The sequence below is a fragment of the Chiloscyllium punctatum genome, chromosome 33 (genome assembly GCF_047496795.1).
Source record: "Chiloscyllium punctatum isolate Juve2018m chromosome 33, sChiPun1.3, whole genome shotgun sequence".
In the NCBI taxonomy this organism is placed as follows: Eukaryota; Metazoa; Chordata; class Chondrichthyes; order Orectolobiformes; family Hemiscylliidae; genus Chiloscyllium; species Chiloscyllium punctatum.
Window position 1 is genome coordinate 53,478,933 of NC_092771.1, and position 72,089 is coordinate 53,551,021.

The window sequence follows — 72,089 nt, forward strand, 5'->3', positions numbered from 1 at the left end:
ATCAGAAATTGCAGCAGTACCCTGGTCAGCTGAGGAAGTGGGCTGAGAAATAGCAAATGGTGTTTAATATAAATAAGTGTGACGTCTTGCATTTTGGAAAGTCAAATCCGATTAGGAGTTTAATGATGAATGAGAGGGTCTTAAGGAGTGTAGTGGAACAAAAGAACGTTGGAGATCAGGTGCACGGATGTCTGAAATTTGAGTCACAGATACACAGGACAGTGAAGAAGGCAGTTGGCACACTGGCCTTCATCAGCGCATTGAGTATAGAGGTTGGGACGTTATGTTGCAGTTGTACAGGATGTTGGTAAGGCTGCAGTTGGAGTATTGGGTTCAGTGTTGTTCACCTTGATCTAGAAAGGTTATTATTGAACGAGAAAGTGTTTAGAAGAAATTTACAAAGATGTTTCCTGGGCTAAAGGCTCTAAGTTACAGGCAGAGGTTGGACATATTAGAACTTATTTCTTTACAGCATTGGAAACCGAGGGCGTTCTTATAGAAGTGTAACTCTTATAAAATCATGAAATGCGTGCATGGGGTGAATGCTTGAAATTTTTTCCTAAGGTTGAAAAATCGAGAACGAGAGGACATCCGTTAATGTTTGGAAAGGAAAATGTATGTAAAAAGGAACCTGACAGGCTACTTTTTTACTTAGAGTGTGATAAGCATATGGACTGAGCTCTCAGTGGAAGTGATTGAGGTGGGTACAATAGCAACATTGAAAAGGCATTTGGACGAATACACAGATAGGAAAGGATTAGAGGGATACAGAGCAAGGGCAGGGAAATGGGGTGAGTCTGGATGGACATTTTGGTTGGCATGGACCAGCTGGGCCAAATGTCCAGTCATACTGGGAATCTTGTGCAAGTATGACTGTAAATGAGGGTGTTTTGGTTTGGAGACGGAGGGGTGGGGGGGGGCACACTGAGAAAATATGTCATGGAAGGATATGTCCACAGGTTTCAGAATGCTGAAATGAAGACATTTCGATAGCATCATGTAACACGGGTCAGTATTATGAAGAATTATGAGTGAAAGGGATATTACTGTGACTACAGGCGATGGAGAGTTTTGGATGAGCATTTGTTCTGCAACTTCGTTGCTGGGAGTGAAGACAGCACAGTCTTCGCCTCACTGGGCTGAATCTAACAAAAAAACTGTCTCAGTGATATTGTCATTGAGTTTGACAGAGGGGTTGTCATTCTGGTTATTTCACTTGTCTCACCTTATTGCATTCAGCCAAAGACAGCTTCCAAACACTTTTCTCATTATAAAATACAATTTCTAGCAGAGAACGTTTTTATCCTAAGCCGTTATCATGACGAATATCTCAAATATACATTTTACCTTGTCATGAATGTTTCTCTTGCCCTTTGTCTGTGACTGATTCTGTGTGTAACAGTTACACAGTCTCCCACTCAGTTGGCTGGATGGTTGGTTTGTGATGCAGAGGAGCGCAGGTTCAATTCCCCAGACTGACAGAGGTTACCATGAAGGGGACGCTCTCTCAACCTCACCCCATCACCCAAGGTGTGGGGACCTTCAACATAAACCACCATGAGTGGACTGTCTAATGAGAATTAGTTGGGACTCTAATCTATCAATGTTAGCATTTTAATTTTTTAACAAATGTTTAATTGAAAAAGATATTTTATTATTATATTAAACAATTAACAAAACAATTCAAATAACTGAACAAAATTACACTCATGTGCATGTATATACAAAATAAGTTAAAGTCGCTCAACGGACAGAAGAAAAACAAAACCGATAAATAATAAATAAATAATACGGCTCAGCATAACAAAGTGATAGCTCTCGTTCTTCGAGAGCATGAACTGATACACTTTCATACGTTCATAATTCTTCATATGTGATTCATTAGACAATATCGTCATGACTATATAAAAGCCCTTTTTAGAGTGACAAATAAACCTGTTTCGCGGTAATCGAAATAGGGTTGCCATATCTTATATAAATCTCTGCTTTTCGGTGCACCATACCGGTGAGAAAGTCCAAAGGGATATTCTCCAAGCGAGCTTACAACGTCACAACAGACCCGGGGGGTTTTCAGACATCCAACACAGCAGAATATTTTTCCTAGCACAGGAAGTATGGGGGAGATACTGATGGAGTATTGTGCATCAGTATTTACTGTGGAAAAGGATATTGAAGATATAAAATGTGGGTAAATAGATGGTGACACCTTGCAAAATGTCCATATTACAGAGGAGGAAGTGCTGGATGTCTTGAAACGGGTAAAGGGGGATTAATGCACAGGACCTGATCAGGTGTACCCTATAACTCTGTGGGAAGCTAGAGAAGCGATTGCTGAGCCTTTTGCTGAGATATTTGTAATATAGATCGTCACAGTTGAGGTGCCAGAAGACTTGAGGTTGGCAAACGTGGTGGCAATGTTTAAGAAGGGTGTTAAGGACAAGCCAGGGAACAATAGACCAGTGAGCCTGACGTTGGTGGTGGGCAAGTTGCTGGAGGGAATCCTAAGCGACAGGATGTTCATGTATTTGGAAAGTCAAAGTCTGATTATGGATAGTGAACATGGCTTTGTGCGTGAGAAATCATGTCTCACAAACTTGATTGAGTTTTTTGAGGAAGTAACAAAGAGGATTGATGAGGGCAGAGGATGTGATCTCATGGAATACAGGGAGCACTAGCCATTTGGATATAGAACTTGCTCAAAGGTGGTGGTGGAGGGTTGTTTTTCAGACTGGAGGCTTGTGACCAGTGCAGCGCCACAAGGCTCGGTGCTGGATTCACTTCTTTTTGTCATTTACATAATTGCTTGCATAAGAGGTACTGTTAGTAAGTTTGCAGATGACACCAAAATTGGAGGTGTAGTAGAGAGCGAAGAGGGTCTCCTCAGATTTATCAAACGGCCAATGGGCTGAGAAGTGTCAGATGGAGTTTAATTCAGATAAATGCGAGGTGCTGCAGTTTGGGAAAGAAAATCTTAGCAGGACTTATACACTTAATAGTAAGGTCGCAGGAAGTGTTGCTGAACAAAGCGAAATTGGAGTGCAGGTTCATAGCTCCTTAAAAGTAGAGTCGTAGGTGGCTAGGATAGTGAATAAGGCGTTTGGTATGCTTTCCTTTATTGGTCAGAGTACCGAGTACAGGAGTTAGGATGTAATGTTGCGGCTGTACAGGACATTGGTTAGGTCACTCTTGGAATATTGCATGCAATTCTGGTCTCCTTCCTATTGGAAAGATGTTGTGAAACTTGAAATGGTTCAGAAAATATTTCAAGAATGTCGCCAGGGTTGGAGAATTTGAGCTATAAAGAGAAGCAGAACAGACTGGCACTGTTTTCACTGGAGCGTCAGAGGCTTAGGGCTGACATTATAGAGGTTTACAAAATTATGAGGGGCATGTATAAGGTAATTAGGTAAAGTCGCTTCTCTGTTGTCGCCGAGTCCAGAACGAGAGGGTATAGGTTTAGGGTGAGAAGGGAAAGATGGAATAGAGAACTACGGGGCAACTATTTCACACAGAAAGTGGTACATGTATGGAATGAACTGCCAGATGATGTCGGGGAGTCTGATACAAGTGCAACATTTAAGAGGCATTTTGTATGGGGAAATGAATAAGAAGGATTTGGAGGGTTATGTGCCGGGTGCTGGCAGATGGGACGAGATTGGTTTGGGATATGAGGTCGGCATGGATGGGTTGGACCAAAGGATCTGTTTCCATGCTGTACATCTCTATGACTCCATGACTTATATTAATCTCTGCTTTTTGGTGCAGCATGCTGGTGTGAAAGCCAAAGGGATATTCTCCATGATGAGCTCACAAAGACTCAACAGACCTGGGGAGTTTTCAGACATCCAACACAACAGAATATTTTTCCTAGCACAGTAAGGATATATTTTTTTTCCCATCTGTATCTGCGTAAGATACTCTGGGCAGGCCCAGGAAAAGAGAAACCAGGTCCATCTCCAATTTGGTCCCCAAGACCCACTCTACCACACCGAACACAGTGCTCCACTATATACAAAGCCTGCAGCAGGACCACATGCTATGATTAAGAGTGCCTGTAGTCATTCTGCATTGAGGACATGCTGAAGATAATCCTAAGTTGAATTTTGAGAGAAAAACTGGGTTCAGTTAGAACCTATGAACAATTTTCAACTGCATGGAATGGGTCCTATTCGAGATCAAACTCCTTCAAGCATTTTCTCAAATATCCTCCCATGTGTCCAAAAAGATCTAAACCCCCAACACTGTCGCACAGGCATCACAAAGCTGCAGAGTCTTCTCTGAGGGGACACTCTCCAACAAATGATACAGGGAACTGACAGAGAGTGTATTCTTTACAATAATCACCTGCTTCCCTGTATCGGATCTATAAGTGTCTGGTAAAATTGTGTTTTTTAATCAAATCTCTAATCTGGAAAAAAAGAAGAAGTCTCTACCAGGTAGTCCATAATTATGACTTATTTGATCAAATTATATCATTGTTTCTCCAACAAGTAACATGTCGTAGCTCAGTGGTTTGCACGACTGACTCACAACACCAAGGTCATGGGTTTGGTTCCAGCCTTGGGTGACTGGCTGTGAGGCGTTAGTATATTCTCAATGGTGTCTGCGTAGGTTTCCTCCCACAGTCACAAATATGTGCAGGTTAGATGACTTGGCTATTGCTCAATCGCTCATAGTTTTCCAGGATCTGTAAGTTGGGGCATGAATCTGGGTAAATATAGGATGGTAGTGGAATGGTTCTGGGTGGGTTACTCTTCAGAGGGTCGAAGTGGACTTGCTGGGCCCAAGGACCTGTTTCCACACTGGAGGGATTCTACTAATTCCATATCACCCAAGCAAGTTACACCCCTCGCTGCCCAAAGTTTAAACCTGGAATCCATTATCCCCGGTTGACAACCTGGTATACCAATTATAGGGGTAAGAAACATGGTAATGGCTGTATTGCCCTCGATCTGACGCCTTGTCCTTCAAGATTTAATAATCATTAGTTTATGACAATATTCCATAAACGTTGTCATTTTATCGAAGAACAACAGACTAATAAGGGTTCACTTTGCCTGAGAAGGCTCTATGTCTAGCCATATTGATGCCAAGACCTCAGCGGCACAGGCACTAACATACTTTGAAAAAAAAACTTAATTGATTGCTTTTAATCGGGGAGATCTACTCCCCAAAATCTGTGGGGCAGTTGCAATTTTGTTAGCTTGAAAAAGAATCGCTTATGGTGCCAAATAAAAGAGCTAAATCAGCCATTATATTTCCAAAATATCTGTCGGGAAACATCAAAGAAACATTCGAACGAGGTGTAGGAAATGAGGAAGGACATTCATTTTAATAACAGCTATCCGACTGAGCCAGGATATTGGAAATACCTCCCATCTTTGGACGTCTTGTTTAATTTTGTCAAACAAATGGACATAGTTCACTTTAAATAAATGATCAAAGACATATATAATGAATATACTGAAGTAGGGAAATCACCATTTAAAAGGAAACCAGGATTTGCCCTCAGTAACAGGTATTTGCCTAAGACCTCCAATAGGCTTGGCCTCCAACTTTGTAAAATTAATCTTATCGTCCGGAAAGGCAACAGGCGAATTAATGCATTGCATCACATGAACAACTGAAATTGTGGGATTTGACAAAAACATAAGACCCTTATGTAATCTTTGTAATGTAATCTTTCGTGACTTCTATCCTAATTCTGGGGAAGATATATTGACATCCCTACGGATGGCCTCTGCTAGTGGTTCAATGGCCAACGTAAACAACAATGGTGAAAGGTGTCAACCTTGTCGGCTGCCTGGAGAAATATTAATATTACTGGTTGGCCACACCATTAGTGAGAACCGCAGCCAGAGGATCACGGTAAAGGACATTCACCCACTTGATAAAAACTTTGCATCGACCAAACCGTTCTAATGTACAGAAGAGATCCGGCCACTCAATCCAATCAAATGCCTTCTCTCATCCAAAGAGATCAATAATCCCTGCACAGATTGTTGTTGACACTCTTGGAGCATAGTGAGTAAATTCTTAACATTGTAGGAAGATGTGCGGCCCTTTATAAAGCCTATTTGGTCCTCTTCGGCAACGGAAGGCAGCAATGTTTCCAGCCTGAATGCAGATCTCAGACAGGATTTTGAAACCAACATTTAAAAGTGAGATTGGCGTGTAAGAAGCAGAATCTTCCAGGATCTTCCTTTCTTCAGCATCAGAGAGATATGATCCTCTCTTCAGGATGTAGGGAGGGGTTCGTGACTGTATGAGTGACAGAACATATTAAACATCAGCCCTGCCAATAGGTTTATAAAGTATTTATAAAATTCACTAGGAAATCCGTCAGGAACGTGCACCTTTACATTCTGAAGTTGCTTCACACCCTCCTGCGCTGACAATGGTGCATTAAGGCACAACACCTATTCAGGGGTTACTCCTGGAAGACCCAGGTTCTTGAAAATTGACTCCATCTTAATCCATCTATCCTCAAAATGTTCAGTCTGAAATAATTCGGTGAAAATCTCGGACAGGAGGCATTAATCTTTTTGGAATTGAAGGTAAGGATCCCAGTACCGTCCCTAATTGAGGTAATGACTTAAGAGGAGCGGTTGTTTTCCTGGCAAGATAGAATAAATACCTGCCTGGTTTCTCACTATGTTCAAACAGCCTTTGTTTTGCAAAAGTAAGTTCCTTCTTGGCTGTCTGTGTGAGCATGGAATTCACTGTAGACCGAAGCGTTGTGATCCTCTGCAGCTTTGCCACTGAGGGGCTATCACAGTATGCCCTCTCGACTGCCCTCAGCTGTGCCTCAAACCAGCGTTCGTGCTCCCCTTTCTGCTGCATCCTAAGGATTAATTTATTCCCTCGGCATAAGCCTTAGCAATTTCCCATAGAATGGATGGTTTACTTGTTAAATCGGAATTAATGGCTAAGAAAGATCTGAATTAATTGCAGTGGGCGGCACGGTGGCACAGTGACACAGTGGTTAGCACTGCTGCCTCACAGCGACAGAAACCCGTGTTCAATTCCTGCCGAAGGTGACAGTCTGTGTGGAGTTTACACATTCTTCCTGTGTCTGCGTGGGTTTTCTCCAGGTGCTCCGGTTTCCTCCCACAGTCCAACATGTGCAGGTTAGCTGAATTGGCCATGCTAAATTGCCCGTAGCGTTAGGTGAAGGGGTAAATATCAGTGAATGGGTCTGAGTGGGTTGCTCTTCGGCGGGTCGGTGTGGACATTTTGGGCCGAAGGGCCTGTTTCTACACTGGAAGTAATCTAATCTAAATTCTCAATGAACCAATTAGTCTTAAGAATAAAGGGATACATTCGCTAGTATCTCGAATCTGTTATATTGCCCTCAATCTTAATCAATGTGTAAACTGCTTCATGGTCAAAAATGGTAATATTCCCAATTGTGCAGGATGCCACCGAATCTAAGATTGTTGCAGGGAAGGGAAAGATATCAACCCTTGCGTGACATCTCTGTAGGTTAAAGAAGAAAATAAAATCCCTACTTGTGATGTGGATCTGCCTCCAGACATCCACCAGCACTAGTTCTGCACACATATCCACTAAATGCTTACATTATAACGAGGCTATTGGGGCACCTTAGGACATTCTGTCCACGGTGGGGTCCATAAGACAGTTGAAATCTTCTACAATAATGTGCCACGATGCAAGATAACTGAATTTGGAAAATGCATCTACCAGGATGCGCCGGGGGTGGGGTGGGGGAGGGGGGGGGGACAATAAACATTCAAAATACTATATTATTTATCATAGTTCAAGGCTTTGGGGAATATGAGCCTCCCGTGAGTATCAAATACAATCTAGTAGGTTAAATGGAAGATTCTTTTTATCCATTATGGATTCTCTCCTACTCGTAGTATTAAAAGAGGAGAAATAAACCCGATCAAACCCGACCTGCTGTAATGTCAAATGTTTCTTGCCATCAAGGTGCATCTCCTGCAATAGGACAACATCCACCTTCTCTTTTTTGACTAGAAAATAATTTTTTCCTCTTTTCTGGCTAATGTTCCAGGTAGACAATTTAAGCACACCATTACCCAGAACACACTGTAGCAACATTTGAACAAGAGAGACGAAGAACTTGAATTACTGATCATTAATAAACAAAGACTCATAAAGCTTAAAAACCACTCAAACGAAGGCTACAACAACTGCCAACTCTCAAATCTTTCAAAAACTAAGCATTTTAAATAAATGGCTGGGATGGAGTGGGTTAGGGAACCACTTTGCCCGTACTGTGATGCAGACCCCAACAAAGCAGACCTTCCGGATCACCACCATCTTGGATTTCCCCTTTATATTTTATCGGTATTATCATTTTGGTTTGCATTATATTCCTGGATGTGCTGTAATAATGTGATTTTTTTGCCACTGTCAGCATTTCCCCAACACTGCACATTCCTGCCATTCCTCGATAAACCTTGGCTCCGTTATTATTTATGAAGCTTCTGTCTGTGCCTCAAACATATTCAATATCTCTGGGCACAAGCTTCCAGTTACAGAAGCACATCTCAACCATCACCCTCTGCTTCCTGACACTCAGCCCATTGTGGATCCAATTTGCCAAATTTCCTTGGAACCCATGGGCTCTTGTCTTTGCCATCAGTGTCCCATGCAGGACCTTATCAAAAGCCCCATTGAATTCCAAGTAGCCTACACCAAATGCATTGCTGTCACCTATACATCTGGCCCCTCTTTGATAAATTCGTTCAGTTTGGTCGGATGTGACCTTCCTTTGATTAAAAACACACCCACTGTTCTTGATTAACCCCTGCCTGCCCCAAATGCAGATTCATTCTGTCCCTAAGTATTCATTCCAAAGTTTCCCCACCATCAGACTGATTGGCCTGTACTTTTCTGGTTTCTCCCTCCTTCCTTCTTGAAGACCTTGTCACGTTGGCTCTTTTCAATTCATGTCTGCAGCCAAATATTAGGTCTCTTGTACAGCTTGGGGAAGGTAGCGTCTTTACCTTTGAGCTCGGAGATCCAGTTTTCAGTCCCACTTGGTCCAGAGGAATATCACTGAACAGGTTGGTTGAGAAACTATCTCCAAAGTGTTTTTGAACCACCTGAAATTGATTTCTCCTCTCCTGAAATTACTTAGTTAATACTGAATAGACATTCTAGAAATACCTCTGCACCTGAATGGCACTATCTCTTCTCAATCTAATGTTGATTGTTCCTTCCATCACAACCTCTTTTGGGAGCTTTACAGCATTCACTTTACCCCAGTTAAGTGAGTTTTTCAGCTTTTAAAATCTTTCACATTTGTGTCTTTGCCAGTTTTTTAATTTAAATCAAAGACCAATCAACTTGAAAAAGCAGCTGGAATTTATCTTCTTGGATATACAATATAACCTTACACACACACACACACACACACACACACACACACACACACACACACACACACACACACACACACACACACACACGATTGAGGTTATGATGGAGAGATGATTTCTCCCAGTACTGAACCTTGATCTCAGATGATGACCTCTGCAGGGAGAGAGACATCAACTGCAGATAACTTCTAGTATCTTCCTGCGCAGCACCCCTTGCATCGACAGCATTGGTCTGTTTCGGTGCCTGCTTTTCTAAAGCGTGTCCAAGCAACAAGTGATAGTAGATTCATAACAGTTTTGCTCCAATCCATGTTTCAGGCATGTGTTTGTGTTATTTTTCACTGAGTGTTGATTTAATCTTCTAAAATGGGGAGTGGCTTCCATCTCAGATGACCACACCAGCGTGTCTTTAGGGCCCTGAGGAAATGATTAGGGAAGTGTATTTGTACCATTCCACCTACTGCACCCCATACCGTCAGATAGTGCTCCCTCAGTACCTCAGAAAGCACCTCCTCAGTATGTTTATCCCCAAAGCACCTCGACAAAACATTCAGGCTCTCAACACCTCAGAAAGCAAACCTGTTGCCCCCTTGGACAGTGTTCATCCGCAAACCTGTTCTCACAGTGATGGCCCACAGCTCCACGCCCCCTCCCCCTCCCCCCCCCACCCCCCAGAGAGTAGAGCCCAGGGCCCAGAACATTATTTGAGTCTCTGGATTGATCAAAGAATGTGGAAGCAGGCCATCTGGCCTATTAGGTTCACACTGCACTCCCTCAATCGCCAGAATGTCTTTCCTCAAATTTGGAGACCAGAACTGCACACAGTACTCCAGGTGTGGTCTCACCAGGGCCCTGTACAGCTGCAGAAGCACCTCTTTGCTTCTATACTCAATCCCTCTTGTTATGAAGGGCAGCATGCTATTAGCCTTCTTCGCTACCTGCTGTACCTGCATACTTGCCTTCATTGACTGGTGTACAAGAATACCCAGATCTCTCGGTACTGCCCCTTTACCTAAACTGATTCCATTGAGGTAGTAATCTTCCTTCCTGTTCCTGCCAACAAAGTGGATAACCATACATTTATCCACATTAAACTGCATCTGCCATGCATCTACCCACTCACCTAACTTGTCCAGGTCACCCTGTAATCGCCTAACATACTCATCACATTTCACCCTGCCACCCAGCTTTGTATCATCAGCAAATTTGCTAATGTTATTGCTGATACCATCTTCTATATCATTAACATATATTGTAAAAAGCTGCGGTCCCAACACGGATCCCTGCAGTACCCCACTGGTCACTGCCTGCCATTCCGAAATGGAGCCGTTTATCACTACCCTTTGTTTCCTATCAGCCAACCAATTTTCAATCCAATCTAGTACTTTGCCCCCAATACCATGCGCCCTAATTTTACTCAACTAATCTCCTGTGTGGGACTTTATCAAAAGCTTTCTAAAAGTCCAGGTACACTGCATCTACTGGATCTCCCTCGTCCATCTTCAGAGTTACAGCCTCAAAAAATTCAAGAAGATTCGTCATGCATGATTTCCGCTTCATAAATCCATGCTGACTCTGACCTATCCTGTTACTACTATCCAGATGTGTCATAATTTCATCCTTTATAATAGACTCCAGCATTTTTCCCACCACTGAGGTCAGACTAACTGGTCTATAATTTCCTGCTTTCTCTCTCCCACCTTTCTTAAAAAGTGGATAAAACATTAGCCACCCTCCAATCCTCAGGAATTGACCCCGAATCTATCGAACTCTGGAAAATAATCACCAACGCATCCACGATTTCCCAAGCCACCTCCTTCAGTACCCTGGGATGCAGACCATCAGGTCCCGGAGATTTATCAACCTTCAGACCTAACAGTCTCTCCAACACCAAATCCTAGCAAATATTAATTCCCTTAAGTTCAGGTCCTTCAGCCACTGTTACCTCAGGGAGATTGCTTGTGTCTTCCCCAGTGAACACAGATCTGAAGTACCCATTTAATTCCTCTGCCATTTCTTTGTTCCCCGTAATATAGTCCCCCGTTTCTGTCTTCAATGGTCCAATTTTAGTCCTAACCATTTTTTTGCATTGCACATACCTAAAAAAGCTTTTACCATCCTCCTTTATATTATTGGCCAATTTACTTTCATACCTCGTTAATGTACTTGGAAAATAAAGGCTGGATCAGAAAGTGACCCCCACTCCTATCACCCAGTCCCTGTTTCCAGGCTTCCCCTCTCTGTAACTTCTGCTCCAGATGGGTGTCATGTTGCAGACCCAGATACGCTGGGAATACAGCCACATACCCCACCCAGGGTTAAAACAACAAATCCTCTGCTCTCCCTGAATGCAACATTGTACAACACGATTTCCAGCAAAATATCCCGTTACTTTCCAAAAGCATAACATGTGAAATTAATAAATAGGAACAGGAGTAGGTCAATCTAACCCTGTCATTTAATAAGAACAAGGCTGATCTACCCCAGGCTTCAACTCCACTCTCTTGCCGACTCCTTGTATCCCTCCACACCTCTCTGATTTAGGGAATTCCAGATATTCATTACCTTCGGAGAGAAGCCATGACTCTGCATCTCAGATTGAAATCGATGTTCCTTATTCGGTATCTATATCCTCGAGTTCAACACTTTGCCCAAGAATGGAAACAACTATCTTCTCCAATTCCTTCTGTGTCTTGTAATTTTCAGCAGTATCACTCCTCATTCATTTAATCCCCAATGAATTAACGCCTCACTATTTTAGAGATTCTCAATAACTCAACCCTTTCATTGGAGGAAACCACCTAATGTACCATCTAAGTTACTTGCTGCATCAGCATGCTGACTTTATGTTTCATACACTGGAAGACTCGAATCCCGTTGTACTGCTCCTTTTCTGGAAGTCCTCTCCATTAAATAACAGCCTGCCTTTTGGTTCTCAGTGTCCTCCATAAACTCGGACATATGTTGCACTCAAATCCCTCCTTCAGGCTGTCAGTATAGATTGTAGATAACTGATGCCATCGGACTCATAGCTGTGGTACTCTATCAGATACACCTTTATCATGAAGATTCATTAATCCAGACTCTCCGATTTCTATGTGCTCACCAATCATCATCCCATGTTTATACATTATCCATCGTCCTACGAGCTTCTGTCTTGTGTAAGAACTTTTATTTTGTAATACCTTGTGGAAAATCTCTAGAAAGCTGTTCTCTACCAGATCCACATTACCAAATCCGCTTGTTACATTCTCAGGCATCTCCAGAAATACTTTGCATAATTTTTGCAAGGCAAATTATTGTTTTCTTTTCACAAACACACACTGACTGTGCATGAAACTTTTCTAAATGTCCATGCAGTCCAGGATTTCCAAATTAAACTCGTCCCATCTGCTTTCATTTGGCCCATATGCCTCCAACTGTTTCCCATTCATATGTTTGTCCAAATGAGTTTTAAACGTTGTAGCTCTACTGGCATCTACCACTCTTCCTCTGACAGCTTATTCCATAACCACACCACTCTCTGTGTAAAAAAGTTGCCCCTTCGTTCCTTTTAAATCTTTCCTATTTCACCTTAAACCTATGCCTTCTATGGCTGAACTCCCCCATGCCGTTGGAAAGATCTTGGCTATTCACCCTATCCATATCACTCATGATTTTAGAAACTTTTACAATGTCACCACCCAACCTCCCACATTCCTTCTGATACTAATTTCAAGAACAAGCATTTAAAGATAAGCACTGCAAATTTAAACAATATTGAACATGTCAGGTAAACAATACTCAGCCCAAATGATTTGTTTTTCTCCATATTACAATACTAAGGCAGCATGAAACGCTTACTAGTGCCAATGGGAAGTCAAGCATCTGGATTCTTTTGTCTAAAGGGGGCGATGATCTCGACAATGAAAATGTATTTAAGGCCAGATCTATATAATGCCACATAGTCAATATTCTCCCTCCTGGCCTCCCTATGACCTTGTGTGGTTGGGTCTTCTTTATCTTGCACTCAATAGAGAGAACCCCTTTTCCCCATTCACACCTTAATTTACACACATTTTATATCATCCACTCGTTCAGCAGTGCTAAAAGCCCGTTTATCTTTGCCACACCCACTTTTACCTGTTACCCATCCTCCACCTCTGACAAGGGCTTAAAAATCCCAGTTTCCAATCCTTTTCAGTTCTGAAGAACTGTCACACTGGGCTTGAAGTGCTAATGCTTTTTCTCTGTCTCTGCAGATGCTGACAGACCTGCTGAGTTTCTCCAGAAATGAATAGGCACAGAATAATTTTTCACGAAAACAAATAACTGTGGATTCTGGAAATAAAAATACAAAAATTGCTGGAGAAACTGGAAGCTTTGTAAAGGGTCACTGGACCTGAAAGTTTCGCTCTGCATTCAGTCCAGAGTATACTGCAACATTTTCAGTATGTTCTTCAGCAACTTCTGTTTTTGGACAATTTCCAAAGAAGGATGTCAAAGATTCTCAAACATCCTGTCAACATAGAGTGCCTTACACTGGGAACTGAACAATAATGCATGGTGCACAAGTTTCTTGACTCTGAAACTGCATAAGACTGACATCACTGACACTACAGAGCTTTTAATCATGTTCAGGGAGAAAAACAGAGTGAAACATGTTCACTGCAAATGCAGAAGTTGACATTGTGGAAAAGAAACGGTTTAGTTTATTACCTTAAATGGATTGAGTTAAAGTAACAAATTGGAGGCGAGACATCCGGAAGATGCTCTTAGCAGAATGAGAATATGAAAATGGAAGTGTTACCGCATCAGAAACCAGGTTAGGTCACTGAATACAGGGCTGATGCCAAGATTGGAATCACGTGCACCTAACCCTGATGACAACCCATTAAAGCGACCACACTTGACTGGTTACATTCCAAACAGCAGAATTAACTTCTGATGGAGAGGGGGAAATGATCCCAAGACTAAAAAATCGAATCTAAGCTCTGTTGTCCTCCTAAATCCAAGCATAAATGTCGGTGGACTATTAAACTGGAGGAGAGGACTCCACAAATATCCTCATCCTAAATATCGGAACAACTCTGTATATCAGTGAAAAAAAGATGTGGTGTCTGCACTACCCTCAGCCAGAGGTGTTGAGTGGATGATCCAACTCACACTCATCATGATGCTCACAGAATCACAGATGCCCATTTTCAACTAATTCGATTTGCTGCACGTGACATGAAGAAACAGCTGAACACAATCGATACGACAAAGGCAATGGGCCCTGACCCCATTCCTGCAATGGGACTGAAGACTTGTGCTGCACAACAAGCTGTGTCCCTGGGGAAGCTGTTTCATTCCAGCTCCAACTCTGACATCTCCCTGGCAATGTGGAATATTACTCAGCTATGTCGACTCCCCGAAGAGGAGAATAATTACAATCTGACCAATTGCCACCTCGAACTCCCATTACGACAGTCAAATTGGTGGGATTTTTTTGACAGCGTTGTCAAGTAACACCGAAATAATCAGGTCAGTGTGGTTTCTGATCGGTCCCCATGTGGAGATGATGTTGTTGTGGAAATATCATTGGATTACTAATACAGACCAGGCTAATGCTCTGGCAGCTTGTGGAAGCTAAAAATAATTAATCAAATATTGAGACCTAAAATCTGGTGTCAGTAACAGTGATCTTGTGTCCAATGTTGATTGTAAACATCGATCTCCTTCCCCAATGTACTTTCAAGTGAGTCTCCTGTGCCTTCCTGGTCTGGCCTAAAAGTGACTCCAGACACACAGACATGTGAGAAACTCTCAATGGTCTCTGAATCGGCCAAGCAAGACACTCTATTGTATCAAAATGCTCTGAGGTCTGAAAGGATAAAACCGGACAGAACACCTGGCACCAGGTTCGTTATCAAGTGAAAAATAAAACACAGTCATCGACAGTACAATTAATACTACTACTGGTAATTTATTTCCGACATGTTCAAGTGCTACCTTGTTATTGATATGAATTGACTTTATGTCTTTAGCTCCAGGAGTCCGATATGATCACTTGGTATTACTGGGTGATTTTCTGGATCTTCCTCCATGAAGACAGATGCAAAGTAACTGGTTGTCTTCTTGGCCATTTCCCTGTTCTCCACAAAGACCTCTCCTCTCCCAATTACAAATTTCCACGTTTGACCTTGCTTTTATTTTGTTTCCTTTGAAATATCGATTGCAGATTGATGCAGTCTTTGTGTTCCTGTTTGTTAGCATGTACGTTCTCTTTTTGATTTCCTTTACAGTTTCATGGCCTTCCTTTTTTGGATCATTAATTTCTGAGAATTCTCAGGTTTTCACAATAGCTGGAATTCTCCTGAAGTCATTTCCTATGATTAACGTATTTTCTAATTTGTTATGTTAACCATCATTGAGTTACTTGCTCACTCTTTGGTGTTTGTACCTGAAATAAATAGATGCATGTTTGAGACTTTGCAGTATTTCTCAAAACTCCTGGTCCTGACCAGTTGTATTCAGGAACACAGCAGGAGGGTAGGAGGATAGAGAAGAAAATGCAGGAGCACTACTTGGCTCTTTTCTATCATCGCTGGCCAACGAATGAGGTCCCGGATGACTGGAGCATAGCGAATGCTGAGCCCGTGTTCAAGAAATGCTACAAAGATAAACCTGGGAACTAAAGACCAGTAATTCTACAATCGAGTGGGTAGGTTACTTTAGAAGATTCGGAGAGATTGGATATACATGCATTTGGAAAGACAGGGTATGGTTCGGAGTAAGATTAGAATGGTGCTGGAAAAGCAGAGCAGGTCAGGCAGCATCCGAGGAACAGTAAAATCGATGTTTCGGGCAAACGCCCTTCATGAAATTCAGCACAGGAGTTTGTGCAAGGGAGATCATAACCCACAATTTTGCTGGAGTTCTTTGCTAAAGTGACCAGCAACGTTGAGGAGGTCCGGGTGGGACACCTAGTCCAGATGGATTCCAGTAAGGCCTTCAATAAGGTTCCACATGGTACGCCGCTCTGGAAGGTTAGATCGCATGGAATTGAGGGGGACCTGGCAAATTAGGTACAACATTGCCTTGATGGTAGGAAGCAGAGATTAATACTGGAAGCATGCTGCTCAGACTGGAGGCCTGTGAATAGTGGAATGCGTCAGGGGTTGATGCTGGGACCACTAAATATTACATATATCTATGATTTACATGTGATTGTACCGGCATGATTTGTAAGTTTGAAGACGGCACTAAAACAGGCGGCATCATGGAGAGTGAGGAAGGTTATCAGAAATTTCAGAAATTACAGCAGAATCTTGATCAGCTGGAGAAGTGGGCTGAGAAATGGCAAATGGATTTTAATATTGATCAGTATAAGTTCTTGCATTTTAGGAAGTCAAATCAAGTTTGGAGTTTCATGGTGAATGGTTGGGTCCTAAGGAGTGTAGTGGAACAGAGGGACCTTGGAATTCAGGTGCATGGTTCTCTGAAAGTTGATTCAGAGGTAGACAGGGCAGTGAGGAAAGCTTTTGGCACACTGACCTTAATTGGTTTATACCACTGAGTACCGGAATTAGGGAGTTATGTTGCAGTTATGCAGGATGTTGGTTTGACCATATTGGTAACGTTATGTTCAGTTTTGTTCACTTTGCTATAGGAAGGATGTTATTAAACTGGAAAGTGTGCAGAAAAATAATTACAAGGATGTTGCCAAGGTCTCAATGGTCTGAGTTATAAAAAGAGGTTGGACAAGCTAGGACTTTTTACTTTTATGTGCATGAGGCTGAGGGAGGATCATATTGAATTTTATAAGATCATGACAGACATGGATAGAGTGAATGTACCCAGTCTTTTTTCCCAGGGTTGGGCAATCACAGACTAGAGAGCATCAGTTTAAGGTCAGAGGGGACACAACAAAAGGGAACCTGAGGAACAACTTTTTAACTCGGGGCTGTTATGCATATGGAATGAGAAGTGGTTGAGGCAGATACATTGACAATATTTAAAAGGCCTTTGAACAAATACATGGATAGTAAAATATGAGAAAGATACGGGACAATGGCAGGGAAATGGGTTTAGCGTGGATGATCATCTTGGTCGGAATGGACCAGTTTGGGCTGAAGGGCCTGTCTCCGTGCTGTCGGACTCTATGACCCTAACAACCACTGCTTGTCTCCCACTGAATGTTATATTGCAATTTCCAAATTCACTGTAGATATCTTGAACTCTAGCCTCCAATCTTCAATGATGTTTGATTGGACTATTCAAGAATTCTATATTGTATGCAGCCACCTTGTAAACTGCACCTTTTAAATGGCATTATTCCTTAAAAGCTGCTTCAGACCAAGGTTAATAACTCGTCCTTCTGACCACACAACATCAAATCCGAAATAACCTGGTCTCTAGTTTGCTTCACAACATACTCTTCAACTCACCTCATATACACTTACGGAACTTATTTTTCACAGCTTCAGCAGTCACTTACTTAACGCAGTTTAGATACAACTTGAGACCATTCAATAAGACTGCGGTATCCACAATACATGCCTATCTAATTTCCAGAACATATAATGCTCAGATTTTCTGCTACCGTTTTGGATTTCGACATATAAGACACCAATATTTGCTTCTCCTTGCTACTTGTAAACTCTACCTAACCTGATTCTGTGGAAGCTGAGGGACAGGTCTCTGTCGTTATTAGTGATAGTCCTGGACAAAACATTCAGGGAGGCTCACCTCGACGCTGAGATGAACTGAAGAAATGTCCCACAATACTCGACAAGCAACAATATCCTCCTCGCACTGTTAGGATAAGAGTTACCATATACTCTCTGCTCCCTCACACTCACTGTATATCTGTTATAGCACCTAACCCTGAACAAGGTTCACGCTCTGTCTCCAAATAAGGCTCAGGCACTACCACTCTCACTATTGAATTCAGCAACTAATAATACTATATGGATGCAAAACTGTCGACTACTCATTCCAGACACCTCACAACTCCCCCCACCAACACCAGCACAAACAGCAGGGTCACCCATTCACACTCTCCCTCCATCCCTTTCTCCCAATCCAGGAGAAACAGCCTGGAATAGGATAGAAAGGGCCAAGCCGGGTGGTGGAGTGTCCGATATCCATTCCCTCACTCCCCTAACCCCCGTAATGTGGGAAGGACTCTTAAAGAGCTGGAGAGGACCAGGACGCCTCGTGTGGAGAATCTGAAACATTAACGTCCTACTGACCAGTTAAGGAGCAATGTTCAGTGAAAGACAATTCTCACTTTAAACCCACTGGCAGTTCCAACAATAGTCCTTTCACTTCCAAAAAAAAACCAGATACCTCACTGCACAGAGACGCAGACACAGAAATACACAGACGAAACACATAATACTTACAAGGATATAGATATACATACACGTATAAACACACAAATACATATACAGTCACATACAAATCGACATAAATACAGATAGAAACACAAGCTGGAACACAGACAGACAGATGTGGACACGCAAGCACACAGATAACAAGCACATGGACACACACACGCACACACACAGGCACATACACATACAGACACACACAAACAGAGGCACAGATACACACACACAGACACACGCACAAACACTTACTCACATACAGATATACAGAGTCACAGACGCTAGTGTCATTAAGACACAAATCGATATGTTTTTGATTTGTAAGGGGATCAAGGATTCTAGGGAGAAGGCAGAAGAATGAGGTCGAGGTACATTTAAGAAATTATTGAACTGAATTTCTGACTCGATAGGCTGAATGGCCTCAATATGCTCATTTCCTTAATGGTCCTGCGGACTTCTGCTATCAGGCATTCTCTTCCTGAGACAGCAGCAGAGGCTGAGTGCGATACATATTTGATTGGAAAGGGTCAGTGGGAATGTGGGTTAGGTTTGGAGTCCAGAATGGATTACATTACAAAGTATTCCAAATTATTCTGTTCTTATGTCTGAAAAGAGGTGGTGATTTGATGTTCAGTTAACACAGTTTTAAAATAACAGTTCTACAATGAAATAAGGACGTCCCTTTCACTTTAGTGTTGTGCTACCTGTGGTGTCCTCATCCTCAGGGAGCAGTGAAGACTCAGTTATTGAAGATATTCAAGGCTGAGATCGACTCATCTTTACTGGACAGAAGTGTCAGTGTTTATTGAGAACAGACAGGGAATGGATGGTCAGACACAATCGGATCAGCCATGAACATTCTGAATGGTGCAGCCGAATGGACAACCTCTGCCCATCCCATGTGTTGTTCCCTCAATCCACTTCTCCAGGCTCTTGCAGAGATATACTGCTGTCAATACCCTATCTTTTGTTCCCTCAATCTAATAGGGTTGGGGACCACTCCATTCAGTCAGACAGGATCGTTACAATGACACAGGAGGACACCATTCCGCCCCTCTAAGTAATTACACAGTAATATAGAATGAAGTAATTCAGCTCGTTCAGTACACTACACAGTCCAGGAGGAGGCCATTCAACCCACCTGAGCCACTACACAGGAACACGGAAGCTGTCGCTAACAGGAAATTCAGAGTAGAGGTAAATGTTTATTTTCAGGCTGTAACTGATGGAGTGCGTCAGAGATGACTGTGGGGTCATCAGTGATCAATAATCTGTAACAAAGATCTGGAGGAAAGGGAGCGAGTGGCTTGGAGCTCAATTAGCTCGTACACCAAGATGGTCATTCAATGTGTCGTCAAATGGAGGTAATGAGTCTGCAAAGTGATACAGACAGGGAAGGTTAGTGAGCAAACATTCAGCAGAAATAATATAAGGTAAGTTGTCTATTTTGGCGTGAAGGTTGAAACAATGATAAACAATTTAAATGGAGAGAGATTGCCAAACTCTGTGATATAGGAGGTTTCCATGTTCTTGCGACATGAATTGTATGAAGTCAGTCTGCAGATGCAGCAAGTGATTTGGAAGGTAAGTGAAATGATACTGTTTTTGGCAAAGGTATCAGGTATAATTGCAGGAATGTTTTACTGCATCTGTACAGGGCATTGCTGAGAACACACCTAATCCACTGTGTGCAGGATTGATCCCCTAAACTAAAATAAAAAGATAAAATTCTTTTCGAAGATTTTCGAAGAGGTTTCCCTTTACTCATTCCTGAAATGCCGGCCTTTTGTTATCGGGGATTATCAGTTTCGATCTTAGCTGAGAAATAGTATTGAACCATCCATGACTTTCTGAAAAGTGTATCAACTGGATGCATATTATCTCTTGTCAGGGAGACTAAAGCTAGAGAATAAACTTTAAGAAAAAGATGCATTAATATTAACACACATACTATGAAGACACCTACCAATATTTACAAGTTACACAGACACATGTAAGCATGTCATCAAATTATAAATTGGGAACTTTTTTTGCGATTGGAAGGAATTGTGTACAACAGGAGCAATGACGCACCTGCATATAATCCATAATCAGGTTTTCCAGAGAATGGTCCAGTTTGGTGTTCAGTTGACAAAATTGTATGTTCCAACACAGAGAGGGAGAAAAAATGTTCCCTGTCTGAGCGGCAGCAGCCGATTGATACCTCTCACTTTCTTTGTTCCGCCAGATAGCAAAGTGTGAGACCAGAAAATCCTTGCGTCATCTTTGCCATTTGTGAAGGATTCCTGTTGAGGATTCATTGGAATCTCTCCACTGCCTGAAACGAAGGGAATTCAGCCAAACCCCACTGTTGCAGGAAAAATCCCATTACCGGTAGCTTGTGTGAGCAGAATAACTTCAAAGGCAGAATAACATTTGGGGCACTCTATTATTTTACCATTTGTTATGAGTTCAATTTTCTGTGTCTCACATTTTTCTAGAAAATGGCCTAGTCTAAGACCTAAATCATTGGTCACCTCACTAAACTGGCTGCATTTAAGATGGGGTGTAACCAATGGAGGAGTGGGACTGGAAAAGGACACAGTGACCCTCCAACATTTGTTGGAACACAAATGAGAAATTATCAAAGGCCTGTTCAAGTGGAAATTCCCTTCCCCAGGGGATTGTGGTTTCTGGATGTTTGCATTTATTCAAAGTTGTTTTTGTGTGTAGTAAAATGGCATACAGACAGAAACGTGCTGCTGAGACCAAAAGCACACAGAGCAGTGACAAAGTATCTAATGGCCCACTCCTGCTGCTCAGTCCTGTGTTGCTATGTTCTATTCAACTCCTCACAGCTCCTGCAAGGAGCAGATGGAGGCCACTTGCTCCAAATACCTGGTCAACAGTAATACAGGATGTCATCCAGTCCTTCAAGACTGTCAAACATAGTTTGGTGTCGGTTGGAAAATGTTATTTGTTTCGAAAGACGCCACTGGTCTCTTTACAGAGTGTTTCCTCTCTGCAACTTGTGGTTCAGTTATTGATGATATTATAGACCCAGATTCACCGTGAGTACAGTCCCCATACCTCAACAACAGATGACTCACAAAATACTTTACTCTCTTTGATTGCAACGTTCAATAAAAGAACATTCAGGAAAATTGCAGCCATTAACTTTGCAATTTGTTGAATATGAGGACAAAAGAAACAGGATCAAGTAATTCGGATGATCAAGCCATTGCATAACATCATGGCTGATCTACTGTTGTCATTAACTCCTCTTTAATTCCCAATTCTTCACCCCTTAGCTCTCTGACAGGTCAAAATCCATCTAACTCCTCCTTAAATGCTTTCAGTGATATACCGTCCCTAGGTCTCCAGCCCAGATCCTTCCTGACAGTGATTACCTTCTGTGAGAGGAAAGCACTCCCTACACATACACCGTCACCTATTGATATGACCAAGAGGTGAACACAGCGGCTCAGGAAAGAATGAATGGCTTTGATACCAAAGCAGTATTTGACTGAGGATGGCATCGGGACCACCTATTTATTTGATGTGAATGTGGATCAGGTGTAACCTTCCCACTGGACGGGGTCTTTCAGGCCACAAATAAACAGGTTTAGGGTCAGTCAACAACAATCCTCTCAGTCCCGGGACATCTCTGCAGGAGATCCTCAGGTTATATTCCTCAGCACAAACATCTTCAACTGCTTCATCAATGTATTTTCCTATCATAAGATCAGAAGTAGGTATGATGACTGAAATCACAGAATGATCAGAACATTTTGTCCCCCAACAGCTCCTGAACCATTCTGTGTCCATGTGCAGCAAGACCCAGACAGCATTCCGGTTTGTGTTGTTAAAGTGTCGGTAACATTTATGTAACAGTACGGCCGGACACTGCCCAGTTCCGCTGTTAAAAGAGGAGCTCATTCAGCATTTCAAAATGGTTGCACACGGGTATGAGCTAGCATTCAGGAACAGGAAAAGTGACAGCACATTCAATACTCCTGCCTGTTACACAGGAAGAAGAGTGGTCTGTTCAGTGCATCGAGCTGTTAAACAGGAGCATGTAGAGACAATCAGACCCTTAAACCTATTCCATGAGACCATGAGGAGGCTATTCATCCCCATGAGACAGTTATACAGGAACAAGAGGGGGTCGTTGATATTCCAACATGACAAACCAATGAAACCGAGACTGCACTGATAGAGGACTCCATGATGTTAATCATGGTTCCATTGTTTGTAGAACGTGTGCTTCTTTAACATAGTTTACTGTCAATGAGTAGGGAAGCCAAATGATTTGTGCCAAATCTCAAGGAGGCATCTTCCATCACCGAGAAGACACACCCATGTTCTCCATGGAGGACAGAATCTGGTGGGAATAATTAACTGTTTTAGCATGAAGGTATTGATGCTGCTGTAGGGATTGTGGATAACGAGACTTACAGTGCAGGACTATACACCAAATGCACTGTATTAATGTGGGGAAAGTTTATTCAAACACTGGCCCTCTGTCTCTCTCATGCGACATAGGAATTTGGTGTTGAGTGAGGGGAATATTCTCAGAGGCTCTTAGTCTATCGACAATCAAAAAACCCAGGTAAAAAACAAGCCATGGAATTTTTCACCGTATCAGTGTCTATTTAGAACATCATGAACGATTGTCCATCCCCCTTAAGGTTCAATGCAATCGACTCTTATTCTCTCACTGATCTTCACTCACTGCTCATGATGCCATCATCCCAGCGATTAATCTGGTGAAACTTGAGAGAAAGTCTATCCACAGTACCCCAAATACTGCCTCAACAACACTCTGAGGGATTGTCAATATACATATTTTCTCTCTCTTCGACATTGCCATTTCTTTCCGGTACCACAAAAAGCCATTCCTTCCCTATGCACTCTGACTGACATGGAATTTGTAAGTCCCTTACATCTGTACGTAGCATCAATAAAGATAGCACCAGAGATACCTATGGAGATGTGCATCACTCTCGGGGAGAATTTCAATGGGTTTGAACCTAAAATAGGGGATGATCACGTAACTGAATGGAAATGAGATGTAGCAATACAGAAAACAGGCAGAGAAAGGGAGCTATCTCTACCTGTGTTCTTCTCTCACAGAATGTATGAATCCCTGGTCAGGGCAGCACGTTATGCAGATCTTGAACTGAGTGGCTGATTCAGCTGTTCCACAGTACCGTAAAGAGTAAAACGCATATCGATGGGTTTGTAGGGTTACAACACGGAATAAATCTTCCTGCTTAAGTAAAACCAGCAACAGAGAAAAGATTTATCCAATTTTTGTTAATTCTAGAGTCCAAATCTATTTAAAGAAGAAATTAACAACTTTATTTCTTAAAGTATAACAGAGAATGATAAATGAAAGACTATTTACAACTTCTTTCTCTAACCTGTCATTTACCTTCCCCCTCCAGAATACTAGTCCGATAAGACTCCTAATTAAGATTTACAAAACAAAACTTCTTATCTCAAAACCAGGAAGCTTTTGGTTCTCCTCCATATTCCTGTCTTCTTTTCTTCTTGGGTACTCTGCTTCACCAGTTACTAATCAATAAAGGTACCTATAGGAGAGCTACTTTTCAGGCTGTCTTTGGATGCTGGTAGCTTGGAAGTTCTCCTCTCAACTGTTCAATTTTCTGTGGTCTTGTACTGCCAAACTATTGGATTGTATCATTGGCTGTTAAGATTGTCAATATAAGAAATTGAAACTTGGTAGGTGGGTTATAATTTAAAATGTTTTGCTGAAATTGTTTTCAGGCAATGAACTAATCGGATTGTTCGACCAAATGTAACATTATATCTATTTTTCAGAACTCTTGGTGCTGTCAGTTAGTTATTGTTGGTTTTTAATTCTCTCAAAGGTACAGTACACCCACGTGTTCATCACAGAAGTCACATGGAAACTTGACGATGGAAGCATGGCACATTGACTTCCCTAAAGAACTTGAGGCAAGCAGATTGGTTTTTATAACAAATGATAATAATTGCTTTTAAACTCCACAATTTCCTTCATGTGATATCAACAGACCATTATTCTTTGGCTCTAGATTATGAGTAAATGGCTTGACCACCATAAACTGTCTTCCCTTATGTGCAGAGAACAAGTTAAACATTATCAACAGCAATTATTTAGTGACGGACATGTGGTCACAAGGAACGTAAAACTGTTGCATCTGGATTGAACAAAGGCACGAATGGTTTATTCAGATATCGCACTGAGACTAAGGACGAGACTGGGATAGCATGATGGTGATATTGGACAGGATTGGTGAGTCGGCAGGACATGGAGATCTAAATCTGTGTAGGACAAAATGGATTATGGAGTTTGAGAAGAGTCTGGTTCCTTCTCGAAAATCAGTGAGTAATTTATAAATCATAATTTGATGGTTATAATATATAAGGAAATGAATTTTGGGTTGGAACTAAGGATATTGACTTGCACTTTCCAAAATGTACATACCACGTGCAGAAATTCAGTTCAACCCGGTTTAGTATACAAATATAATGACTTACCAGGAACACCAACTATTGCGAAGATGGGATAGTAACTACCTTGAATAATCCAAAGATTGTTCTGGATCATATATGCTAAGTCTGAGAAAGCCAGAAAAGACTCAAGGATAAAGTCCTGTCCATTGTTGGAGCATTTCATTCGAATGTTCTCAGATTCTGATCCATTGTTGGAACATTCCAATCCATGGTCCTCAGATTATGAAAACTTATTGTAACACTCGTGCCTAATGTTCTCAGATTCTGATCTCTCCTCCCCCTCTCTCTCTAGCTGCTGATCCCTGTTAGTGCTGTCAGTGATGTTCCTACTCAAACTATGGGATAACACATTGAATAGAGTCCATTATCATTCAACGATGGAAACTCTCCAATGTGATAAGTAGGATCCATGGAAGTGGACATTAATTACAGTCACTGAACAAATAGCTTCCTTTAAGCCCTTTGAGTTCAATATGGATTTTATTAAAATTCAAAAGAATGTTTAAAATTTACTCATTTAGCTTAGGATATATTGGGGGTGACTGAGGGAAGGAATATTGGAGATGGTACATGGATTACGTATAATCATTCAATCTGCCTTGGATATGGGAGTAATGTCAAAGGATTGTCAGGATAAATAAGTTTCTCCATTTATAAATGGAAACATTCAGTCTGTAACTACTGTTCAGTGATTATGATGTCAGTAAAATATGGAGAGAACTTTTCTAGCCATAATCTGACAGGCAAATGTGCCTATGGCAACATGAGTTATAACAGACAAATAACATGGATATGTTAACAGAGAATATGATGCGACACACAATTCAGATGGTTAGTCGAGGATCAGAGAGGGCAGGTGAGGGTTATGCTGTTAATGTTGTCGATGTCAATCAACTGTGATTAAGTACCATGCACTGGTTTTCAATTTGAGTGTGAGCATGATATTGGGGACATGGCTGCAAAGACTGGAGGGAGGGAACGTGATATTTCCCAGTCTTGGGAGGTTACTCTTTATAAAGCATAAGAAGATCAAATTCCAGGATACATCTCCAATGAGGAATGTGGAGAGCCAATATTAACCATACGACCAGAAGACATTGGAGCGGAAATTTGGCCTTTCAGCCCATTGAGCCTGCTCCGCCATTTTATGATGGCTGTTAAGCTTCTCAACCACATTCTTCCGCATTCTATCTGTAACCTTTCATCCCTTTTACAATCAAGAACCTATCTGTCTTAAATATACTCAATTATCTGGCCTCGACAGCCTTCTGTAGCAGTGATTTTCCTAGATTCACCACTCTCTGGCTGAAGAGGTTCGTCTTTATCTGTGTTGGAAAAAGTATTCTCTTTACTCTGTCCCCTCGGGTCCTAGTCTCCCCTCCATTGGAAATATCTTCCCAAAATCCACCCTGTCCAGGTCATTCAAGATTCTGTAAGTTTCCAGTAGACCTCCTAACATCCTTCTGAACTCTATCAAATATAGACCCAGAGCCCTCAGATGTTCTTCATATGTTAAGCTTTTCATTCCTGGGACCACTTTCGTGAATCTCATCCGAAAATGTTCCAGATCCAGCACAATAATCCAAATGTAGCCTGACCAAAATCTTATACAGACTCAGAATTACATCCCTGCATTTATATTCAAGCCTTTTTGAAATAACTGAAATCATTTTATTTGCCTTTCAACTACTGACAACCTGCAGGTTTACCTTTCAAGATCCTTGGACTAGAACCCTCCCACTGACCCCCCCCCACCCCGCCCCAAGTCTTCTGAACTTGCTTGCTATTTAGAAAATAGTCCACATTTTATTTTTCCTGGCAAACTGCATGATCTCACACTTGCCCACGTTATACTCCACCTGCCACTTCTTTGCTCACTCCCCGAACCTGTGCAAATCCTTCAGCAGGAGAAAGTGAGGACCGCAGATGCTGGAGATCAGAGTCAAAATGTGTGGTGCTAGAAAAGCACAGCCAGTCAGGCAGACTCTGAGGTGCAGGATATTCGACATTTCCGTCATAAAGCCTTTATCAGGAATGAAGTGGGTGGGCAGAAGGGGGTTGAGAGATGAATGGGCGGGGCTGGGAGAAAGGTAGCTTGGAAGGTGATGGCTCAATGAAGGTGAGTGGTGAGAGTGGAAAGTGGAGTGGATAGATGGGAAGGAAGATAGAGAGGTAGGATAGCTTAACAGGCACTGCTCAGTTGGAGGGATAGATCTGGGATAAGGTGGAGGGAGGGGAAATGAGGAAACTGGTGACATTGCGCTGGATACCGTGTGGTTGAAGGGTCCCAAAGTGGAAGACAATAGGCTCTCCCTCCAGAGGTCTGGTACCTAGAATGTGACAGTGGAGGAGGCCAAGTACTTGCACGTCCTTGGAGGAGTGGTAGGGGTAGACGAAGTATTCAGCCACAGGAAAGTGGGATTGTTGGGTGTGTGATGGAGAGTGTTCCCTGAACCGTTCTGCAAACTGACATCCAGTCTCCCCAGTGTAGAGGAGACCAGGAGCAACGCACAGAGTAGATGAGTTGTTTGGATTCACAGGATCTTCTCTGCCGGATTGGAATGATCCTTTGGGGCCTTGGATGGAGGTGTGGAGGAAGTTGTTGGCACAGATTTCATACCTCCTGCAATGGCAATGGAAGGTGCCGGGAGTGGAAGGTGGCTTGTCAGGGTGTGGGAAGGAGGACGTGTGAACCTAACGAGGCAGTCGTGAAGGGAATAGTCTCTGCAGAATGCTGATCGGGGTGGGGGGGAAGTATATCTCTGGTGGTGTGGTCTGACTATTGGTGGCGAAGGATGATGTGTTGTATCCTGAGGTTGGTGGTCTGGAAGGCGAGCATCAGAGGGGTGCTACTGCACCCTCCTGCAGCCGAACAACCTCTTCGATGCTACCTATCCCTGTCTTCCATCTTTGCACTGTTTGAAAACTTAGCCAGAATTCCCTCAGTTCCTTCATGTAGACCATTAATGCACAAAGCGAATTTTGTGGTCCCAACACTGAGTCTTGAGGAAAACCACTTGTCACTGGATACCATCCTGAGAAAGTCACTTTTATCCCCACTCTCTGCTTTCTATCATACAGCCATGCATCTATCCAAGCTCGCACCTTGCCTGTAACACCAGGGGCCCTAATCTTTCTCAATAGCCTCCTGCGTGGCACCTTATCAATGGAATTTAGAGAAGCAGGTGGATAACATCTATTGGTTCTCCTTGATCAAATCTGCTCGTTACTCCCTCAAAGTATTCCAGCGGGTTTGTCAGACATGACCTTCCATTGATGAAACAATGCTGACTTTGCACTATTTTACTAAATACTTCCAAGTATTCAGAAATCCCATTCTTCACGATGGATTCCAGGATGTTACCCACAACCAAGGTTAGGCTAATCAGTCTGTAATTTTCCATCTTCTGCCTAACTCCCTTATTAAATGGAGTGTCACTTTAGCAATTTTCCAGCCTTTCCTGATTTTAGTCATTCCTGAAAGATTACCACTTTCACTTTCACCACTACTTCAGCTATCTCCCTTACAATGCTGTGGTGTAGTCCATATGGTTTAGGTGAGTTATCCAAATTCAGGCCATTTAGTTTTCTAACATGTTCTTCTTGGTGATGTCCACCATACTCAGCTCTGCCCTCTCACTGTCTTCAATTTTTGGGAAATTACTCGTGTCTTGCATCATGAACATTGATGCAAAGTTCCTCATTCTTATCTTTGTTTTATGCTCCTGTTTCTCCAGCATCATTTTCCAGTGGTCCATATTCACGTTTGCCTCTCTTTTGCACTTTACATATCTAAAGAACCTCTTACAGTCTCCCTTCTATTACTGGTTAGCTTACCTCCATATCTAATCTTTTCTGTCCTTTTTTGCCCTCTGTTAGTCTTTGTAAGTTTCCCAATTATCTAGTTTCCCACTGCCGCTCACCGGATTAGACACTTGCTCTTTTGCTTGTATGCAATCCCTGACATCCCTCGTCACCCCTGACTGTCTCATCCTCCCTGTAGTATGCCTATATTCCTCGGCAAGAGGATCTGCTGTGTTTCCTGAATTAATCTTGGAATCTGCTGCCATTGCTGTTCACCTTTCTTTCATGCTTGACCCCTCTCCCAGTCAATCCTACCCAGCTTCTCCCTTATGCCTCTGCTGCTGCATTTATTCAGCTGAAATACTGTTACCTCTGACTCTATCTTCTGTCTCTCAAATTACAGAATAAATTCATCCATGTTCTGATCATTGCTTCCGAAGTTTACCTTCACCCTAATCTCCCTTACGAATCCTACGTCATTAAATTCAGTATCATCTGTTACCGACTGGACTCCACGAGAAATTGCTCCAAAAAGCCATCTCATAAACATTCCTAAATTTCATTTTCTTGCGAACTACTACCAATCTGATGTTCCCAGTCCCCCTGCATACTGAAATCACCCATGATTACTGTACTTTGCCTTTCCTACACATTTTTTCTATCTCCTGGTGTATCTTGTGCCCCAGCTCCTGACTACTCTTTGGAGCCCTGTACAAGAATTCAACTGTAGTTGTCTTACCTTTATGGTTCCTCAATTCTACCCACGGAGATTCTACACGATCTGACTTACTTCCTTTCTCACTATTGCTTTAATTTCATTTATTACTAATAAAGCAATTGCACTCCCTCTGCCCACCTGCCAATCTTTTCGACAGGATAAATATCCATAAATATTCAGATCCCCTTGCAGCCACATCTCCATGATGCCCATTGCTTCATACCTGACGATTTAATTCTGCACCACAAGCTCATTTACCTTATTCCTTATACAGCATGCATTCAGTTGTAACCCCTTCAGTGCTGCATTAACCGTCCCTCTTCTCATTGTCATTAATTTGTGCAGTGTACTTGAAGTTTGATATGTTAAACATTTACAGATGCTCTATCCTATTTGTGTCTGTACTGGAGATTTTAATAACGTCTCCTGAGTTCTGTACTCTTACTTCCTCTTTTAATTCGGCTTTTCTAAATAAACCCTATAACTGCACCCCCACCCCACGCGCACGCGCGAACACACACACACACACAATCAGTTTAAATCTCTGTCTACAGCCCTGGTTAGGATTCACTCGGATTCTGGTCCCAGCACGGTTCAGATGACAACTGCCCCATTGGAGCAGCTCCTTGCTTCCTCAGTAATAAAATGTATTTATTCAACACAAAATACGAGAATAAAAAAGCTTTTCTGGACGTACCAAAATATGAAAACTGCAAAAAGACAATATTGTTAAAATTCACTTACTATGTGTAGCTATATAAATTGTAATGTGAATTACAAAACTATGGAAGTTGTGTACAAACTTTATCAATCATTATTTTACCCACAGCTGAGATCCTGATTTCCCATCTGCCAGTGATTCCCTTCACTGAGATTCCACCCTGCCTCTCACGCAGTGTCGAGAGGGGCTACATGTTCCTGTTGGCTCAGAATATTTAAATTAACCCACCTTCTCCCTGGATACAATCTATTGGTCTATTGGATTGTGTTTAGCTGTCAGCAACTCAGCTCTGGGATGTTATTGGCGATAAATGATCTGGGATGATAGCCAGTATCAGCATGGTGCTCACAGGGCATGGCACCAGACAAAGGGCTTACAGTCTGTGAGATTTTCTCAGAAAAGGTTCTGTGTATTTCTCTTCATGCTGTCTCCTGATCTAACGTCACATTTGTTTGACACCCCTTGCTCTCACTCACTCTATCGCTGTTTTTTTTTCACTCTCTTTATCTCACTTCACTGTCTTTCTCTCTGTTTATTTCTCTCCCTGTCAGTCTAGCTCCGATCATTCCCTCTATTTTCAAGTTGTCAATTTGAAGAGCTCATGGACGCATGGTGGGCTGAATGGCCTCCCTCTGTGTTGTATTAATTCTTACGTTCTCTGACCCACAGTAACAAATGTTGGTGCTTGGAGAGAGAAGCTGGTTCAGTGAAGGACACAGTGGACAATTAACCATTCTCTCTTCCTATTTTCTGACATGCAGCGACATCGAAATATCTGTTCAAACAAACAGATTCCTCATATTAAAATCAGCACACTTCAGATGCCAGGTCACTGTGTTTAGTGCCCTCTGTTTATTTTTTGTTGGTCTTAGCTGTACTGGGATTAGTCTCCAACTCCTTCTCAGTCACTGTACCTGTGGACCTACTGCTGTGGTTCCTTACACCCCTCCCACACCGCCACCACACACTAGTTTAAACCTCGTAAAGCACAATAGCAAACCTGCCTGCCAGGATATTGCTGCCAGATCAAAGCTCTCCCGTCCATCTTGTTTATATACTACCAACATAGGAATTCCAATGATCCACATATCGGAGATTGTTATCAGTTCATGTGCATCCCGTCCTTCTTGTGTCTAACCGACTGACCCATGAATCCCAAGAAGCAACATATCGTAAATTGCTGCCAGTTCAGGTTCTTATCATCATTTTTGCGTGTATCCGCCCGACTCGGGAATCTCAATGATCCACATATCGGAAGTGCTGCCTCCCCGACCAGCACTTTGATCGTGTATTTAACTGTGCTACCTTACGATTCCTAACCTCACTTGCACGTGACATATTCTAATGTCTCCAAAATTCAAATATCCTTTCAGCACAACTCCAGAAAGGCCTTTTCTTTAAACTGGATAGACTTGACAATAAAAACCTAAGTGTGACGTCAGGAAAGTGGGACCACTGAATCAGTCCAATGACCACCGGATATGATATCTATCCCCATCACCAAACCTGCTTGACAAGGCATCCATATGGGCCATCTATTTGCGGATGGACGAGGATAAACAGAAGATTAGAAAATATCAGAGCAGATGGATGTAATTAAGTCAGTTTACTCAGCTTTGCTATTCAACTGGATTCTAGTTATTCTCTTCCTTTCAATGGCAGGGTCTTTACCCAGCATCCCCAGCGGGTCAGAAAGTTCTCAGTGTCGTTGTGTGCACAGTCCTGCGAAGGGAGTATCCAGTGCCAGGCAATGGGGGTGTGGGGAGTCCCAGGGGTGGCATAAGGAAAGGCTGCATGTAGTGACGATGGACTGAGAGAGAAGGAATGGGCATCCAGGGACACTGCACTCAGACAAATGGCAGCGCAAGATTCCTAAACACCCAGAGGAACCCGCGAACCACGGCTTCTTTTACAAAAACCTGTCACATTTGCTGCATTTCTCCATCGAACAAAAGCAAAAATACTGTAGATAGTAGAAATCTGAAGCAAACAAAGAGACGTACTGTGGAGAGAGAAAAGAGTTAATGCACACAATGCAGACATGGGAAGAATAATCAAAGTCCACACAGACAGCGTCCAGAGATTGGAAATGAACCCCAATCCCGAGCACTGTGAGGTAGCATTCCTGTGTCACCATGCTGCCCTATGATGGATAATTGGCGATAGTATAGTTAAAAGCATAGATACTGTTCTCCGGGATTGGGATTAAGATTCCTGAAGGTTGTGTTGCCTACATGGAGCTTGGGTTTGGGATATATCATCTTGGAACGGGAGGGGAATAATCCAGTGGTCAGGGTCCGTGTAGGTACCAACGGCTGGACAAACAAGTGACAATGAGAAGAGCGACGGGTAATACAGGAATGAACTATTATATCGGAATGCATGCAGTATAAGGAATAAGGTAAATGAGCTTGTGAGTCATCCATAAAGTGGCAGGTACAACACAGTGGGCGTTACAGTGACATCGCTGCAAGAGGATCAGGATTAGGAGCTGAATATTCAAGGATACTCATCCTGTCGAAAAGATAAGCAGGTGGACAAAGAGATAGAGTTGTTTCAGTATTAAGAATGGAATTGAGTCAATAATCAATAATAAGAAATGAAATAAGGTCAGATGGTGTAGAATCTGTGTCGGTAGAATTGAGGAATCAAAAAGGTGAAAGAATGCTGTTGGAGTTATATAGAGGGAGCTGGGGTATAGGATACACCAGGAGCTAGAAAGATCTGTAGGAAATACAAAGTTACAGGGATCATGTGGGATTTTATTATACAGATGGACTGGGGGTTCAGATTGATAGTGGTTGGCAAGAAAAGGAATTTATGGAATGTCGATGAGATGGATTTTTGGAGCAGCTTGTGCAGGCAGAATAGATGAGGGGAGCTAAAGGTGACAGTGATCACAATATGATTGAATTTACTCTGCAATTTCAGATGGAGAAGTTAGAATCAGAAATAATGGTATTACAGCTGAATAAAGGCAATCACACAGACATGAGAATTGACTGGGAGACGGGCCCAGCAGGAAAGAAAGTGCAACAGCAATGGCAGGAGATTTTTGGAGTAATTCAGAATACAGCAGAGATTTATCCTGAGGAAAACGAAGCTTGTATAGGGAGGATGGGAAAACCATAGCTGACTTAGGAAGTCAGGTATAGCATAAAAGCAAAAGCGAAACGATGTAATGTGGCAAAGTGCAGAGGGAAACCTGAGGATTGGAAAGCTTACAAAGACAAAGCAGAGGGCAAAAAAATAAAATAAGGAGGAGATTATTAAATATGGGGGTAAGCTCGCCAGTAAGATAAAGGAAGACTGTGACAGTTTCTTTCGAGATATAAAGTACAAAAGAGCAGCAAAAGTGAACATTGGACTGATGGGAAATGATACTGGAGAGATGGTAGTGGGGAACGAGAAAATGGCCAAGGAACTGAATAATTACTTTTCATTAGCTTTCATGGTGGAAGGCACGAGTAATACCTTAAATATTCAAGAGATTGAGGGGCCAGAGCTGTGTATGATGGCCCCCACCATTGAGAACATGCTAGAAAAATAATGTAATGGCCCGAAGTTGTTAAATAACCTTGACCAGATGGACTACATCCCAGTGTTATAAGGGAGATAGCTGAAGAGGGTTTGGAGGCGATCGTGGTGATCTTTCAGGAATCACTAGAATAAGGAACGCTCCCAGAGCACTGGAAACCCACTAATGTGACACCGCTTTTTAACAAAGGAGTAAGGAAAAAGACAAAAAAAACCCCACCATGAATAGTTTATCCTATGTCATGGGGAAGATCCTGGAATCCATTGTGAAGAATGAGATTTCTGAATAGTTGAAAGTATTTGGTAAAATAGGGCAAAGTCGGCATGATTTCATCAAGGCAAGTTAATGCCTGACAAATCTATTGGAATTCTTTGAAGAGGAAATGAGCAGCTAGACCAAGCACAGCCAATGGATGTTATCCACCTGGAATTCAAGAAGGCCTTTGGCAAGGTGTCACACAGGAGATTACTGAGTCTGATAAGGGTCCGTGGTGTTAAAGGCAAGATAGTGGCATGGATAGAAGCTTGTCTGTCTGGCAGAAATTAGAGAGTGGGGATAAAAGAGTACTTCTCAGGATGGCAGCCGGTGACAAGTGGTGATCCAGAATGCTCAGTGTTGGAATCATAACATTTTACTTGTTACATTAACAATCTAGATGAGGGAATTGAGGGCACTCTGGTTAGGTTTGCAGACGATACAAAGATAGGGAGATGGTCAGATCGTTTTGAGGAAGCGGAGAGGTTGAACAAGGATTTGGACAGGGAAAGAGATCGCCAGATGCATTCCAACGTTGGAAAGTGTGAGGTCATGCACTTTGGCACGAAGAATAGAGGCATGGTCTATTTTCTAAATGGCGAGAAAATTCAGAAATCTGAAGTGCAAAGGGATTTGGGAGTTCCAGTGCAGAGATCTCTCAAGGTCAGCTTGCAGGTTGAGGCAGCAGTTAGGAGGGCAATTGCGATTATGATTGGGAGCATTTACTACGAGAAGAATTGAATATAAGAACTGACTGTGTACGGCTCTTGTCAGATCACATTTGGAGTACTGTGCTAATTTTTGAGCTCCATACCCCAGGAAGGATGTACTGGTCCTGGAGCGTGTTCAGAAGATTTTCACGAGAATGGTCATAGGAATGGAAAGCTTCTTGCATGAGGAATATTTGAGTACTCTGGGTCTATACTTGATAAAGTTTGAAAAGTTTGAGAGTGAATGTAATTGAAATAGACAGGATACTGATTGATCTGGAGAGAGTGGATGTTGATAAGATGTTTCCATTATATTAGAATCCGAGGGCACAGCCTTAAATGAAAGGGAACACTTTTTAGAACAGTGATAAGGAGAAAGTTATTTAACCATAGAATGGTGACTCTTTGAAATTTATTGCCACAGAAGGCTGTGGGGTCAGGTCATTGAATATATTTGACAAGGATGTAGATAGTTTTTGATTATCCAGGGGATGAAGGGTTATGGGGAGAAGGTCATAGAATGGGTTTGAGAAACCTATCAGCGATGATTGAATGACGGAGCAGACCCGATGGGCTAATTGTCCTAATGTATGCTCCAATGTCTTATAGTCTTCTGGTCTAAAACTTAAGGAAGTACCTTGTATCTCTGAGAAGATAGATTCATGTTCTTCATGAATGTCAGAACCTGTTAGGAATAGTGAACTGTTTTAGAATGAAGGTACAGTGGCTGCTGTCGGGGTGGTGGATAATATGACATTCAGTGCAGGATCACACACCAACTGCACTGTATTAATGTGGGGAGAGTTTATTCAAAACTTGGACCTGTCCGTCTCTCCCAGTGGGGAGTAGGGGTTGGGGTGGATGGGCGCAACGTCCATGAGGCACGTAAAATATCCCGAATCATGCATCCTGAGTGAAATAGCAGTCATGGAATTTATCAATTTCCCATTGTCTATTTAAAATATAAGGAGCGATTGATCATCCCTCTCAGGGTTCAATGCTTTTATTCTCTCACAGCGCTACAGATCAACCTTCACTCATTCCTCATAGTGCCATTATCCCAGGATTTAATCTGGTGGAACTCCTCTTCACTCTCTCTGTGGTATGGAGATCACTCCATTTCAAGGAAAGAAGATCTGTCCACAATACCCCAAATACTGCCTCAACAACACTCTCAGGTGTGATCACCTTTCCCTCACTTTGCTGGCTCCATTTCTTTCGTGTGACACAGGAACAATTCATTTACAATGCACTGCCACTGATATAGAATTGAAAAACATCCTCACATCTGTTGGTCAGCATCAATAAAGCCAGCACCACAGGTGCCCATAGAGATGGACATCACTGTTGGAAGAGACTCAGTCACAAAGAATACATCTAACAGTGAATGGCTACCTATCTGAATGGAAATGAGCCGAAAGAATATGGGATGCAGCAGAGGAAGGGAGCTACCTTTCCTTTTGGCATCTCAGGGGATGTGTGCAGCCCTGGTCAGTCCAGCATGTTATGCCGCTCTTGAACTGAGTGGCTGTTTCAGCTGTTCCACAGGACAATAAACAGTAAAACAAATTGCCATAGGTTTGCAGTTAAACAGAGACTTGACCAGAGAAGGATGACCCACTACCTTCTCTAATGGGCATAAGGCAAACCGATATCAACAGATTATTATTCTGTGGCTCTAGAATACGAGCCAATGACGTGACCCACCATACACTGTCTGCCCATCTTTCAGATTTTGTGCAGAGAACAAGTTAAACATCTCAAGTGCAATTATTTTGCAATGGACACGTGGTTAGAAGGGACTTGAAACAGATGAATCGAGAATTAACAAAGGCACAAACGATGGTTTATTCAGGAATTGAACTGAGGCTGAGGAGGAGACTGGGACGTCTTAATGGTGGGACTGGACAGGATTGGTATGTGGGGAGGATATGGAGATGTACACTTTGCAGGAGAAAACGAATCAAAGAGGTTGAGAACAGTGTGTTTTACCCTCGTGTATTGGTGAGTAATTTGTAAACAATAGCTTGCTAGTTATAATTTCTAAAGAATGGAACCTTTGATTGGAGCTGACAACGTTGGCTTGCACCTTTCCAAAATCTGCATATCATGAGCATCGAATTAGTTCAGACCGTTTCACTAAACAGACAGAGTGACTTACCAGGAACACCAACTATAGCAAGGATAGGATAGTAACCAGCTTGAATAACCAGCAGTACATATTCAATCCGCGATGCTAATGATATCCAAGGCTGGGAAAGCTTGTAAAGACCATAGGATAAACTCCTATCCATTGTTGGAACATTCCAGTCTAATGTTCCCAGATTTCAATCTCTCCTGCCCTTCTCTCTGAAGCTGCTAATCCCTCTTCTTGCTGTTGGACATGCTCCCGCTCACACTATGGGATAAAACACTGAAAGTATTCCCTTATTGATAGAAGAGAGAAACTCCCTAGGGACGCTTACGATCCATGGAGACTGACATAATTACAATCGCTGAACAAATAGCTCCAGTTAACCCCTTTGAATTCAAAGATACTTTATTAAAATTCAAAATAATGTTGAACGTTTATGCATTCTTGTGACATGCGAGTGTGACTGAAAGAAGGAATGTTGAAGATGGCAGATTGATTGTCAGCCATGGATATGGAAGTAATGCCAAATATTTAACGGAACAAAAACATGCTTCTCTGTTCATAAATACAGAAATGAATCCCCTAACTATTGTTCATAAATACAGAAATGAATCCCGTAACTACTGTTCAGTCATTGCAATATCTGTAAAACATTGAGAAAACAACTATCAACCATGATCTGATAGCAAAATGTGCCAAAAAGGAAACGTGGGTTACAGCAAACAAACAGCATGGATACGTTAACAGAGAATTGCACATGGCAAACACAGTGCAGATTGTTATTCCAGGATCAGAGAGGGCAGGTGTGTGTCATGCTATCCATGTTGATGTTATCCATGTTAATGAAGTATCATTTAATGGACTTCAATTACATTGTAATTATGATATTGGGGAAAAGAGAGAAGACGGAGAGGACTGGGGGACATGGCTGATTAGACTGGGTGGAGGGACAGTGATGTTCCCCATTTACCAGAATTGGAATGTTACTCTTTATAACTCATATGAAGAACAGATTCAAGAATACATCTACAATGAGGAATTAGCAGAGACAATATTAATGAAATGTGTTTATGCAATATCAAATACAGGAACAAAATGATTTTCTGCACACACCAATATATGCAAAATACAAAGGGATAAGGTTGTTAAAATACACTCCTGATATTGAGCTATATAAATTGAAATGTGAATTACATAACGAGGAAAGTGGTGTGCAAACTTTATCAATCATTACTTGACCCACGGCTAAGATCGTGATTTCACCTCTGTCAGTGAATCCCCTCACTGAGATTCTCTGGCCTAGTCTCTCATACAGTATCGGTGTGGTGGAGGGGGGGGGGTCGTGGAGGCGGGGTGGTGGTTGTCATTTCCTGCTGCTCTTGGCACAGTCTATTTAAAACCTCTGCTTTCCCAATGGAACCAACCTATTGGCCTAATGGGTTCTGTTTAGCTGTCAGTAACCCAGCTCGGTGATATTGTTGGAAATAAATAATTTGGGATGACAGGCAATATCAGCACAGTGCTGACAGTGTATGGAGCCCAGACAAAGGGCTTGCAGTCCAGAGGTATTTCTAAATAAAGCTTCTAACTTCTGTCTGTCCATATTTATCGACCGTAATGCAGTCTTCTGATCTATGTAACTTCACCCTCATCTAACACCTCTTCCTCTCGCACTTAGTTGGTCGCTCCCCTTTCAATCCTCTCTCAGTTTATCTCCTTTCACTTGCTTTCTCTCTGTTTATGTCTCTCTCACATAGTCTCTCTTCACACACTCTCTCTATCTCCAATTGTGCAGTTGGAGAGTTTGTGACTCCACGATGGGCTGAATGGCCTCCATCCATGCCATAATAATTGACGTTCTCTGACCCACAATAAATACTTCCTGGACAGACATGCTGGTCTGGTGACAGGTACAGTGCACAATCACCCATTATCTTTTCCTGCTCTTCTCTGGTGCTTGAAATGTCTGTTCAAACAAAACAGACTGAATGAAATTCGAGCAGTCGAGAAGACGTTCATGACTGTGTATTTCAATTAGTATTTCATGAAGGATGAGATTCCAGAATAACATCAGCAATGAATGAAAAACAGGGTAACACAAGAAATGGCAGCTGAGTACAACATGTGGTTCCAAGTAGGTCTCATGGTATTACCAATAGATTATCAATCCAGAAAAATCAGCTCCTGTTCTGTGGATCCAGGTTGAATCCCGCCACTGCAGACGGTGGAAATTCAATTCAACTATGTCAAAATATCCCTGGAATTAAGAATCTACTGATGAGAATGAAATCATTGCCGATTGTCAGAAAATTCCATCTGGTTCACCAATATCCTGCAATGAAGGAATCTTCCATCATCACCTGGTATGTCTCACATGCAACTCCAGACCCAAAGCAATGTCATTGACTCTCAATAGCCCCCCAAAATCATCTAATGGGTCATTCAGTTGTACCAATCGCTACAAAGTTTCAAACAAATGAAACCGGATGAACCACCTGGCATCGAAATGGGCATCAGAAAAGTCAACATTAGAAACATCACTGTAGAACCTGCAAAGTCTTCCTTACTAACATCTGAAGTCTAATGCCAACATTGGAACAACTGCCTTACAGACTAGTTAAGCAACAGCCTGACATAGCCATACTCACGGAATCATACCTTACAGAAATGACAGAAATTAAAAAAGGACAAAGGAGTCTCTTACTGATTACCACGTAACGTCATTCCCCAGCTGAATCAGTCCTCCTCCATGTTAAACAACACTTGGAGAAAGCATTGACTGTGGCAAGGGCACAAAGTATATACTGGCTGGGGGATTTCAAAGTCGACTTTTAAGAGTGGCAGCAGTACTACTGATCACGCCGGTCGGCTCCTAAGGATATAGTTACTAGACTGGGTCTGCAGAAGGTGGTAACGGAATGAACGAGAGGGTAAAAAAGCTTACCTGACCTCAGCCTTACCAATCTACCAACTGCAGATGTATCTGTCCATGACAGTATCGGTAAAAGTGACCACCACACTGTCCTTGTGGAGACAAAGTCTATTGTCTCCATAACCTCTATTGTGTTGTGTGGCACTATCACCAAGCTAAATGGCACAGACGTTTAGCAGATCTAGCAACTCAACACTGACCGTCCATAAGACACAGTAGACCATCAATAGCAGTAGAACTATACTCCAGCACAATCTGTAACATCACGGCCCAGCATGTCCCGCACTCAATCATTACCATAAATCCAGAGGATTAACCCTGGTTCAATGTAGAATGCAGGAGGACATGCCAGGAGCAGAACCAGGAATATATAAAAATAAAATGTTCATCTGCTGAAGCTTCCAAGCAGAAATACTGGCGTGCCAGATAACATAAACAGCAAGGGACAGACAGAACTGAGCTATCCCAGAACCAATGCATCAGATTTAAGCTCTGCAGTCCTGCTAATCCGATCGTGAATGGTGGCAGACGATTAAACAACTCACCGGAGTAGGAGTCTCTCCACATATCCCTAACCTCAATGATGGGAGAGCCCAGCACATCAGTGCAAAATATAAGGCTGAAGCTTTCGTTGCAATCTTCAGTCAGAAGTTTTGAGTGGATGATCCATTTCGGCCTCCTCCAGTGGTCCTCATCATTACAGATAGCAGTCTTCAGCGAATTCGATTAACTGATATCAAGAAACGGCTGAAGGCACTGGATACTGCAACGGCTCTGGGCCTTAAAAACATGTCAGCCAAAGTCCTGAAGACTTGTACTCCAGAACATCCCGCTCCCCTAGCCAAGCTGTTCCAGAATGTTTACAAACCGACAATGGGGAAAAACTGCTGAAATATGTTCTGTACATAAAACGCAGGACAAATTCAACTCGTCCAAATACCGCAGAATCAGTCTACTCTCCACCATCAGTAAAATGACGGAAGGTGTCATCAACAGTGTAATCAAGCAGCACCTGCTCAGCAATAACCTGCTCAGTGACGACCAGTTTGGGTTTTGCCAGGTTCACTCAGCTCCTGAACTCGTCACAGCCTTGGTTCAAACATAGAAAAAGGAACTGAATTCCAGCCCTTGATATCAAGGCTGCATTCTGCCAAATGTGACATCAAGGACCCCAAGCAAAAACAGTATCACAGGCCAACACTGCATTATTGGAGTCATACCTGACAGATAGGAAGATGGTCATTGTTGTTGGAGGTTAGTCATCTCAGCTCCAGAACATCTCTGCAGTAGTCCCTTAGGATAATGTCCTAGTTTCAAACATCTTCAGCTGCTTCAACAATGACTTTCCTTCCATCATAAAGTCAGAGGTGGGGATATTCGATAATGACTGCACATTGTTCAGCACCATTCGCAAACGCTCAGATACTGAAGCAGTCCATGCCCAAAGCAACAATATCTGGGCAATATCCCGGCTTGGGCTGGCAAGTGGCAAGTAACATTTGCGCCACATAAATTCGAACAATGACTGTAATCAATAAGAAGCAATACAACCACTTTATATTCAGCAGCATTATCATCAATATCCTGGGGGGAGGGGGGTGCGGTATCATTGACCAGAAACTCAGCTGGATTCGCCACATGAATATAACAGCAGATCAGAGACGAGGAATACTGCAGGAGAAACTCACCTCCTGACGACCCAAAGCCTGTCTATCACGCACAAGGAGAAATTGAGGACTGCAGATGCTGGAGATCAGAGCTGAAAATGTGTTGCTGGAAAAGCGCAGCAGGTCAGGCAGCATCCAAGGAGCAGGAGCAGATTCCTGAAGAAGGGCTTATGCCCGAAACATCGATTCTCCTGCTCCTTCGATGCTGCCTGACCTGCTGCGCATTTCCAGCAACACATTTTCAGCTATCATCTCCAGGGCACAAGTCAGGAATGAGATGGAATATCCTCACTTGCCTGAATGGGTGCAGCCCCAACAACACTAAAGAAGCTTGACACAATGCAGGACAAAGCAACCCAAATGATTTTTACCACATCCACAAGCATTCACTCCCTTCACCATAGTCACTCAGGAGCAGCAGTGTGCACTATCTACAGGACTCAATGGAGAAATTCCCCAAAGATCCTCAGACAGCTCCTTCCAATCTCACGAGCACTTACATCTGGAATGACAAGGGCAGTAGACTTTTGGGAACACCACCACCTTCAAATTCCCCTCCAAACCAGTCAACATCCTGATTTGGAAAAGTATTGCCGTTCCTTCACTGTTGCTGCGTGAAAACCCTGGAATTCCCTCTTTCATCACTAGTGGGTCACCGCACAGCAGGTAGATTGCAGCAGTTCGAGAAGGCAGCTCAGCACCACCTTCTCAGCGCCAACTGGGGAGGGGCAAGAAATGCTGGGCACATCCAGCGATGCCCACATCCAAAAAAATACCTTTTAAAAAATAGTTCCAAGTTGAGCATCTCGATGGGACAAGTTATCTGATTTGAACACGAACAGGAAAGCAGTGTTTCTAATATTGAACATTTTAAACTTTTCTGTTATTAGAAGAGTGTTCAGTATTCGATGACATATTGTTGCTGAGTGCTGTGATAAATATCACCTGCTTTGTTTAAATCAACAATACTGGTGTATCAAGATCAATCCTTCGAAAATAACAGACAGAAAATGACAATCATCGTAGAAAGAATGTACTCCCGCCAGATGAGACTCACTGATAGCAGTTCATATTCAAAATATTAATGGAATACTGGCTGACACTGAATCCTCCCACTGTCCATATCACAGGGGTGACCATTGACAAGAACGTGAAGTCAAATCAACATACAAATACAAGGGTTACAAGAGCAGGTCAGACACTTACAAATCTGTACTGAATAATAGACCCTATGACCTTAACGACATGAGATATAGCAATAGATTTAGACCATTCAGCCCATTCCTTCACTCTGATACTGTGCCATTTTGTCATTGTCTCTATGAGAACTGGCAATATTTTCTACGCACTGACTGTATCAATCTTTGCAGTAATCCATTAGTTCCAATCAGACCCCCCAAACACCAAAATTCCTCTAAATTCCATCGAGTACACACACTGCTGCTCATATGACAAGCCATCATCCCCAGAATGGATCACCTCTAACACCAGCAGAGCTTTCCACAGAGATAGTGTCCAAACAGCTCACAATTGGCCAAATGCCGTCTGTCCATAGCCCATTAAATTCTCAGCAGTATGTCTCCCGTCTTGCATTCTTTCTCTCTTGAAATGAAGACCTGGCCTGGTACGGCTTTTGCTTTCCTAACTGCCAACTGAACATGCACATTAACCATAAGAGAGGACGAGTGCTTCAAAATCCTTTTGTGCTTCAGATTTAATGGATCCTATTAGAACATAGTGTCACCTCTATTCCGCCTACCAAAGTGCATATTCTCACACGTTCCCATATTGTGTTCCATCAGCCACGTGTTTTCCCACAGTCCTAAACTGTTCAAGTTTTTCTCCAGCTTCCCCACTTCCTCAATATCATCTGCAAACTTAGCAAAACTGCCCTCAAGTCCATTGTTCAGTTTGTTCATATATAATACATTTCCTGTCTCATTAAGGACAGTCCACCATTTACAAGGCACAACACTCAAGGGGCTTTACTCCATTCAGTTTGAAGCAGCGGCTTGAATTGAATTACACCTGTAAAGTCTTCACTCCCTGCACCACTGACTCTCAGTAGAAGCACACCCTACCACCTTTTGTTGTGGGTTTACTTCATTATGGCGCACAATCCCAGTCCATTGATGTCACTCAGTCTCAACACTAACTGAGTGGTGCTCACACCAACCATGTCACTGTGTATTGATGACAATGGAGGGAGATCGGCGAGGGGATGTCTATGATGAATGACTGTGTGACTGCCAGGCTGACACCTGCCCCGACAGCCTCGGATGTGCCTGTGCCCGCTGTCACCGCTGCAGGCATGATCAGTCTTCCTGCAGGTCAAATCAGGGAAAGCGACAGGTCTGGATAGTGTTCCCGGGTGAGCACTCAGATCCTGGGTGGACCAACTGGAAGAGGTATTCACATACAATTACAGCCTTTCCCTCCCACAAGCTGAAGTCCCAACCTGCTTCAAAAAGTCCATCATCAACCTTCATCATTGTGCTTCCAATTAAACCTGGTGTTGTGTGATTTTTAACTTTGTACACCCCAGTCCAACACGGGCATCTCCAAATCATAACATCAACCTTGTAAGTGAGAAAGGTCATGCTTTAATGACGTAATGATTACCACCCAGTGGCTCTAACCTCAATAAACATGGAGTGATTTGAAAGGCTGATTATGGCCCACATCACCTCCAATCTCCCCGCCTAATTAATCCCCTATAATATGCCGAATGATGTAACGGGTTCACAACAGATGCCATGTCCCGAGCCCTGCACTCATCCCCAGGACATCTGAACAACAAAGACACCTACACCAGACTCCTGCTCATTGACGACAGCTCCACCTTAAACACCATTATCCCCTCCAGTCTGATCTCAAAATTCCGTGACCTTAGTCGCGGCTCCACCCTCTGCAACTGGATCCCCCGGTTTCTGACCCACAGACCACAATTAGTGAAGGTAGGTATCTGCACCTCAGCCACAATACTGGAGCTCCTGGAGGATGTGTCCTCGGCCACCTACTGTACTCCCTGTACACCCACGGCTGTGTCCCTCAGCCCCCTACTGTACTCCCTGTACACCCACGGCCGTGTCCCTCAGCCCCTTACTGTACTCCCTGTACACCAACGGCTGTGTCCCTCAGCCCCCTACTGTACTCCCTGTACACCCACGGCTGTGTCCCTCAGATCCCTATTGTACTCCCTGTACACCCACGGCTGTGTCCCTCGGCCCCCTACTGTACTTCCTGTACACAGACATCTGTGTCTTCAGCCCCCTACTGTACTCCCTGTACACAGACAGCTGTGTCTTCAGCCCCCTACTGCACTCCCTGTACACACACGGCTGTGTCCTCAGTCCCCTGCTGTACTGTACTCCCTGTGCACACACGGCAGTATCCCTCAGCCCCCTACTGTACTCCCTGTACACACACGGCTGTGCCCCTCAGCCCCTACTGTACTCCCTGTGCATCCACGGCTGTGTCCCTCACCCCCCTACTGTACTCCCTGTACACCGACAGCTGTGCCCTCAGCACCCTACTGTACTCCTTGTACACACATGGCTGTGTCCTCAGCCCCAACTGTAATCCCTGTGCCCACACGGCTGTGTTCTCAGCCCCTTACTGTACTCCCTGTACACACACAGCTGTATCCTTTGTCCTCTACTGTACTCCCTGTACACACACGCCTGTGTCCTCAGTCCCCTATTGTACTCCCTGTACACACAGGGCTGTGTCCCTCAGCCCATTACTGTATTCCCTGTCCATACGTGGCTGTGTTGCCAAATTCCAAACAATGCCAAATGTAAGTTTGCTGATTACATCACCAAAGCAGGAGGGATATCAAACAACGATGAGTCTGAACACAGAAAGGAGATAGTGGGTTTGGTGGCATGGTGGAATGATAATAACCTCCCTCTCAAATTCGGGAAAAGTAAAGAACTGATCATTGACTTTAGAACGAAAGGAGGGGAACAAACCCTTATCTACATCAACGTTCGAGACAGTGCAGAGCGTCAAGTCCTTCGGAGTGATGACAACTGGCAACCTACCCTGGACTTCTCACATAGGTCTAGCAGCCAAGATGTTTCAAAAACGTCCCTCCTTCCTCACTTGGCTCAGGATATTTAGCGTACACTACTTCTACAGATGCACTATTGTGAACGTTCTGTCCGGGTGCGTAATGGCCTGGTACGGCAACACTCTGCCCAGGACCATCAGAAACTACAGAAGATTGTGTTCACAGCCCAGTCTACTACGGACTCCAATCACCCAACCATTGACTCTATTTACAAGGCTCGTTGCCGCAAAAAGTTTGCCAACATCTATCCAAGATTACTGAGGGAAGGGAGAGAGGAAATAGCTAGGGCCTTAACAGATATCTTTGTAACATCCTTGAACACACCTGAGGTCCCAGAATACTGGAAAGTTTCTAATCGCTTTGTTGAAGAATGGTAGCATGAATAATCCAGTTAATTATAGACCGGTGAGCCTGACATTTGGGCTAGGGAAGCTGCAAGAGAAGATACTGAGGGCTAGGATCTATTCTCATTTGGATAAAAATGGTATTATCAGTGAGAGGCAACCTGGTTTAGTGCAGTGAAGGTCATGCCTTACCAACTTAATAGAATTATTTGAGGAAGTGACAAAGTTGATTGATGAGGGAGGGGCTGTAGATGTCATATACATGACTTCAGGAAGATGTTTGATAAGATTTCCCATGGTTGGGTTATGAGGAAAGTGAAGTCACATGGTGTCCAGGGTGTTCTAGCTACATGGATAAAGATCTGGCTTGGCAACAGGGGACAGAGCATAGTAGGGGAAGGGAGTTTATCAAAATGGAAAACTGTGACCTGTGGTGATCCATTTAAGATGTTTCCGGAAATATACATGAATGGGCAGAGAGAATAGGGATACAGACCTTTAGAAAATAGGAGACAGGTTGAGATAGAGGATTTGGATCGGCGCAGGCTTGGACCGCCGAATGGCCTGTTCCTGTACTGGAATGTTCTTTGTTCTAACATTAACAAAGACCCATCATATACCTATAAAGATCTCTCATAACCTCTTCCATCAGGCTAAAAGTATCAGCCACTTGAACACACAGAGCAGCAAGTTCAGGAACAGCTTCTTCTTAGCTGTTATTAGACTGATGAATGGACTCTCATCTCAGATTATGCTGACTTTGTTCATATTGATCTTGCCTAGCACACGACCTGTGCAGTGTAACCTATATGCCTCTCAGACATGTTTTACAGCCATCGTTCAGTACATCCATTCTTACCATCATCTTCCTGGACAACTTGGCACAGAACAAAATAAATCCTCACCTCCCTACCCCCAACTCCCTCCAGTGCTCACGCCGAGGTCCCTCCAGTCATCCCCTCCAGCTCCTCCCCTTCCGCCAGCTCCCCTTGACCCTATCCCCAGCTCCCTGTGACCATTGTCTCTCACAGTTTCTCTCACACTGCCTATTTCCCTGTGTTTTCCTTTTCCCTGTCTTCTGTTTGTGTTCCTGAACCTATTATCTTCCCTTCTCCCTGTCCATGTGACTATTTGTTTCCTTGTTTTGTTTCCTTTCTCTCTTTGACTGACTGGACATCGGTTTCCCTCGCTGTGTTCTCTCTCTCCTTCCCTTTGTTTCTGCCTCTTTCTCCTTCGTTGTGATGGTGATGGCTTCTCTATTCGTTTGAAGCAGGTGATGGCTCATTGGTTCGATGTTGGCAATACAATATACTCAATAAGGTTTTAGTATCGAGGACATAATTTAACATTATCAGTTAAATTTCAATTGTTGTCAAGACAGCAACCAGAACGTGGGTATCCATTTAACAGCCAATTGTTACATCTAACTACTTTGAAATCGCCCGTCTCCCAGTGCTCTGCATACTGGCAACTCAAAGCATTCTATTCGGGTGTATAATGACCTGACATGGTAACTGCTCTGCCTAGGACCATAAGGAACTACAGACGGTTGTGTGCACAGTACAGACCATCACAGAAGACAACCTTCCGTCCACTTAAACTTGTCATTGTCACAGAAAGGCTGGCAACATCAAAGATCTCTCTCCCAAACTGGTAATGATCTCCTTCAACCTCTTCCAACAGGGAGGAGACACAGAGGTTTGAAAACATGGACCAGCATGCTCAGGAACACATCCTTCCCTACCATTTTTAGACTGACAAATTGACATCCCTAACTTTTCAAATAACATTAATCTTGTTAATGTCAATCTTACTTTGCCCACCTCCTGTGAAGCTGTATCGTTGTATGCCTCACTCTGTGTAAGTATCCCACGATCTCTGTTTTTTGTTTACTATCATGTGCCTGTACTACAATAAGAACAAACCTTTCCATTGTGCATTTGACTAAAATAAGTGAACCTAAATCTGATCAATCACGTGGACTGCAGTGGCTCAAGGTCTTCTCAAGGGCAACTGGGAAAATGAACTCATGCTGCCCCAGTCAGAGATACCCATATCCCGTTAACAAATATAAGAAGATGACAACACTTTGGGAGGACAGACAGAGGGATTCAAATCGCTTTAGACATGATCTTAGATATACACAGGTTTCCCTCACTATTTGCAAATAGAGTGTTCCGACGAAACCGTTCGCAAGCGGATATGGTGTAAAGTGCAGTAACACTAATTTACATGGGAAAAAATTTCGGCTTTCTTTGTAAAAGTGAAAATCAGTTCAGATATCCTTTGGTTAGCGAAAAAAATGTCCTAATGCAAGTCATTCAGAAATAGAAGTGGTGAAAAGCGAATTTTTGAAAAGCGGGGGATACCTGTATTTACAAGGGCATGATATTCAGGAAAATGGGAAAGGCGAAAAATAAATGAGGAGAATCTCACATTTGATTTCCAGCCCAGCTGATCATCATTCTCTTTGTTTGTTCTTTTTCTTCTATATCTCTCTTTCTCTGTTGATTCTTACTCCCCTTCAAAGCACACGTCCCTGTCAACGGTATAAATCACACTCCTTTCCAGCTGCTTTCAGGTCAGGAAAGTTCCCCAACACTTTCTGTTCGTTTCTTTGCATTACTTTCTATAATTTCAGATTTTAAGTATCATCCTTTGATTTCACCTTCAATTTTGTTAATTCGTCGGATGTTGACATCTCTGCCATGGGCAGCTCTTGGTGACCATCACTAATTGCCTCGATTATGAGGCCATTCCACAAGCCAATATAAAGTTAAGCACATTGTCATGGGTCTCAAGTCACAATTAAACCAGACCAGGTAATAACATTAGATTTAATTACCGAAGGTGATCAGTGAAAGATGAAGGTTTTCAGACAAAATGTTGCTTTAATGATTATTTTTCGTGAAATTCATTTTTATTCCAATTCTTGTCATTTTTATTAAGTTCTGTCATCAGCTGTGGTAGACTTGAAACAAATCATTTGAAACAATATCTTTTGTTTAATAATCTTTGCTTCTGTATAACATCCAGCGGCATTCCTACCTTCATGCAGTGTCCTAATCATGAAGTAACGTCCGAGACAAGAGCAATTTTGTGATTGAAATATTTGTAATTGGAAAAGTGGTCGGAAGAGAGCTTGAAACATTAATTTTACCAACGTGCAGCCAATGGTTTGTTCAGCAACAATACTGACACAGAGATGGAGATTGGTGATATTATGAGCTGGTAGTGGACAGGTTTGGTGACAGAGAGAACAGGAAACATAAATCAGTTCAGGGCAAAAAGGGATCTCGAGGTTTTGCACAGTTTTGGTGGCAGATGTTTGTGAGGGAGTGGTCTGTAATTCATGGGTAATGAATGGAGACTGCAATTGAAACTGAAGATAAGAGTTTCTTTCTCTGACAAATATAGAAAACAGAAATTGCAACGGAGTTCAAACTTGTTTGCGGGATTAATGAATGGAGAGAGGTAGAGACCACCAACAATAGCGAGAATAGGTGAGTAGCACACCCTCCACCCCTGCCCAGAATAATCATCAGCACTGCTGATATCTGATATGGTAGAAATCCTCGAGGGGGAATTCTTGAAAAGACTCAAGAAGACCTCCTCTCCATTGTAGTAATGTTCCAGTCCGCTATTCTCAGATTCAGGTCTATGCAGCTGTTGATCTCTGTTACTGTTGGAGCTGATGCATCTATTACTACAGTGGGATAGCGCACTGAATGAAGCCTCTTACTAATAGGAGAGGGAAACCCTCCAGTGACACAGTTGCATTGCATGGAGGCTGACATCAATCACAGTCAGAGCAAACTGTCCCAGCTTTCAATACAGCACATTCAGTTCACAATATATCTGGACTGGACTACATGTTGACTTTGCTGGCTATTGGTCACATCTCCCATCACCAATTGCTCAAGTGAAGTCAGTTGTGAGGGAGAATAAGAATATTTTCTTTTCGTAGGCTACATGATTCTGCTCTCTTGTCCGTTTACTATGCAGTAACCATCTCTCCAAAACTCCCTCCACCCCCCAAATCAATCACAATCAGGATGTTGTTACTGTGCTGATCTCTCCTCCACGGGAACAAACGCGAGCGAACAGACTGTCATTGGGCACAGCCGCCCTGAACATAGACAGGAAGTGTGGATTTCTCTGAATGTTCCTCTCACTGCTCTGATAAGGCAACTTTGGAACTTCCAAAGGGAATATGCTTCAGTAATTTATTTATATAAATTGACAGACTTCTAAATGCAGCTTTTTTTTTGGTGTAAACCGTATTTTTTTAACGCATTTGGCCTCAGTCCAAAACTAAAAGTGATAATTACAATGAACGTATTCATTAAGACTTATGAATTAATGAGTCAGGTTCGAATGAACATGATATTGGCTGGGAGATAGGCGGAATGGGAGCAGTGGCTGTGGAGAATATATGGGAGGGGGGGAGGGGGAGCACAATGATAGTCCCCAGTCATCATCCCTCTTTCTGACACACAGAATTAAATCTAATGCACAACAAGGAAACAGCCAACATTTGGGAAGTGGAATTCTGAATGACAATGTGAACTAAAAGGATAATATAAAATGTGATAAAGTGAACTATATTGTATATACACACCATTTAAGACCTATCCCTCTCAAATCCGAGATGGCTTTCCTAATCAAGCAGTGTCTTTCCAGATACTCATAAAACCTATCCATCAGTAAACTTTCCATTACTTTGCCTACCACTGAAGCAAGACGAACTGGCCTGTAATTCCCGGGGTTATCCCTATTCCTTTTTTGAACAGGGGCACAACATTCGCCACTCTCCAGTCCCCTGGTACCACACCCGTTGACAGTGAAGACTAATAGATCATTGCCAACGGCTCTGCAATGTCCTCTCTTGCTTCCCACATAATCCTAGGATATATCCCGTCACGACCAGGGGACTAGTCTATCCTCAAGTTTTTCAAAATGCCCAACACATCTTCCTTCCTAACAAGTATTTCCTCTACCTTACCAGTCCGTTTCATACTCTCCTCTTCAACAATACGGTCCCTCTCGTTTGTAAATACTGAAGAAAAGTACTCATTCAAGACCTCTCCTATCTCTTCCGACTCAATACACAGTCTCCCACTACGCTCGTTGATTGGATGTACCCTCGTTCTCGTCATTCTCATGTTTCTCACATATGCATAAAACGCCTTGGGGTTATCCTTGATCCTGCCCGCCAAGGATTTTTCATGCCCTCTCTTAGATCTCCTAAGCCCTTTCTTCAGCTCCCTTCTGGCTATCCTGTATCCCTCCAAGGCTCTGTCTGAACCTTGTTTCCTCAACCTTATGTAAGCCTTCTTCTTCCTCTTTACAAGACATTCAACCTCCCTCGTCAACCAATGTTCGCTCACATGACATTTTGGCCCCTTCCATTTCTCTTTCTCACCCCTCTCCCAATCTCTCTCGCCCCCTCTCTCTCTCGCCGCCCTCTCTCTCTCGCTGCCCTCCCTCCCTCTCTCGCCCTCTCCCTCTCTATATCACCCCCTCCCTCGCTCTCTCACTCCCTCCCTCTCTCTCTCTCCTCCTCCCTCTCTCTCTTGCACCCTCACTCTCTCTCTCGCCCCCTCCCCGCTCTCTCTCTCACCCTCCCTCCCTCTCTCTCTCTCGCCCCCTCCCTATCTCCAACTTGGCCCCTTCCATTTCTCTCTCTCACCCCTCTCCCAATCTCTATCGCCGCCTCCCTCTCTTTCGCCCCCTCCCTCTCTCTCTTTTGACCCCCCACCCTCTTGCCCCCTCCCTCTCTCGCTCTTGCCCCCTCCCTCTTTTGCTCTCCCCCTCCCTCTCTCTCGCCCCCTCCCTCTCTCTCTCGCCCCCTCCCTCTCCCTTACGCCCTCCATCTCCTTCTCACCCCCCTCCCACTCTCTCTCGCCCCCTTCCTCTCTCTTTCACCCGAAACCACCCTCTCTCTCTCACCTCCTTCCCTCTTTCTCTCGCACCCTCCCTCTTTCACTCGCCCCATCCCTCTCTCTCTCGCCCCCTCCATCCCTCTGTCACTCCCTCCCCGTCTATCTCGCCCCACTCCCTCACTCTCCCTCACCCGCCCTCCCTCTTTTTCTCACCCCTCCCTCTCTCTCTCGCCCCCTCCCTGTCTCTCTCTCTCACTCCCCTCCCTCTCTCTCTTGCAGCCTCCCTCTCTCTCTCTTCACCAAGATTTCCGACAGGATGTTCAAGAATGTTCTTCGATATATCTGTTTCATGGAAATACAGCAAAGTTTTGAAACAAAAGTCTATTTCTTTAATGTAAAAACACCAAAGAGTGATAAAGTGACTTAATGATGGTTAACATAACAAAGTTAAGATTATTTTAATTATAAGAAGTGACTTCATAAGAATTCCAGACATTGTGTAAACCTGAGAAATGTCAGAAATTTACAATACAGAAAAGGAAGGCGATGAAAATGATAAGGAAATCAAAAAGCGAACCTGCATGCTCACACACAGGAATATGAGGACTGCACAAATCTACAATCTGTATTTCAAAGGAAACAAAACAAAAGTAAGGTCAAATGTGGAAATTTGTAATCGGGAGAGGAGAGTTTATTGTGGAAAAATGTTACTAAGCATCTGTGATCATGGGTAAAGACCCAGAAAATCACCCAGAAATACCTAGTGATAGTTTCGGGCTTGTGGAACTAAAAACACAACGTCAATTCATATCAGTAACAAGGTAGTACTTGAACATTTAGCTGCATTAAACATTACCATGTCTAACGAAACAGATGTAATTCATTTCAAAATGCCAGAAATAAATCAGCAATAGAAGTATTAATTGCACTGTCAATGGCTGTGTTTTATTTTCCTGTATATTCCAGAGGCTGGAAAACCATAAAGGGAAGGTAATACACGTGATCCAAGCATGGTAGGTAGATGAATGGAATGGATGCAAGCATCCAGAAAGGGAAAAAGTGATAGTGTGAAGAAATGCAGACCAATTAACTTGACATCTGTACAGAAACGTTTGGAATCTATGATACAGGATGCGATATTAGAAATTAACAGCAACATTGGAGAGAATCTGCATACATTTCTGAAAGGAAAAGTATATTGATAACTTCGGAATTTTTTGAAGGGTATTGAGAACAATGTATGTAAGTGGCAAGTTAAAGTTGGGTTCACCTTCAATTAAAGGCGTCAGAATATCGATGCAACCACATGTTGAAGAAGTTTCACAGCGTGTTGGTGAGAGTGTACCTAGAGTATTGTGTACAGGGTTGGTGAGACTGTACCTGGAGTATTGTGTACAGGGTTGGTGAGAGTGCACCTAGAGTATTGTGTACAGGGTTGGTGAGACTGTACCTGGAGTATTATGTACAGAGTTGGTGAGACTGTACCTGGAGTATTGTGTACAGGTTGGTGAGACTGTACCTGGAGTATTGTGTACAGGTTGGTGTCCTAATTTGAGAAAGAATATACTGGCCACAGAGGAAGTGCAATAGACATTCTCCATATTAATCCCACAGGTGACGAGATTGTCTGATGAGGAAACTTGGCCTGTGATCTATAGAGGTTCAAAGAATGAGAGGTGATCACAGTGAAATTTAGAAAATTCACAAAACATATGACAAGGTGGAAATAAACAGAATGCTTCCCTGGATGTCTATTCCACACTGAAGACAAATAATGGCAAGATAAGGAACAGGCTATTGAGACCGCAATAAGGAGGAATCTTATCAGTCGGAGTGGACGTCCGAACACAGGGTCATTGAAAACCGCTGGCAAGGCAAGCTTAGGGCGAATCCCCAGATAATCTACAATGTGTCAATCAGAAAAGAATAACCAGGGAACAGGTAGGACCCATTAATGAAATGCCAAGTTGCATCTAAATCAACTTTAGTGGTAGGAGACAGAGGGTGGTGGTAGAAGGCTCTTTGTGTAACTGGAGGCTGGTGTATCACGGGAATCAGTGTTGTGTCCCTTATTATTTGTGATTCGGAGGTGCCAGTGTTGGACTGGGGTGGACAAAGTTAAAAATCACATAGCACCCTTATAGATCAACAGGTTTATTTGGAAGCACGAGCTTTCAAAGTGCATAACCACCTGATGAAGAAGCAACACTTCAAAAGCTATTGTCTGCGAATGAACATGTTGGACTATAACCTGGTGTTGTGTGATCTTTAACCTTATTATTTGTGGTATTCATAAATGGTGTATCTGTGAATATGGACGGGGTGGGGCGAGTGAGATGAGCAAATTTGTGTTGGACACAAAGATTGGCTGGGTGGTTGGCAGTGAGGAGGTAGGTCTTATGTTACAGGAACTTACAGATGGAATGTTCAGATGGGTAGATCAATCGCAGATGGAATGTAACCCTGATAAATATGAGGTGATGCACTTTGGAAGAAGAAACCAGACAGGGGACTACTCAATGAATAGCAACACACTAGGAAGCTCAGAGGGTGCTTCTCCACACATCCCTGAATGTGACTGGACTGGGTAATAGACAAGTTGAGAAAGCATAGGGGCCCGTAAACATAGCCTTCATTCATCGAGGCATCGATTATAAGAGCTTTTCAAATGGTAGGCTGCCATTCTCTTTTTCCCATTAAAGGGCACAACGTCACATCTACCCACATTGCCCCGTCTTTGCACAGACACTACACTTGCCTCAGGCACATTGGAGCTTTTTTTCATCTTCCTCACCCACTCACAGTCCGTCATTGAACAGTGCCCTCAGCAGGCTTGGAAATATTGCATTTGATTCCACATAACAAAAGTTTGGTGTGTATTTGTAATAGCTAGGGCCAAGCACTGAATCCTGCTATACCCCCGAGTCCTCCGCTCTTAAAAAAAATCCTTGTTTTATTCCTACTCACTGTTTCCTGTTAGCTCTCCCATTCTAAAACTATGTCCTTCTATTAGCCCCAGTCTCATATCTTTCTAACTTGCATAGTAGGCTTGGGGCTTTATCAATAGCTTTCTGAAAATCCAATCGTATTGCATTCATTGCTTTTCCATAGATTTTCTAAAAGTCAGTTTCTCAAATGATAAATTGATAAATCACTTTGCCTCAGCTGATTACTTCCAGTTAAATTACTTTCTAAATAACGTTTATTTGATAATTTCATTCTATTCCCCTTTTCCCCACCAGATTAACCTTTCCTAGTTTTGCTGTGAAGACATAACTGAAATATTTGCTGCATAGTTCTGCCACTTCCCTGTTCTCCATTCTCCATTTTGTGGTTTCAGACTGTGACGAAACTGCACGTTCTTTTCCCTTAATTTTGACATTGACATACTTTATGAAGCGGTTACAAGTTCGCTCTTATTACCCTTGTGCATATAGAGTGTTCTGAAACCCAACAATTCCTGTCGTAAGCTTTTCAATGATTGACCTTGCACAACCATGCACTCATAGAAGCATAGACTCTGCACCATCAGACGTACAGAATGGTTTACATTAGTCCCACTTTTCTACACGAGCCCCATAGCTGGGAAGGTTATGACACTTCAAGAGGTCGTCCAAGTACTTTGCAACAGATGTGAGGTTACCCGTGACAACTCCCTCACCGATAGTACATTCCAGACCCCAAAGCCCTCTGGGTGCAAAACGATCCTCAAATCCCCTCTAACTCTCAAACCCTTCACTTTAAGAATGTGCTCCCCCTTGTTCTTCTCCCTCTGACTAAAAGGAACAGCTGCTGTCTATCCACACTGTCCATGCCCCTCATAACCGTATCCTTCTGAATAATGTCACCCTCAGCCTTTTCTGCTCCAAACGTAAACAACTCGAGTTTATTCAGCCTCTCTCCATAGCTGATATGTTCCATCCCAGGGAACATCCTGGTGAATCTCCTCTGCACCCTCTCCAGTTCAATCACATCCCTCCTGTAATGTGTCTCTCAGAACTGTACACAGTATTCCATCTTGGCCTAACAAATCTATGCCTCGATGAATGAAGGCTATGTTTACGTGCCCCTATGCTTTCTCAACTTGTATATTACCCTGTCCAGTCACATTCAGGGAGGTGTGGAGAAGAACCCTTTGAGCTTCCTAGTGTGTTGCCATTCATTGAGTACTCCCCTGTCTAGTTCCTTCTTCAAAAGTGCATTTGAAAAGATTGGAAAATGTTACTCTATAAAGGGACTTACGCTTCCTTTTGTTTCATTCTTTACCGACCTCCGCCGTCCATACAGTGCAGTGAGTTCTGAAGCCAGGAGTCAATACTGGGAATGACACTGGGACACTGACCAGTGTACATAGATCCACCAGTTGGGTAGCTGTAACATTGAAATGTATCTGTATTTCCCTTTACAACCGTCACTGAAAGCAATATTACAGGATCAGAAAGCAGTTAGGAATATGAATGGGGTGTTGACCTTCATTTCAGGGGGGTTTGAGTCCAGGAGTAAGGGAGTCTTACGGCTGCTTTACAGGTCATTGGTGAGCCCCCATCTTGAACATTGTGCAGTATTGTGTGCAGTTTTGTTCTCCTTACCTAATAAAGCACAACCCTTACATTGAGGGAGAGCAGTGAAGGATGACCAGACTGACCTCTGGGATGACAGGTCTGTTGTGGGAGCAGGGTTTGGGGCGACTGAGCCTGTATTCCATGTGTTTTAGCAAAATTAGTGGAGACCTCAGTGAAATAAATAAATGTCTGACAGGACGAGACAGATTAGAAGCAGGCAGGATAATTTTGGAGCCATTTCAGAGACCATTGAGGAGTTGATTACATGTCTGTGCGTCGGGAGTCACTTTTAGGCCAGACTAGGAAAGCACGGGGGATTGACTTCCTGAAACTACATTGAAGAAGCAAACCGCTGTTGACAATCGACATTGGCTTCAGGGTAACGATTACTGACACCAGATTTTAGATCTCGATAATTTATTATTTGTTTTTAACTTCCACCTGCTGCCAGTGCATTATCATGGTCTGGATTTGTAATCCAGTGACGTTTCCACAACAACACCATCTCCACCTGTCAGAAACACCATTGAGCGGATTATTTTTGTGCTGCGTGACAGCTCTGTCAAAAAGAATTCCCACTAATTTGACTGTCGTGATGGGATTGAGGGAGTGATAATTGTTCAAATTGTAAGTATTCACCTTTTAGGGGACTGGATAAGTCTGAGTAATTTTCCACCTTGCCAGGTGGATGTCATAGATGGAGCTAGAATGAAACAGTTTCTCCAGGGACACAGCATGCTGTGCAGCACAAGTCTTCAGTTCTATTGCAGGAATGGTGTCAGTGCACAAGACAAGGATGTTGTATCTGCACCATCCTTATCCAGAAGGGTTGAGCCGATGATCCAACTCACCCTCGCCGTGATGCCAACAAATCACAGATGCCAGCCTTCAACCAAGTCGATCCGCTGCAATTGACATGAAGAAAGAGCTGAACAAATATCGTATCTACTGTGTTCAGCTGTTTCTTCATATCAATTGCACCGGATCGACTTTGTTGAAGGCTGCCATCTGTGATTCTCTGTGCATCATGGCGAGGGTGAGTTGGATCATCGGCTCAACACTTCTGGCAGAGGATGTTGCAGATTCTACATCCTTGTCTTTTACATTGAGGCAGCAGGGCTATTTGATTATTTAGGATGGGGATGTTTGTACAGCGCTTTCCTCTGTCGTTTGTTTAATCGTCCATCACCATTTATGACTGAATCTGGCAGGACTGCAGAGCTTCGATCAGATCTGTTGGTCAAGTACTGTAGCTTTAATGGGTTAGCTTCAGGGTTAGGTTCACATGGTTCTGACCCTGACATGATCAACCACACTCATCACTGAGCCATAGATCGTGTTGATAGTAATGGCAGACTGAAGGATTAACCCTGGGCAAAAATGTTGCAGGTTGTGGTTGATTGCAGGTCCGCTTCTCCTGCTGCTGTCGTCTGCAGCACTACATGAATACATAGTTTTGAGCTGCAATATCTGCAATGCAATTCTGCTGTCTGTTCCCCAGTTCACATGGAGACCCATTCACCCATCAGCCCTCTACTCAATGACTTACTCTGGTTTCTGATGTGATAGTACTTCCGTTTTCAAATTTTCGTCCTGCTGAGGGTCTCTCCCGGGTCATGCTTTATCTGATACATTCCACAAAAGCATTTAGCTGATTTTAATTCAATTATTTAATCCATCTAAATCTTTTCCTTGAGTAATGCCATCTTCTGTGTTTAAACTGAATGTGTTTCCCTCTGTTTCTCTCCCTGACCATGATTATGAGCTCTGTAGTGTCAGTGATACCAGCCTTATGTAGTTTCAGAGCCAATGAATTATCTGGATTCCCAATAATCTTCATCACATTGTATGTTTTCTCTTTTGGTTTGATGCTGTCCCTGACTTGCCTTATCGCTCGTGGCTGCCTTGCCCTCCCATGTGTATGTTTCATCTTCTTTGGGATGAATTTTATTATCTTCTGAATTATCCCCAGATAAGTGGATGGTCTTTCCTGCTCGGCTCTCCTTCCAATTAACTCTGGCCAGCTCCTCCCGAATGTCTTTGTAGTTACATTGCTCAATTATAATCACATGATCTGAAGAAGAGAACAATAGACAAAACCTAAAGAAGGAGTTTTGAGAGAAGGGACACGATGAATAATTGGGGGATTTCTTAACTAGATAAAAAGGAGAGAGAGGATATAGATATGGAGATGTGTGAAATGCGAAAACTAGATTATCGAAAGAAGTAGATGTATATCCCTCAATGTTTTGGCAATTCCTGTGTGCTGTGGTCCTTTGTACAGTGCATGTATGTACAACAGAGCAATATGTTCAAATGCTGGGTGTGTTGGCAGAAATTTTCTCTCCAATAATATGACAGAACACTAGCTTTGGAAAGAACCCAACAGGCCATATATTTAATTCCTGATAGAAAGATGATTAACTGAAGTAAGTTGGGACACCATAAGCAAGACTTAACACACATCCTGATAAGAATGAGAGACAGGAGTAGGGAACACCAGAAAAGGGGGAGCTTTGAGAGAAGGGGAACATATAACTTCAGATGAGGATCAGATAATGTGTTAATGCGTTTATAAATGTTATACATCATGTGCACCCATTTTTCGTTAACTGTGTCTCTGTTATCCATTCAGAATGTGTTGTACACATATGAACAATCTTCCTTATCTGAACACACACTGAATAAACAGTGTCTATAAAATCATTATCCTGCTACCAGGATACATGAACACCAACTGGCCACCAAAAGACATGACCCACTATCACTAGTTTCCATACATACAGACAAGGAAGAACACCACTTTGACTGGGACTACACATACATCCTAGGCCAGGCAAAACAAAGACATGCACGAAAGTTCTGAGAGGATGGCAATCTAACCAGAATTACTGATCGCCGAGCTGGGAATTTATCTTGCAAACGTTGCGTCCCATGTCTAGGTGACAAACTAAGTGCTTGGGAGCCTCCTGTGAAGCGCTTCTGTGCTGTTTCCTCCGGCATTTATCGTGGCCTGTCACTGCCGCTTCCGGTTGCGGCAGAGACTGGAAGCGGCAGAGACAGGCCACTATAAATGCCAGAGGAAACAGCACAGAAGCGATTCACAGGAGGCTCCCAAGCACTGAGGATGTCACCTCGACAGGGGACGAAACGTTTGCAAGACAAATTCCCAGCTCGACGAACAGAACCACAACAACGAGCACCCGAGCTACAAATCTTCTCCCAAACTTTGATAACCAGAAGTACATTAATGAACACAGCAATGTAGTTCCTATCTACCTTCCCTTGAAAAAAAGAACTGGACATGACATCACCTACCTTAAGAAACCAAAACCTATAAATAGAGAGGTAGGACATACCACCAGTGTATCACCGGAGACTCTCACTGATGATGTTACCTAGTCATGGTGACGAAACATCTGAAAACAAACCTTCAAGCCCAGCGAGTTAACTCTTATATTTATAAATTGTTATTTTTCTTTTAATAGTGGAATTTGGGAATTCTCTGTCACTCATATTGAACAGATTACGCGGCGAGGTGAGCTTTTCTGGGTATGTGGTTTTATAAAGGGGCTCGACATCGACATGAAAACAGTTTGATGGCTTGTTGTATGGGATTTAGACAGATTGGGAGTCGCAAAGGCCCCATCAGATTCCATCACTTGACAGTTAAATAAAACAGGTGAGAAAATTCATTTATTTTTGTTTCCTTGTGGTTGGTTAAATTAAAAGAAATTGTTTTAAACATTGCTAAACAGGATCTGGGGATTGAAGATGATTCCCAAGTTTGACAAGAAAGTTTAGAAAGACAGAGGAAGGAAAAACTTTTAGAATTAACAAATAGATTAGAACTGGGTTGCACCAGGGACAAAAGGAAATTGAAATTGTAATGGAATTAATCAAGCACTTTGGTGTATCAGAGAAACAGGCAACTGCAGACTAGTGAGAAAAACTTAAATTGCAAATATGGCAAGTGTAGTTAGAAGATAAGGAAAGAGACAGAAAGTGCGAGAGAGTAAAAAAGAGTAAGAGAAAGAGACGAAAAAGAAAGAGAGAGAATTTGAAATTCAGAATTTGGGAATTAGGTAAGAAAGTTAAATTAGCAGGATGAAGATAATGGAAGGACATGGGGATGTATACAAATATATTAATAAATTGCCATATTTCGGAAAGAAAAATGTCAAAACCTTTTTTATTACATTGGTAATATTGGCTCGGCAGATGGTGTGTCCAGTGAACTTGTGGGTAATGCTAGTTCAAACTAAGCTGGTGGGCACAACAAGTGAGATATGTGCAGCACAATCAGATGAGGGATCAAGAGATTATACAGATGTCAAACAGGCCATTTTGAGTGTTTATGAATTGGTGACTAGAAGCATATAGACAGAGGTTCAGAAATATAGAGACCGAACGAGGTCAGAGTTATGTTGAGTTTGAAAGAATTAAACACAGCCATTTTGATAGATTGGTGTGTGCCTTAAAATGGGGCTAGAAGGGCGATTATTCTGCTGGAGAAGTTTAAAGACTCATTTCCAGTGATGTGAATGAACAGAAAGTTCAAGAAGTGAGAAGCGTGGCAGAAATGGCAGATAAATATGGATTAGTGCATGAGATTAAATTTAGCTTCTGGGAGGATTTTCATCCTGTGAAGGATAGAATTTGGGAGGAGGGGAGATCCTACGCTACAAGACATAGAGTAAATCACAGTGGCAATAGTTTACCACAGGTGAAAAATGAAGCCCAAAGGGGTTGAAAGGTGGTGAAAGGTCTCAGGTGTTCTCACTATAACGGAGTGGAACACATAAAATTACAGTGCCGATGGTTTAAGAAGGGTAAAGCTGTTTTCACTGCAGTAAGCTGGGACACACCGTGCTGGGCGTTAAAAGAAGACACTTTGGGGAAAGATGTGGTAGAAGAGGCTAAGCCCAGTGGCATTAGTGAAACTGGTAAAGGAGACCCCAAGTGGAACCGAAGAGCTGCAGGAAATTGCACAGCCGAGGCAAGGGCTGGGTATGGAGGCAGTGCCTGATCTCTCTCAAGAATTCATCTCTGTAGATAAAGTTTACTCAGAAAGAACAGGGGGAGAAGGACAAGAATTTATAATTTTGTGAGATAGGGGATCTGCTCAGTCTCTAGTTGTTGAGAAGTGAGGCGCCGGAAAAGCACAACAGATCAGGCAGCATCCAAACAGCAGGACAATCGAATATCAGGCAGAAACCCATCGTCAGGAACATGGTCGGGGGACAATGGGGCTGAAAGATAAATACGAGGGTAGTAGCTGAGCTGGTGGGAGGGTCACTGGGAAGGTGATCGGATGATGTTGTTGGGAGTGATAGTGATACGTCGGAGGTGAGGGTGGAGTCGATAGGTGGGAAGGAAGATGTAAAGTTGGGACAGTTCAAGAGGGTGAGGCTAATTTGAGCGGTTGGATCTGGGATGAGGTTGGGGAGGGGAGATTTGGAAATTGGTGAAGTCAACGTTGATACTGTATACTTTGAGGGTTCCAGCTATCCGACCACCTATCCACTTCACCCTCCTCTCCGACCTATCACCACCACACCCCACCTGTAACTATCTATCACCTTCCAAGCTACCTCCCACCCAGCTCCACCCCCGACCCTCCGATGTATTTCTCAGCCCCCTTCCCCCTCCCTTGCCCCCCCCACTTTCCTGATGAAGGATTTGTGCCATAAACGTCAACTCTCTTGCCCCTCGGATGCTGCCTGAACTGCTGTGCATTTCCACCCAGACCGTTTACAACTCTGATCTCCAGCATCTGCAGTCCTGTCAGGTGCTCCATTAAATTGCTTGCCATCGGAGATGCCCCAAATAACTCTACTCAGTTTACTTCCTTTGAGTTAATGTTCGTACATGAAGTGAGAGGTCCTTTGAAATTAATTATATATTAATTGACAGGACCGAAGTCGGAGATCTCAGACTTGGATTATGTATGTGAGGTGAGGGCGAGATTAGATGGAGCAGGTGAATTAGCTAAACAGCACCTGCAGAGGGCGCAGCATAGAGTGATGCAGGTGGCTGATAAAAACTCTGAAACTCTGACGATTTCCCATGGGGATGACATATTATTATCGCCACCAATGGTAGGAAACCCCTTCAAAGCCAGGTTTAGTGGCCCCTTTCAAATTAAAAAAATATTGAGTCAGTTCAACTCTCTGGTAAAGATACCGGATATGACAAAAAAATGTTATAATGTATGCCACATTTTAGATTCAGGAACAGAGCTGTGGCCAAATGAACAAATTGTGCAGCTTATCTGTATAATGTAGTGATCTTTAGCAAGTGATTGAAAGTTCACATATTACAGTTGCCAGAGCATGTTGAACGATTACAAGAAGCAAACTTGGTAATAAACTTAAAGAAAACAGAATTCACGAAGGCAGATGTGACGTTCTTGGGACATTACATTGGACATGGAAGGTTGACCCCATGGAACAGAAAGGCGAAGGGCTTTGAGGAATTTCCACGACCATCCTCGAAGAAAGAGGTGCTTCGATTATTGGAACTGTGTGGATTCTATTGGAAATTTGTTCCAAACTTCAGCAGCGTATTGGCACCACTGATGGATTTATTAAAGAAGAACACAGAATTGTGGTGGATAGAACAATGCCAGGAGGCATTTGACAATTTTAAAGCAGGATTAATCACCCCACACCAGTTTTAGCTGAACCAAATATTTTGAATCCCCTTGAAAATTGTGTTTGATGCTCGGGATATTAGGGTCGGACATGCATTGATACAGAAAGAGGATGATGGAACTGATTGGCCAATTCGCTACTTGTCGATAAAACCTCACATCCACCAGAAAAAAAACCAAAATCTCCATTATTAAAAAAGAATGATTGAGTTTGGTACTGGCCTGACAACATTTTAATGTTTATTTGACAAACACACTGTCAGAGACGGTTGTGCACAACAACGACAATCCTCTTGCATTTTTTTTGGAATATTTAAATGTCAAAATATGAGAATATTTCCTTGGAGCCTTATGTTACCAACTTTAAACTTACAAAATGTGCATGCTGTGGGTCCTAAAAATGTGACAGCAGATGTGTTATCGCAGATCGAAAGGAAATAATGTGGATAAGATTTGAATTATTCCAGTGTTATATAGGTGTGCAGAATTAATATGAATGGTATAACTGAGATTAATACTTCTATATTTCATAATGATGGGATTAAGAATTAGAGGAAAAGAAATGAAACCATCTTGTCATTCTGCTGGGTCATTTTATTTTCTGAAGGGGGGTGGTGTTTTGAAGCCGAAAGCATGCTGGCCACTTTAAGACAGAACGGGTTTTGCTGAATGGAATGTACAGCCACAGATGCCAGCTAAAGGTCAGGTTGTTTTGGATGCTGTTTTGACAGCAATTCAATTGCAACGAAAGAGTTTAAATAATGCTCAGGAAACCAGAAGCCAACGGGATTTGAATATAATTGATTGGACACCTGGAAAGCAATCAAATTGTGAGAATTATTGTACAATGGGGAGTATATAAACCCAGCATTTTGAACACGAGAGGGAGAGCCGCTGCCATCCAACAGCAGAGTAACTGCTGTAGAGCAGGAGTGCTAACTGACCATCTCAAACACTATCTATCAAAGACACATGTTCTTGTAAACCTACTTGCAGTAAAAAAAACATGACCCAGGGAGATCAGCAGCTGGAAGAGTGAACGCAGCAGGGAAGATAGAGACTGTGTGGTCTTGAGATCGTAATGTTCAATATGTGGGTTGTTGGAACAGCATATTTTTACAGAGTTGGAGTCAGATAGTAAGTAGCTTAAACAAGCGGCGCTTGTATTTACGAATAGTTGTTGTTTAGTGTTCACTATTAAAGTTAAGAAATTAACTTGCTATTTTTTAAATAGTGGAATGTAGGAGATCTGTGTCACTCATATGTTAACAGATTACAATGTGAGGCGAGCTTTTCTGGGTGTTTGGTTTTAATTAACAAAGGGGTTCGGCTCCACCTTGTAAATGTCCATTCACACTAACCCCATTTCCCTGCAGTTGGCCCATATTCTTCTAGTCCTTTCCTATCCACATATTTATCCAAATGCTTTTGAAATGTTGTTAATACACCCCCCTCAGCCACATCTTCGAGCAGCTCATCCACAAACCAGCCATTTATGTAAATAAGTGGTCCCTCAGGTTCCCTTTTATTCCTTCCCCTTTAAACTTATACTGATCACCTCTAATCCTCAATTCTCTAAACTTTGGAAAAAGACTGAGAGCATTCACCCTATCCATACCCCTCGTGATCTTATACAGCTCTATAAGGACTCCTTCATCTCCTACACTCTAAAGAAAAGGTCCTAGGGAGTCCAACCTCTCCCTATAACTCAGATCATTGGGTCCTGGCAACGTCCTTGTAAATTTCTTCTGCACTCTTTCTAATTGAATAACATCCTCCCTAAAACAAGGTGAGAAAACCTAACTCAATACTTCAGTGCGGCCTTCCCAAAGTCCAGTGTAACTGCAGCATGAATTCCCAACTTCTATACTCAATATCCTGCCTGATGAAGGCCAATGTGCCAAAAGCCTTCTTCACTGCCCTGCCTACCTATGACTCCACTCTTCGAGAACCGTGTGCACCTGAACTCCAAAGTCTCTCTGCCCATTACACCCCTTAAGGTACTCCCATTAACCATTAAACTCTTACATTGATTTGAGTTTCCAAAATACAAGACCTGCTCCCACTTACTTTAGTGTCATCTGCAAACTTACTCATCATACCTTGTACATTCTCAACCAAGTCATAGATAACAAACAGCTATGGACCCAGCCTCCAGTCTGACAAGCATCGTTCCACTAAACCCTCTGCTTCCTACCATCAACCCAACTGTGTATCCGATTGGACAGTTCCCCCAGCATTCCACGTGATGGAACATTCCAGAGCAGCCTCCCATGTGGAACCTTATCAAAGGCCTTACTGAAATCCATAGAGACTACATCTACCGTTCTGTCCTCATCAACCTTCCTGGTAACTTCATCAAAGAACTGTAACAAATTTGGGAAGCATGATCTCCCACTCACAAGTCGATGCTGAATGCTCCAAATCAAACCCTGTGTAAGTAATGGGTGCAGTCAATGGTATGCTGTCCTTCATTATAAGATGATTCGAGTACATAGGTAAAGCCATCTTCCTGCTGTTGTAGAGCCTTGCTGAGAGAGCATTAGGGGCACTCTCTACAGATTTGATCTCATTTGTAAGGAATGATCTCCTTACCACAGACACGGGTGATGGTAACATGAGGATAGAGTGAATAAGCTGAGTGTTTAATCTGTCGAGCTGTGAGAGATGAAGAAATGGTGATGCTGAAACACGAGGAGTGGCAGCGATCACTTATTTCCAAAAGAGACATTGACAGGGAGAGAAATTCCATACTTTACCCAGGATTGATTGGTTTGATTTATCGTCACGTGTACCTCAGTACAGGGAAACACTTTGTTTATGAGCAGTGGAGGCAGATCATAGTAAGGATGGACAGGCAGATTATAGGGTGGAAATAGACTTGGACAGAGTAAGGCATACAGGTTACACTGAACAGGACATGTACTAGAAAAGATCAACAGGAACACGATCAGCATTATTTGAACTTAGAGACTCCATTCATCAGTCTAACGTAGCTTACCTAATAGTTTATTTGCCTAAATTAACTCTCCCCTCTTTATTGTTCAGTCGGTGAGTGAACCCTGTACTGAACGTCATGTTGTTCACAATCCCCAACAGCAGCCATAATACCTTCCATCTGAAACAGGTAGCCATTCCCACCAGCTTCCGACCTACATAGAGAACACCAGGCTGGCTTCTCGGAGATGGAAGGTGCCTTCTTGAGACTTCACACAACACATATGGCTTCCCTCTTCACCGCAAGAAAACCACGTTAAAGTCCCACGTGTGTATCATAAGTGATGGAGCCACGAAGAACAACGTGGAGCAGTCTGTCTGTGCAGCCTCTGTTCCACTTGTTCATCATGTTAGAGCAACGATTAGGAGACAGTAAGAACTGTCCATGCTGGAGATCAGAGTAGAGAATGGATTGCTGGAAAAGCACAGCAGGTCAGTCAGCATCTGAGAAGCAGGAGAAATCATGTTTCGGTCATAAGCCGGTCATCAGGAATCAGCATCAATTATCTCACTCTGTCCCTGTGTAAGTGCGTTGAGGTGGGAATGGCCTCCTCCTGTTCCTGTATAAGTGGCTTAAGGGGCTGAATGGCTTCCTCTTGTTCCTGTGTAATTGACTCAAGGGACTGAATGTCTTCCTCTTGTTCCTGTGGCAGTGATTAAACGGACCGACTGGCTTATTCCTCGTCCAATTGGACAAGGCCAAAGGCCTGACTGGGTTACCCCGAGTTCTTGTTTAACGGCTCGATGTACTGACAATTGTAATGATGCTGTTGCTTTAAGAGGTTATTTTGTCCTGGATTATTTTAAGAGAGAGATTGAACGATCGTTACAAAGCTGGCTAGTTAAGACCACTTGGGTAAACAGCTAGGGAGGCGTTGGGTTTATTTTAATACAGCCTGAATGGGTGTGGCCAGCTCTCACAAATTAGGATCACTGGGTTTTGGTTTCTCAGCAACATCAGAAACTATTGGGGTCTCAACAGAGTTGGAAGCTTCAGTGGATGTCTCCTGGCTGCTACTCTTTCTGAATGTTCTCTTGATGCTGTTTTTAATTCCTGGATTGGAGAAATGTTTGTGATAATCTGTGTCTGAATTTTCCTTTTTGCCAGGGGCTGTGTTTATGGAATTTTCCGATATTGGAGCAGTTCATTAGGAATAGTTCCTAGATGTATTATTCTGTTAACTTGACCAAAAGAATAAAGTTATTCTAAATCCCCCTTTCTTTGGTTTCATTTTATCTTCCATGTTAAAATAAATGGTGTTTTGCTTCACACCGAGTAGTTTGACCAGTCACAATACATCTGGAACAGACAGTTAAATCTCCTTTAAAATGTGAAAACATTAGAATCTAGGCTACTGCCTTCAAATATTTTTGAGGGGCTCTGGTGTGGTCCATCACACTGGATTCCTTCCCTTCCTGAGTAATAGGCTGGGGGCACTGAATGGGCTGGCCCTGTTCATCTCCAATACTGTCAATGGGCTGAATGACTTCCTCATATTCCTGTGAAACCAGCGTTAGGTGCTGAATGAACTCTTGTTTTACTGTGGCAATGTTCAGTGTCAGGCAGTGCTGTTACATGAATGTTACAGACCATTTAACAGCACAAGCCTCAATGGAGTCTGGGTCTTGCTGCACATGGACACAGACCAGTTCAGGAGCTGACAGGGGACAAAATGTTCTGAACATTGTGGAATCTTCAGTGACCATCCCCACTTCTGATCTTATGGTGGGGAGGGTGGGGGCGGGGAGACAGTGATGAAGCAGCTGAAGATGTTTATGAAGAGGAAGCTACCCTGAGGATCTCCCACAGAGGTGACCCAGGACTGAGATGATGAACATCTTCCTTTGTGCCATGTTTGACCCCAAACACTGGAGAGTTTACTCTGATTCCCATTAAGTTCAGTTTTGTTAAGCTCCTTGATGTAAACAGAAGTCAACCACTGCCATGATATCAGGGCCCGTCATTTTTACCTGAACCCTTGAGTCAACCTTTTTTGTTCATATCAAGAGGGCATGGTATAGGAGCAGCAAGTGTTTTCTTCAAATGATTGGTATTGAATGTCAGGATTTCTCTTTTCAAGGGTGTTCGGGATGCGAGATGACTGAAAGTATTTGAAGAGGAGGTCGATGGATATTGACCTGTCAGAGAGTTGAGGGCAATGATGAATTGGGTGTGAAAGAGGATTTGAGACGAAGAGCAGATCAGTCACAATCTTAGTGAAGGGCAAGGCAGGCTTGGGGAGTGAATGACATGCCCCTGTTTCTGATGTTCTCACATTCTGTTATTGGAAAGTTAGTGGGTATTATTTTCATGAATGTGCAATTACTGAATATTGCAGCTAGGAGACCAGAGGATTTTGTGAGCCAACTCTGGGTGAGGTATATGGGCTACATTCACAGTGAATCTAGGACTATACATGATCAACAAAAGAAACACAAGTTTCAGAGATGGGAATCTCTGTAAAGAGAGATGCGGGGCCTCTTTCATACCCAGCCTGGGTTTTTCAATTACATTTCCCAAATCACTTCAAAGCATGTGACAGCCTTGAAGGGCTGAATGGTCTCCTCTATTTCTGTGCATCAGGTTATAGATGTAAGTAGCCTCCAACTGTTCCTGTCTCGCAGGTTTAAGGCGCTGAATAGAACACAGGAACATGGTACTGAGGAGCAGGAGTGGGTCATTAGATACTTTGACCCTTCTCCACCAGTTAATAAGATTGTGCCTGATCAGGTTGGGGTCTCAGCTCCACTTTCCTGGTTATGTCCAATTATCTGTGACTCACTTCCCTCTCAATTAATTAACTAACACAGCTTTGAGTCCATGTGTACATAGAGGCACAATAAAACTTCCAGTGAAGAGAATTCCGACTTGAAAGGTCCTTTAAAATTTTTTCGTCATCCCTCTTATAGAATCAGAGAGTCATGTAGAATGGAAACAGACCCGTTAGTCCAATCTGTTCACTCCGATCAGATATCAAATCTGATTTAGTCCCATTTGCCAGCATTTGGCCAATATTCCTCCTGTGATTGTACCCGCCTTGACCACTTCCTCTGACAGCACTTTCTGTGCACACACCACTCTCTGTGTGAAATATTTACCTTCAGGTCCCTTCTAAATCATTCGCCCTCTAGCCTTCAATCTATGCCCTCTTGTTCTGGACCCCCCTATCCTGAAGAGCAGAACGTGGCTGTTCAGAATATCCATGCCCCTGATGGTTTTATAAACCTCTGTAATGTCACCCCTCAGCCTCTGACACTCCAGGAGAAAGCACATCAACCTAATCAACCTCTCCCCGAAGCTCAAACTTCCAGTTCTGGATCATCTGTGTAAACCTTTTCTGCAGACAACCGAGTTTTACGCAGTATTCTCGAGAGAGTTTGGATTTGGCTGAATTCCCTTTGCTTGAGGCAGTGAGTAGATTCCAGTGAATTCTGGTTAGGGATCATCCAAAGGGTAGTACGGTGGTTAGCACTGCTGCCTCACAGCACCAGGGACTTGGGGTCGATTCCAGCATTGGGTGACTGTCTGTGTGGAGTTTGCACATTCTCCCCTTGTCTGTGTGAGCTTCTAATGGGTGATCCAGTTTCCTACCAAAAACTGTGTAGGTTCGGTGAATTGGTCATGCTAAATTGTCTGTAGTGTTCAGGGATTTCTAGGTTATGTGCATTAGTCAGGGATAAATATAGGGAAATGGGTTGGGAAGGTTGGTATGGACTTGTTGGGCCGAAGGGCCCGTTTCAACACTGCAGGGATTCTATAAAAATAAGAATGGTAATGATGTTTGTAGATTTTTTTTAGCTCGCACACGTTGCTGCGATGAGGAACAATGAAGGAGAGAGAGTGCAATAGGCCTTTTCTTCTCGGGCAGATTATATTTTCTCTCTCTCTGAGTTGAATCACAGAGTAATGTCATCCTCACCCAAACTGGACCATGTGAGGTCTCCTTGTACATTGTCCAAACTATGTCTCCATCACATTCCCTGTTCCATGTTGGTGCATCATTGCTGGTGTCGTACACAGAGCCATACCCTGAGCAGGAAATGGTCTCGGTCGATTTGAAATATGTTTACATGGCCCTGTGTCATTAAAAAATAAAATGTTTAATGTACTCAGAATACCTGTGTTAAAATGAGTGCATTTTTTAAAAAAATGCAGATATTGCTGGAAAAACTCAGCAGGTCTGTCAGTACCCAGATGCCTTTTACATCCTGTCGTTGTACCAGCCTCCATCACTTCTTCTGGCTGCTCATTCCATGCACACACCACCCCCTGTGTGAAATGGTGCCCTTTAGGCCACATTAAAACTTTTCCCCTCTCACTTTCCACCAATGCCCTCTAGTTTTGGACGCCCCTAACCTGGGGAAAAACCCCTCACTACTCACCCTATCCATGACCATTCTGATTTTATAAACCTTTACTGCTGCGAAATGTAACTCCAATCAACACGAATGGCTGTACTTTCAGTCATCCTGGGCCTAAATTCTGAAATTCAATACTGACACCTCTTCCTTCTCCATCAAGTCCCAATTCTAAATCCACTTTAATCAGTTTGTTCAGATGTATCATGAGACACTTCTGTGGGCTTTACACCTAGACCTTTGTGCCCGGAGGTAGGGACACGAGCATCACTCAGCAATACCCATAAAGCTGTCACAGTATTCTCCTGTGTGTGTGTTCATCAGCCTGTTCTGACATGCTGGGACATACCTCTGCAACAGGCAGGACTTGAATCCAGTCCTACTAGACCAGAGCTAGGAACATTACCACACAAGTTCAGGAGTTGGAATCAAATCCAGAGTTCTGGCTCAGAGGCAGGGACATTATCCACTACACTACCATACCCAGACTTGGGTCATATTTTAAGGGCCAGTTTTCAGCTCGGTGTGGATTTATTATAATCAGGTTACCATTACTGAGCTACACAAAGCACTTTGTATTGATAAACAAATGCAAGACATTTGTCTCAACTGTAGGATATTGAGTCCAAGTGCTGCACTACCGAAACTAACTCTAACCATCTTTAATCGCTATTAACTATCGTCTGCAATATTAGGGAAAGAAGTCCTGCAGATACACTCAGCCCAATGAAGGGTCTCAAATAGATTTTATTCACTGAACACCACAGACGAAGAAAAAGCATATTTTCTGGTCCCAAAACACCGAATACACTTACCCACCTCTAACGTATTACTGTCCTCTTCATAAAACCATGAAGTGACACCAGGCCGCTGATTACAGTCCAGCCTCTCCTCCCCCCCGACTGTGTCTGCAATCTGTCCCTCCTCCCCCTAACCACACAAGGCAACCCAAGCTCAGGGTCTTTGTGAAACTCCAGGCCGAAGTGTGCAGGCATTCTGGAGATGGGGAGGATATTTTAAAGGGGGAGAGTGAGGAGGTGGTAATGTCACACACTGGGCTGAGGGGTGGCAGATGGAATTTAGTTTGGATTAATGCGAGGTATTGGATTTGGTAAATCAAACAAGAGCAGGACCTATACAATTAAAAGCAGGGCCTTTGGCAGTGTTGGAGAACAGAGACCTAGGCCGTCAGGTATAATTCTTTAAAATTTGCATCTCAGATAGATAGTATTGTGAAGGAGGTGTTTAACACACTTGTCTTCATTGGTCAGACCTTTGCGTATTGGAATTGGGACGTTATGTTGAGGTTGTATAGGACATTGGTGAGACCTCTCCTGGAATGCTGTGTCCAGTCTAGTCACCCTGCCCGCTCATTCCATAGGCACACCACCCTCTGGGTGAAAACGCTGTCCTGTAGGTCACTTTTAAATGTTTCCGTTCTCTCCTTAAGGCTATGTCCTCAAGTTTTGGTCTCCTCTATCCTTAGAAAATACCTTGACTAT